We start from the raw sequence: 72,089 nt of genomic DNA, 5'->3' as shown, positions 1-72,089 counted from the left end.
TCAGAGAGATTCAATAGTTGGCTGGTTCACTAGAGCAGTAATAAAATTTTAAATACACTATACCAACAACTTTTACTTTGCTCTTTCCCTCCTCCATCTGATTTTTTTTAAAAGCCAAATATTTGTGAAAAATCAGTATATAAAAATCCTCTTTTGTCTGCTGATTAGTTACAATTAGTCTTTCCATCCACATAGTACCATTACCTTGTTTAATATTAAAACATACGTTAGCTTGTGCTAGTCACACACTGCATTTTGCCGTCTCCAGTTAGAACTATATCCTGTGTGACTTAGGTTTGTTAAGAGTAGTTTTGCTCAGGCAGTCTTTGTACAAATAGCAACTTCACATTTAGAGATATGATTATTAGCAATTTTGCCCAAATTCCTCCTAGGCTATAGTTAGGTAAAATGAATGAATTCTTGCTCAAATTAGTTCTTTAACTTAAAGACTTGGGGGGAAAAACTAAGGTTAAGGACAACACACATTTCACTTTGTTATACACAAACAGCTTTCCTATTGCTGTCTGTGGCTTTGGGCAAGATTCACCGCATTCCACATTAAACAAAGCAATGGATTACAGTTCAAGTTCTTCTGGTTTCCTGTTGCTAATTAGGGTTTTAAACAGCCTTTTAGAAACATAAATGGATCAAATTTATAACAAAGTGTCCTGGAGGCACAAATAGATTTCATTCCTTTCCTGCTGGTAATCTCTCCCTGTCCTACATATCCTGTAGGATAGCTCACTTCATTCTGATGGCTACTTCACCTCAAAGGTCTGACCCTCACTGGGGTGCCACTGGGCTAGACATTTACTTACAGCACCACTAAGTTCCCTGCAGTTTTTGGCTAATAAATCTTTGTCTTCCAGCCATGCATTTCCTCCTTCTGTCTCTGTATTGCAGGAAACAGTCATTCAGCAGTGTCCAAACATGAATGAAAACAAAACAAAACAAAAAAGCCCACAACAAACCCCTCAATTAAAAACAAATATATATAACACAAATGTCATACAAAACGCCAACATGATATTTCCTAGGAGAAAACACGTCTTCCGGTATTTTTTTTTTGGTCTTTCCTCCTCTCTCTTACACAGCATCTGAGTGTAATTGGGATATGATGACCTCATTTATTGGCATCTTCCTCCAGCAATTAGTTGTAAAATGACACAGCATAATGTCATCAGATACTAAAACAGGGGAATATAAAACCTTGGTATGATATTCTGTCTAAGGAAAAAATATTTTTTCCTTAAATTATCAAGTGTTGAATAAATATATTTTCCACAAGAAAGATACCCTTACACATTATCAAACAACACTTACAGCCACATAAGTTTTCCAAAGAAGCTCAGCAGTTAGAAATACATCATGACTTGTTTGGGTACACTTCAATAGTACACCTGATTTGCCACTGAAGCAGCTTGCAAGAACAAGGACCACCCCTAGATCCCAACCACACAATGACCTCCCCCTTTGTGTGTCTCTCCACACAATGACCTCCCCCTTTGTGTGTCTCTTTATATGCAGGAATTTGTTGATATAGATTTAATATATTTGTCTGCATTATGGAGTTCTACTTTATGTTCCAAACAGAGGATTACTGTAACTGCCAAAACCAAGACAGAGTTCCTGGATATAACTGCTTAAGGTTTAAAAGCAGAAAGGAAAGAAACACCAATAATCACATTGCTTAAAAGCAGATACAACAAAATCCCTAAGTTTCAAGACATTATGTAAGTGTTCTTGTACAACATTTCCAAGTGTCCATTGCACCCCTCTATATTTATTTTCCCCCATCTACCCACCTAGAAGAGTATGCAGGGGAAAGCCAACTGTATGACTTATGCCATTTAGGCTGACCCCTTCCCCAGGAAGGCAGGCACCATCAACCCAAAACATTTATGAAGCATTGGACTTCTATTATCTGAGCGTTTCCATGCTTTTCACTAGATGTTCTAGGAAAGTTACACAGAAAGGGTTATTAGATGCAGCACTCTCACCACTTGAAGGAGTTGTGTTCCCTGCTGCTGTAAAAGGACACACCAAGTATGCTAACTTCAGGTCTTTTGGGTGACAACAGGCATGAGTTGTGGTCTCAGGAAGATAATAACCCTCATTTGGCCAAAAGTACAATTCAAAAGTTCCTCCACCTTCGTGAAAATGTACAGATATAGAAACATTATGGATATACACAATAAAACAATTTAAAACAACAAAAAAAATGATCTCGTTATTCAGCTATAAAGTGTGTTTTTCAGTTAAAAAAGAAAGTGTACTATACAGCTTTAGATATAACCAGTCTTCCGTACTTCCCACCAGACCTAGTTAAATATTAATTCCAGTGCAGATTTGCCTTCTTATGAAATTGTTTTTTTTAATTCTCTTATATATATTGCTTGATCTGTTCACTTCTGTCCCGTTTGCAATGGAATGGCAGTACTTTCTTTTCTTGGTATTCATATTCTCCCACTAAATGAGAGAATACATGTGGTTCATTGACTGCAGCTGGGGGAGATTAGACTCCATAGCCAACCAGATCCCTGTAGTCCAATGTTCTGTCTTCTTGCCACTGAACATATAATTAGCTGAATTGCAAGGAAGGTTTACAAATAGATGTTGGCAAATTTGTTGCTCACTGGACCAAAAAAAAAAAAAAAACCCAAAAAAACCCAAAAACCACCACTCTGAAGGTAATATATTTCACCAAGACAAGGATTTTTTTCTTTGAAATCCAAGAGTAACAATATTATCTCACTTGACTCTTTTCAACATCATATCTTACTCATGTATATACACATCTTGACAAGGTTCCTAAAGGCTAGAGAGATGAAGCGTTGCTTAGTTTCAGGTCTGCTTTAAGCTAAAATGGGTCTAACCCTGATACGGCCTGAGGGCAGATTACCCTGACAAAGCCCTTACCTTAAATAAAGTTCAGATAAGACTACCAACTGGCAAGAAATCCATGAAGCTCATTGTTTACCATTCCCTTCCCCATTATAAACATTTCAGGCTTGGATATGAGTATGGTAACAGAATTTCACTCTTCCCAAGCAGGTTTCTTTAAAAGTTAGGACTACATAGTCCTGCCACATGAATATGGTAAACACACACAAGGTAAACATATTAGTCATGCCTCCACTTTTTTTTTTTGACCAATTTTGAGATATACACGTTTTCAGATCCATGCCTTTATCTCCTGTTCCAGTGCTCCAAAAGTCTCATAACATTAGTGTCTGATAATAAAATGTTTTGCACAAACACCAGGGATACCTTGCATAATGAGGCAGTGATTTAAAGTAAAGTCTACCAAAATAGCTACAAAGATTGCAGAAAATCTGAAAATAAGCATTCTGAGGAGAGTAATGAGCTCTGTGAGTCAAAGTTTAAATTTGACAGAGGTCAGAAATAAAAGTTTAGTTATGTCTAATTATCATAGGTCCCCTTTCACAGGCTACTGCATAAAACACATCTAATCTTGGCTGTGATTAGGCATGCTGTTGAACCCAGAAACACAGAGCTCTAGAATACTCTGGGTTTTTTTGCTTTTACGAGTCTCACATTTACAACCGCTCAAAATGCCCTAAATTCACCTTAGAAAAAGCACCATCTGGCTATTACTGGCTGCAAATTACCAGCTGTGAAATATTACTATATTAAGAAAGTCAGCCAAAACAACAGCTGACCTTTTGTGCAATAGACACACAGTATATAAACCTAGCAAGATTTTTATCCAGATTTCAACTCACAAACAAAATTTACACTATTTTTTCCTTTTCTCAGAAAGATTGCTTTCTTCAATACTTTAAGAATGAAATATCTAAAGACTGAAAAGACAAACTTTTGAAATCTGTTTGTGTCGTGTCCCCCCCCCCCCCCCCCCCCCCCATTTTAAAATAAGGTCTAGAGGATGGATAAGTCCTTTTTCAGCCGCTTGCACAGGAAGAGATTTCTCATTAGATAGCACAGCACCAGTTCTTTTCTGAGAAGTTTTAACTCCCATATTTTCTCATTATTACTGAAATTTTGTGGGGCATTTTGTCTTCACCACAGATTTGAAGATAGATATTGTAATTTAGGGAATATTTTCCTCTATATAATTTTTCTTTCCAGACAACTTTACTGATTCATCCTTCAACAAGAACTCTAAATGCTCTGTTTTGGTTTGGTTTGTTTTCTTAAGTTGGGTGTGGTTTGGTTTTTTTTTTAATTAAACTAATATTCATACAAGAGGAAAATAATTTTGGGGAAAGAAAATGTTTTCAATTTATAACCTTTGGGATTGGGGAGGTTTGGTTGTTTTACTTATTCCTCTGTTGAGTATTTTACACATGTAAAAATAAAAACTTGCAGGGCAGGGGAATTGTTGTAAATACCAATATGATTTCCTATGGCAGGAAGAACTGCTGTTCAAGAAATCTTGCTTTTTTTTTTTTTCCAGGTTGTATAAGCTGGTCCAATAGAAGATAAAAATCTTTTGCTTCAAACTTTGCTATAATATATCTCTTAGACTTTGACCCATATAGCAACATTAGTAGGACACAAGTGTAAGAAAAGTGACTGTGCAACAGCTTAGCAGAATAGCATACAGATAAACTCCTGAAGATTTGTCGTAATAGAGAAGATATGAACAGTGGTTTAGGATGTTTTAACAAAAACAGCCTGATAAAAGTTATGAGCTATGAGAATAATTCTCCTAAGTATTGCTCTTCATAGGTAGAGTATATTATGAAAAACAGTTGAAAAAAGTGTTGAACCAATGAAGCTTGAATGATGAAAAAAGCATACTATACTGCACATTTCCTTCTCTGTTCTGTAAGTGTTAATTAACAATGAATATTAATGAAATATCACAAAGATTATTAATACAGAGAAGCAGCTTGGTATTGAGGACTTAATACGCATCCAAGTAGCCAGTCATGAAGTCAACTACAATAACTGGAAAATATGCATACTTTTTGCCCAAGGAAGGGTACAAGTGATCTTCTGTTCATATTTAAGTTAGTACATTCAGAATCAACTAGGAACGCTTGGCTAATCATTATGGTTCAGACAACACATTGGAACTTATTTTATGCTGTGATAAAATAATTGTCAGTTGCCCACATTTCATGCTGGTGTTTCTAAACCTGAAAATGTCATACTACCTGCATGTCTTGTAGTTCATATGTAACAATCATGTTCTACTGCCTCATCATCCAAGATACAAAGGAACAGCATTGCAAGATTTGGACTTGTGTCACTCCATAAGGAGACTACTGTCAGTCTTCTGTTACTGCCTAACACTGCACATTATCTGAATGTAATCAAAACCATAGTAAACAAGGGCACATCGTAGTAAGCATCTAGTCTCTAAAACAGCCATACTATGTAGGAAGGTTTCAAACCAGCCCAATATTGAGCACTGATGTAGGGGTAGTGTACAGTACACTGAACCAAACTTTTCACAGAACTGTCAATCCAAAACCTCCTTGCTGTGTTATAGCTTCCAGTTTTGATTTTGACATCATTTAGACATGGTTTAAAATGCTTTTGCCTGGGTTAAATTGCCTGCATTAGTTATCTATGCAAAAACTCATTCGGTTGGTTTTACAAGGTTCTTTCAGACTTCTTTAACATTAGCAGGTTTTTTGGCTTACTTCAGAGGTTACTATAATCTGCAACCTTGGAAGTTTCACTGTTCATTCTCTTTTGTAGGTCATCAACCCTGCAGAACACTGCTGCCTCATCCTCCCTCCCTTACCCTGAAAAGTGATCGCTAAACCCTACCCTTCTTCCCCTTTAACCAGCCTTCAGTACAACAAAGGCCTTCCCCCAAAACCATATGTCAGAGTTCAATATACTTTGACCAGGCTCTTTTAGATTATCTATGTCTAATAACCCGAATCAAATTTACTTGAAGATATATGATGTCACATGAAGGTTCTGGTTTAGCAGACCAATACAAACTATACTGAAAACACAATACATGTGTAAGTTACACTTAGTAACATAGCAATTGCAATACCAAAGTGATTCTCGTTACTAGTCTTGTCTCTGAGATACGTCTGTCATGATGCTGGGCATCCCAAATCACTGGGGAGAAACACATGGGCTGAAACCAGCTCAATAGTGTTACTGTCTTCCAAATACTTTTGCTGGTTTTTATACTTTGTGTTGGGCTGAACCACATATTCAATCCCCCTGTTCTGGTCTAGCTAACTCAGAGAGACATTTACACCTCCAGTTAATCCTCTCAACTACCATTCATCTAAAACAACAGCCAGCCTGTAGTCCCTTTTAAGTGAAGACAGAAGTCAGCTTCTTTGCATTATTTTCTGGGCTTCAGGGAGACATCACCCTTGCCCATCTCTGTTGATAATTCTTCCCTCATAGAGGTTTATTCATTGAATCACATTCCACCCCGGGGGTTTAGTCAGTCACACCATGGCAATTGACTTTCTTCTTTATATCCACTGTATTCCCTTTATCCACGTTCTACCATGTTCACAGAAGTATTACACAGCTTGTTAGCAAGGCAGGTCCTCCCTCTACAGAAACCATGCTGAGTCCTAGACATCATTTACCCACGTGCTTATATCTGTTATTACAGATTCTGCTATCTTACACACACCAGCTTCATTGCTCTGTAGCTGACAGGACATCCTCTAGAGCCCTTTTGCAGATAGGATTGCAGTGGCAATATTCCACTTCTCTGGTATAGCAGCTATTTGTAATGTTGGGCTGCAGACCAGGGTCAGTAATTTCACACTTTTTCCTTCAGAGTCCTCTAGTGAATACCTTCCTAGCCTTACCTAATGCAACTTGTCTATCAGATCTAATGTAACCCATATATTTACTTCAAAATGAGCTAGCTTCTCTGCTTTGTCTGTTAAAAGAACAGGTCACTGGGAATCTACCAAATACCTACTGCAGCAAAGAACAATGTAAATAATTCACCTTACTTCTTTGCCGCACCTCTGGCTCTTTTGTCATCAAGCAGTACCACCAGCTACCTAGCTGGTTCCCTGGTTGTGAAGTATTTAAAGAACTTCTCCATATTAGCTCAGGCATGTGAACTGCAATATCTTATGAGCTTTCCTGTTCTTCTCACTTGAAAATTTAATTCCCATAATTTTATTTTTTTTTAATGTTGGCCTTTTGGTTTTATTTGTTTTCTGTTTGAACTGCGACTTACATGGTCTTATAATAAAAGGGATTTTTAACAGCCTCCACACTGCTTGCATTTTCTTGCACTGCTTCTTTTAGAGGGTGTTTGGTTTTGACAATGCTTCTCATTTTCATGTAGTTCCAACTCTTAAAATTGAATATGCATGTGACGTGCGGAATTAGACTCTATAACTCGAAAGTTATAAAGTAGGTATGTTTATTGCGCGCAGATGCACGGGGGATCGCTCCTCCACAAGCGTGCATACCCGAAGTGACGAACCATCCCACATTTATACAATGAAACAAATGAATATTCAATTAGCGCCTATACATATTTGTTACCTAAACCCCGCTTCGTATGTTAATTAGCTTATCAGTCCGTTTCCTGGAATGTGGTGGTCTTGCAGGTTTGTAGGTGATTCATGTTCTTGTGACCATCTAATCTTTTTCAGCAAGGAAAGGTGATTCATGTCCTTGTGACCATCCAATCTTCTCCAGCAAGGAGACTTAGCACTCCCTCCCTCTAGATAGCATTTGAATGTCTCTCATCTTCTCTCATTCTCTTTTAAATAGCCCCTTTTGTTAGAGAAAGAAGGGCAGGCGTCTCCCCGTCTCCCCTTTGTTAGAGGAAGAAGGGCAGGCGTCTCCTCAAAAACTGTAGCTGTCTCCTCAGAGCTGTGTGCCTATGTGATCAGACACCGCACCCATGACTAGTCACCATACCCACATTCCTGAGTAGACATATACAATCACAGTCGGTGTTAAGCGTCCCCATTTCACACTATTTCTCCATATCACATGCACTGGATTTGTTTTGCCTGTTGTCTCCTGCTACAACATTAAACCTAATTGTACTATGGGAACTACCACAGAGAAGCTCAGAACTGTGTTAAGCAACACTCAGTCTAAACAAGAACAGCTTATTTTCTTGTTCTAAGTCATTTGCTTCAGAAACAGCTAATTATTGCATCTAAAAACTTAATTGACCTGTATGCGATAGCTGAAATTTCCCACTATTGCTACCTGTCTTAAAATTGCAATTTGACTGATTTTATTTAACACTGTGTTCATTATCTCTCCTAACTATGGTATGAACAGTACAATCAATACAATCTTCTAATTAGAATCTGGGAATTCTACCCACAAGGATTTCATAGTTGTTCTCTATTCCTTTAAAACTTGTTGCAGTACACTCACATAATTTTTCACACATGCTGAGCCTTTCACCCTGCTGTCAGTGTAAACTACTTTGCTGTAAAGTTGGTAGCGTGGTAGCATCACATCCTATTGAATTTTCTCCTTCCGAAATGCCTGCTTGCAGGTGTCAATGTCATATTTTCTAATACTTCTATCCTACTTTTCAGAATTTAGGCTGGTATAAAAATACTTCAAAGCTTTTACATTCACTCCATCACCTAATGTTGCACAGAAAAATCATTTGGCATTGTAGGTGAGCTAATTTACCTCATTTTTTTGTGTGTGCGCTGTTTATTTCTCTCAGACATTTCAGGAATGCATTGGATATTTTTCACATCAGTTTAAAACAAGTGATGTTCTATGCCTTTAAGCTTTCCCTCAATTTCGAAGTTTCAGTATTCCTTTGTAACCTTCCTAACTCAGTACCATCAGCCTGGCTGCATTATGATTAAGATGTAGTCCATCCTTCCTATATGGTTTCCTTTTGTCCAGAAAGTTTCCTCAGTTCCCAATATACTTAAATCTCCACCTGGCACTTGGGATAAAACCATGGATGATCCTACAGAGGTCCTGGACCCTGGTCTCTTAAGCAGCCAAGTTAGACTGCTAAACACCTTCCCTAGATTTTTGTGATGCCTACCTGCTGGTACCAACACAAACAATAATTACTGTCTGTTCTTTATGTTCCTGAATAGACATCTCACATCTGTTACTTTTGTGCCTAACATACAAGTTACCATTGCATTCCTAGTGGCTGTCAAAAACCCCATGTATCACAGAATTTCCCATTACTACCACTTGCTTCTTCCTAGTTGTGACCACCCCTCTGCTGTACCTTCAGTATAAGATGCCACTGATCTCAGCTGGAGCATGGATCTCATCCAAAAGACTCCTTGTTAGTAGAGTGTTCTCCATCTTGGAGACTTGGTGCTTTTCCACATCACAGAGATTGCCGTAACAGAGGTGAGGCTATCCCACAGCTTTCCTGTCAGCCACCTGACAGGGCCTATCTGTTTCCCTAATTTGCTTAAATTCAGCAAATCCCAAATAAAAAGCATAAGCCTGTTTGCTTGGTACTGGGAGATCCTTGCATTTTGTTGACAAATACAAAATCTACCTCTTGTATCAGTCATTATACGTGCTGGACTTTGTAACAAACTGGGTAAGCTCTGCTTTGCTAGGGATCTCGTTCCTGCATCTTGAGATTTTTTTCTTTTTTTAAACCTTTGTGGACTAATACTTTTTTTGTTTCCCTTTTAATGGGGTGATTATGATTATTCCCTTAAGATAAAAACTAATAGGTGAGAGATATGCAAAAACATAAAAAGAAAACAAGGTGGAGAGAAAGCCATCAATTATATTTCTCCCTGGACCATGTCAAGGTTTCAGTGCTAAAAAACTGCAGACTTTGTTCTCTTCCTTACATTTTAGGAGACTAGCTTTACGTACTTTAACTAACCTTGGCTGGGTATCCACACAGAAGAAATTTCATATTAAAACTTGAGCAGCAACCTGCACACTGTATTGAGTATTTGTGAGGAAACTGCTGACCAAGATAGCCATAGCATCCTGTGTCTTGTGATGTTCACACAGATTTTCTGTATGCAGATATACCAGGGAAAACCAAGTAAGTCCACACAAAGAGCCCTGGTTATTAACTTACATCAGCTTAGTTATATACAGTAGTTATAGACAGTAGGTTACTGCAGCAGGTCTAGCTACATCAATAAACATACCACACAGAATGTGCCTCCAGCAACTTTTTGCTGGGCCTGGTCCAGAGCTTTAACTTGTAAGCATCCCAACCTGCTGCTGTAGTGTGCAAATTATCAAGCAGCCATGAACAGTATCTCAGCTGGAGATGGCAGCAGACAACACACTAGCAATAAGAAACAGCTTGTTCAGTCATCCATCAGTTGTCTCTGACTGGGTGAACACTTGTTGACTACAGCAGCCCTTTACTTACAATTCATTGAAAGCATCTGTAGCAGTGATTTTTATGGAAAAGGACTAGCTGCAAATTACAGCAGAGAGACTATTCAAGAAGCTACCCTTGCTCAGATGTTTCTTATTGCACCCAGGAATCCATTTCTGCCTCCCAGTCCAATGTTTTACATGGCATGCTATGCATAATAAGAAAGAGATTTCAAGCACGTTAGGGAGGAGAGACTTTTCTCACATTTTAGAGTTTTTCAAAGAATGAAATCTAGCATAGCCTAGGCTTGCTGGCTTAACAGTACAGCTAGGCATTAATTTAACCATACAGACATGCCCACAGAAAATTCAATTAGTACAAGTCAGTCCCTACAGTTTTCTTTCAAGAAAAAGACAAATAGTTTTTAGCCTCCAGAACTCCACAGATTAAGTTATCCTGTTATTTTCAAAAGGTAGTTTTAAGTAGAATACTTCGGTAGTCTAGAAGAAAGATTATATAAAGTGTGGGGCAGATATGAAGTCTGTGTTCTGAATCTCTACAGAAAGCTTGTGAAGGAGTTCACTGAAATAGTACAGTAGAGAGAGAAAAGGGGATTTAATTAATACTTAAGATTTCAAAGCCAATTAATGAGTTTGAAACAATTCTGCTTTCCACACTCTTCTATTCTCCATTTTATTTCATTGCTTTGGTTACTGAAAAAAGAAAAAAAAACACAGAGAAGTTTTATTAAAATTATCTGAACTAACTTTGTTAAAGTTATCCTCCACTAAAAGCCTGGCTTCAGTTATAAAAAGAAGGGGTTTTTATCAAGCTAACAGATTTGATAGTTCTTCTATTAATCTACGTAAATCTTTCTTAGAAATTAATAAATTGAAAGGGTTTATTTTGAGAAAAATACCTTTTAAGAGAGGTATATTTAAACAAACAAACACAGAAGTAACAATCATTGTAGTTTTGTCAATACTTGCGGGAGAATAAGCAGCCCTACTGTAGTCGTATTAATGAGAACAAGCAGTCAATATAAACCCAGTAATTTTAAATAGCCAGTAAGCACACAGATACTTAAAAATATCCTCTCTTTTGTGGGTCAGTTTCATGATTTCTACCTATCATTAGCAGCCATTGCTGGGACAAACATAGAATGACATAATTTTTGAACAACCTGAGTGCTCTGTAACTTATACCAAAAATTAAAATCAACCCCCCCGACTGATTACATACTCCCATTTCTGTTTTTTTCTAAAAGACCTGATTAGTAGCCGTTCTATCATGACTTAAAGGGAATAGACACAAAGTTTTGCTTCAATAAATAGATCCTATTGTGGAGATGCTTATAAGATAAATCAGCATTTTGCACAACTGTGGGACACAACTACTGAATATCAGCAATAACCTACACACAAAAGCCCTAGGAAAGACAGTTCCGTAGCGCTAAAAATTGAGCGCTATAGCAGTTATTATACCAGGAAGCTTCTGCACTAAGTAACAACCACATGCAAACAATCTGATCTTTTTTCATGTTCATGACTTTTTTCTCATTACCATCTGTTTCCTACCCCTTCCCAAATGCTTATTCCTACTTGCAGACTATTAGCAAAGCCAGGGCAACAAAGAACAGCAAAGTGAAGGTTCCTCTCCTACTCTATCACAGTCCTAGTCCTTGCCCTCATTAATTATAGTTTGGTTTTCTGAGCACAACTCACTCCAGACAAGTACCGATCAACTCACTCATGTAATTTTCTCAGTTGCAAGGATCTAGAAACTACTGTACACACACCTGCTCATCTTCTGTCTCCATTTCATATTTACTGCTTCCCCCACACACACACACACCATGAAAGGCTGTTATAGCTTGCTACAATTCCTATTATACCTCTCCCTTTTCTATTTCTCTGCTATGCCTGTTCTAAGCTAGCTAATGTCTCCTAGTTTTTCCACTGGAAGAGAAAGCTGCAGAGTCAAACAGAGCCGCAGTTGCTGTATGCATGCTGAAGACAAACAGCAACCCTAAATTCCATCTTTTACCTCATTTAAGTTTTGCAAGTAGAAACAGAAAAATATCAATGTGGTTATGGGAAAACTACTACATCTGATCTGAGTCACCATACTTTTCTTGTTCCTATATGAATTCTTTCAGTTACAGTATGATTAGCACACATCTATGCTTTTTTTCTTTGTAATATATTTATTTAAAATATTCCTATAAATATTGTCTGTAACATTAAAACCTCTTTCAGGATATTAAAAAAAAATAATTAAGATCAGAGAATCTTGCAAAGTAAGTATCTCCTTTAATGTGTTTCTTAAACAGAGATGAGTGTTGAAACATACTTTTGAATGACGACAAAGCAGTAACAGCTCTGAGTCTTCAACATTTTAGATGCAGACTGAAAGCCTGCAGGAAGGAACAAGCTTAGAAACCACACAAGGAATGCAGTTTCCTCTAGACAGGAAGAAGCCACTAATAAGAATGGGATTTGCCAGGGATACATAGGTTCCTATTAAATTCCCTTTTAAAGGATAGCCTATCCAAAGCTCATCCTAATATTAAAAATGCTATCTGAACTGGGAAGAAGGGAAAGGACCACAGCACACTATCTGGGGTAACAAAATGAGCAGGATGACTATCTAGTGGCTAGAGCTGTTGTTTGGCTGGTTTCTTTGATTGCCTTTTTTGTTGTTGTTGGGATTTTTTGCTTGTTTTGTTGTGGGGTTTTTTGTTTTGTTTTGTTTTTAAAGCAGCGATAGAGTTGTTATGTCAGTGACACAGTTGGAAGCCAAAAATCTCCCAAGTCAAAGAGTCCTTATTCCTTTTCTAGCCAGCAGATGTTACATCCTGATTACGGTATAAAACATATCTATGCTCTAAGCCATAATCTATAGATATAAAATAGAAAATTAAAAAAGACAATATTGTTCCCATTTTGATCATGCTTGCAAACAAATCCAACTCAATACAGTATATTTTTGTCAAGTGAATTACGTAAAAAGCCTCAATACATTTCATGTTAGTGCCTGTTAAACTTTATCACTACAATTAAAATTTTATTATCAGTTATCAATTGACCCATCCCTGCACATTTGTAACAAATTAAAGAATATCACCCCTCCTCCAATTTTCTCTCTTCTCTTGAGTTATATAAATATTCTATGTACATCTTTAAAATAGAAATACCTAATGGGAACAATTAAAACTTTAATAAAACAAGCATTCAATTAAAAAATCCCCACCAATAAAAAAATAATTTAAAAAGTAAGGAACCAACCTCCTCTCTACACCTTTTTATATAGTTTCCTTCTAAATTCAATAGCAAAGCCTGGGACACATGCAGGAAATCAATTAATTTGCTACTGCCTCATTGCAGGGATTCATTAAGAGGTAAAAGAAAAATAGCAGCAGGTATGGGACATACAATTGCTGCCTGAATCTCTAACCAGAGGAATTTGAGATGACAAAGAAAAATCACCTTCTAGCTGGGTTTTCCTCTTGGTTTTCTATTCTTACCTAGTTAACTTTAATAATAGCTAACCGATAGGAAAATAAAACAGCAGGAAAGGGTATTCCTGTGAGCCAGATCAATCTCCATTGAAGCAGTAGCCACTGCCTGCCCCAGTCCCAGGCACCAGAATACTCAGGGATGGAAAAATAAAACAAATTTAAAAGTCCAATCTAAGCTCTATGGCATATCCAAAAAGTCTAGTCATGTGTCATCTCTTCTGTTGCTAAAGTATGAGTAATATCCTGATATCAAAGTAACTTTCATAAATATGAGTTCTGATTATTTTAAGTTTCATCCTTTCAAGGTAGTCTTCAATCCAGCCTCAGGTTGTTACAGCTCTTAAAATAACTGAAGAATCCTGCAAAACTTTCAAACAAAGGAATCTGAGTGCCCTTCACAATTCAATCAGCTTTCTCAATGACTCCTGTATAGCTGAAGTCTCCTGTGGCTTTTGTTTGAAATCTGGTATAACAAGTACCCATTCTGGAATGTGTGATTGGTGTTCAAAGTTCAGATTTTATCAAGCAAAGAAAGAACAAATGAAAAGAAAAACACCCACCCCACCCCTCATCAGAACCCTCATCAGAATTATCTTAACACACAGAATAGTTTACCATTTCTTCTTTGGATTAGCATGGGGGGGGGGGGGGGAGAAAAAATAATAATTGTTTTCTTAGCAGAAAGAAAAAAAAAAAAGAGTAGATGCATAAAAAGGAAAAAAAAAATAACCAGAATTAGGAATGATTCAAAACTAGCAGAGGCTAACGCAAAATTGTATCCTACCAAAACTGCTCTAAAATTGTTATGTTGATACGAGGGGTATTTACACTGCTGGTGAGGGAGGGGCTTTTGACACATGCTATGAGGATGTTTTGGCTGGTCCAGCAAAGGGAAAGGTCTTGGCTAGGAAGAAATGAGACAGTATATGGCATACATCCTGATTTGCTCTCCAGCAAGAAGTGGCTGACACTATCTGTTCCAAGCTCTCCTCTTTCATGCACAAAAGCACAAATAATGATGGATTACATGGTATTTAGAATTAAATTCTGCATCTGGGTTCAGATTAAGCTTCTTTTCTTCATTGCCTTTAAGCACTGTTAATATTGTGGGTGGCATGCAACCGAGTGACCAACTACTAGTCAACCTATAGTGATAGACTATTTCTTTGGTATATCATGTGGCAGCTCCCTGTTTCAGCTGTGTATTTCAGTTGCTTGCTTGCTTTCACATAAAAGGTTACTTACTAATCTCATCTGGATGTCCAGGAATGATATTTGAGCTGAAGCTGCTATTGATTTGAATTTAAGTTTAGAAAACTGCACAGAACTAATAGAAAGGAGTATAGCTTCTTAGATAAGAACACCTGAAGAAGAAACCAGCAACTCCCTATACATCCACCACTAGGATGCTGCTGTACTTTGTCTGTAGTAAGGACTTGATGATACTGGATAGGTAATATCAATTCACTGAAACAACCTGCTTGTTATTTCTGGTTGGTTTAATCCAGTTAGAAACTTCTTATTGCATTACCTTTAGCTTCTGTAGTTTCATTACAGTGCCTATATCTGCTTTTGTCTGTTTCCAATAAATACAGCTAGCATGCTCTCTGTCCTTTTAACAACGTTCTCTGACACAGTTTTTAAAAAAAAAAATAATCAACCAAAACCACACCTGAAAATGAGATACAAATATTGTCTGATATTTCCGTTGTTCTGGTGAAATTTTCCATGTTGGCAATGTGCCTCATAAAAGGTATTTTGGGAAGCTTAAGCCAAAAATCAGTCAGTCATGTCTAAGAATGAAAATGGGTGCAACTATTTATTTTTCTCATTTAGAAAAAAGTCTGTTCAAGTGTGCAGCTGATAGTCTTTAGCATCTCTGCACATCTGTGCAGAAAATAAAAATCTATCCAATGGAAAAATAAAAAGAAGTCAACAACACTAGCTCTGATATTATCATAGATTGTACCATAATGTATACACATACCAGGATAGAATTATGATTATTTGCATAATGCAACATCACTTTTTAGATTTTTCTGGCCTTTTACTGCTTGGCTTAGCAACTTTACTGTTCTGCTGCATACTGTTTATTTCTAGTAATTACCCCTTGCTACAAAAATGTTAGGCTTTTGGCTTGGTTTGATTTGGACTGGAAATTGTGGAAAAAAGTTAGCAGGATTACCTCAGGGTAGTTCATTTATTTACAGACACATACAAAAAGTCCCATTTCTCTCAACAGCAGTATAAACATGCAGAACACATGCACTCACAAGGGTCTCATGACAACTTCTTCATCCTTCAGCTAGGTACACAGTTTTCTGCCTTTTCTCCTCTGTTTCTTTAGGAAAAACTAGACCATAATCCTCCATTCTCTTTCACCTTCCGCGTAGTTTATTATGCTGAGAGTCATTCTATGGTTGCGTTATGCTATGTATACAACCAATTTCTGGAACTGGAAGCTCATCATTTGTAGATTTTACATTTGTAAAATCCACATTTTTGTAGATAATTATATGTATTTAAAAATCAGCTGGTAATTTTAAGATGTTTGGTTGAAAATGTATGGAATTTTCACTGGACAGAAGAATTCTGCTTTGAAAATGGGGTCTTTTAAGATGTCTCAGGCTAAGCCTCAAAATTAACCTGCTATTTTGAAAAAAAATGTCTGCATATGATAGCCATAAGAATCTTTATTACAGTATTAATGTAAACAGAATTCTGGAAATTTATAATGCAGTGAGTTGGACTAGTGGAAGACCCAGAAAGACTCATTATAAATCTAGAAGGGGTTTCTCAGGTATCACATGCCCTCACCTTTGTGGGAGGCATACATGAACATAAACAAGAAAAATACATTTTGCCATCTCAGACAGCAGCAGGGAGCAGAATAATTTTTGAAGTGAGCATCAGATGTATTTTTGAATAGTACTTCAGGAAGCAGAAGCAAGAGATTTAGCAACAAGTTAGTTTGCCAGATTCAGTTCATTCTCCTGGCCAAAGAATAAAATGGGAAATAACACTTAAGGACTTAAAAAATTCTAGTTTCCCCGATAAATCACATATTTAGACAAATACCCAATTAAATGATTCATTGGAATAAAATATAGTGTGACTTTTTTTATATTATTCTAATATTTCATTTTATAGTCTCTGTAACATTTTCAGGTGTGTAGTTATGCAGAAGGATTACACATTTATTCTAAAGCCGTAACAGAAAACTCATCACTAGGAACCAAGGCCAGAAACACTTTCAACTTCCAGGGAGCAGGACAGCGCTTGGATTCTTGGAAGTCTAGCAGTGTTCAGAGACATCACTCTTCTATACAAAGGAAATAGTGAACAAAGGTTCAAAATTAAAGCCATCTTGGTAGCAAGCTTTTTATTTCCTAACACTTTCATCATCTACCTATCTGAATTATAAAAACATAATCACTTCTCCATATTATTTTTCCCTGCTTGTTCCTAGTGGCAACGTGTGCGCAGTTTGGTAGACTATAGATGTGGAAGAAGGCTCAAGCACAGTATTTGGTAGGTCTCACTCTTCATATACATTTCCACCCATAAATCATCTGTGCTTCATTGCTGCATGATCACCTGATCTCAAGGCAGCTGGAACTTACGCACCACAGACACCCTTGCTGTTGTTACTCATGACGTCAGACCCCTTAAAAAGAATCTTTCAGCCAACTTGTCTCAACTACATCTCCTACATAATGTCTCTGCAAGAAACCATACCCGGTGACAGACTTAGCAGAGCACATACATCTGTACCTAACCTACCTACAAAGCAATCCCAAGCCATGCTGTGGAATGGGACCAACTCAGGCTTTCCTCCTAAAAAAGCTTCTTTCTTGCTCATTTGAAGCCTGTGGATGCAGATAAGCAGACTGAATGTTGCATACAGTTTAGCCATAGTACAAGCTGCTCTGGAAATGTTAACTGTAACACAGCGAGAATATTAGAAGAGAAAAAAACAGCAGGGAAGGAAAGAGCGATGGAAATGTACGTATCCTTAGATATGCAGGAACAGAATAGAAGAATAAAGAAGTATTCAAAATATATCTCTGAATTATAACTAGACTAAGGAGAGTAATACCACCTGTAAACTTGAAGTCATGATTTGCACAGACCTGGAGAGGTATAGCAAATACCCATAGTCAGATATCAGATTCATGCATTTCCTATGACAAGGTCAATTACACCAACCAATTACTTAGTACATATACTTATGGGAGCATTTGACAAAAGAAAAAGAATATTAAGACCACACCGAAATGCACATATATACAAATCTACCACAAATATTTCAAAGGCTGTTAAAACACCATACAAACTAACCTTGCCAAGGAACCACTACCCTAGCTAGAGCTGAACAGCCGTGGTTTTGTTGCCACAGACAGACATGAGTGAACTCCTAGCAGCAGATCACCCATGTTACCTATCAGTCAGTCACTTCCCATGAGTTTGAACAAAGGCACCTGATCTTGTTGTCGTCACAGCATTGTTCCACTCTGTCAAACTATGCTTTCCTGACTGCTTTCACATCCAAGAGCTATGCAACAGGGCAATATGGAACTGCAGCAATGAGGGTATTCTTTGCAAAAATATTTACATCAAGTAAATACATCTGTACTTCAAGCTGCGTGCAGTATCTGTCTTTCCTCCCCTCTTGTTTTTTATTAACTTATTGATTTTTAATTATTTAATATTTTATAAGATGATATTGACTATGTATAAATATAAATTTTGCAATAAATAATATTTAATAGTAAAGCAATGTATCTTTAACATTTTTAAAAATTCTGTTTTCCCACTGCAGCAGTGGGAAATGCAGAAGTCAATTATACCTAATCCCACTCACCTTCCATACAGAACATCAGATCACAGAAGTGTTCAGAACTTCAAAACCCACCAGAGATCTTTTAATCCTTATTTCCTTTCTGTATGTATGTTATGACTCCATTTTTAATTACAAACTGCTTATTTTCCACAAGATCGCTGCTTATATCAGAAGCTCAGAAAGGATAGCAAATGCTTCCTGGTTGACTAGTCAATGTTTTGCTTCCTATTTAACTCTCATTTTGTGACCTCAGACTTCATTAACTACTTGGTTTTCAGGCTCTGCTATGAGGAAAGAATTATTAATTCCCTTAATAGATTTTTCTATAGCTCCCATTATTCTGGCATCCAAATACTTCATAAGAAATAGTGATGGCTACAAAAATTCATGAGATGAAAAAATGCTTATCTCATTTAACAGACATGGAATTGAGGAAAAGAAGAAGCAAGATATGTAAGACTTCAGACACCTAGAACCAGATTTTTCAGAGTAACTGATTTCAGGTAAGTACTCATATTTTAATGAAACACTGTGCCTTGTCTCTCTATACAGTTACTTTGAACAGTTTTACCTCCAGCCCTTGCATCTACTCTACCACTACATGAACACCAGCTTTATTATTTCAACAGACTTTTCGTAGGGCACAGTAATTGCACCAGATCACATCTGATTCTTATAGTTACTTTCTCTGTAGGTTCTTGAGTTATTAATAAAATATCTGACCTTATGGTATAGCCTCTCACTAGAAACACTGGTTTATGATTTCTTTCTAAACTGTACTGGCCACCTACTTCCACAGACCCTGTAAACTTTAAGAACTCTTCTATCTTAATGGCAAGTTTTGCGGATAACTTTTTTCCTGAATGTTTTAGAAAATTTTAAAATTTGCAGAAGTACCACAAAGAAGAAAAAGAAAGCAACTTCTTTGATTTGAAGTATTCAGCCTTCTCTCTCATCCCTTTGAAGAAAAGGGGGCATAAAAGAGGCAATCAAAACATAACATAATGGTAATTCAGAAGAAAGTAAGCACTGCTGCTGAATAACCGGCAGAATTAACACACAAAACCTCCACTTGTTAACATTACTAAAACATCCCTTTTATTCCCTAAAAGGAATAGCTAAAGACAGTTTTGTATCAGGATATTGTCCCTTTCCCCCTCCATACGCATAAAAGAAAGCATATTTGAGAAGAAATGAGTTAAATAAAGCATACTGCTACCTCACTGAATAGACAGAAGTCAGAAATATTACCTGCTACGTTCTTTCTCCAACTTTTCTCCCTGCATTTTACATCTAATTTTAGTTCTTCAGTTGCAGTTAGAATGAAGAGGTCTTGCACTGGGTTCTTCAGACTTCACTGTCTGTAAATAAGGTATCTCACTTAAGTCAATTATCTAAACTGTACATAATCAAGAGCTATCAGACTTATCCTATTCTTCAGGACAGGATAAGTCAACATCTAGAACTGCATACTGATTGACTACACAGCCTAGTTATCTAGGCTTCACATGTAACTTAGAACACTGAAGACAGAAGGGAGGAACATGCCAACTTCCTTTCAAAGCATAAGCAATCAGACCATAGGCAAGCCTAAATTACTGGCAACTATACCCTAAGACAAAAAACCCAGCTAAAAAATGCAGACAGACTCAGAACTATAAAATGAAGCAGCCCTCTTTAATTCAGGCAACTCGAGAAAAACTGAACAACGCCTAGTTGAATTTTCACAAAGCTTTCATAGGAGATACCCATTTTAAAAGAACAGCTGTTCCTGAACATTATACTAATCACAAACAATCTATTTCCCCCACCTTTTAGGTTAACAGACCTCTTTTTCTGCTCATCAAGTCAGTCCCCTCTAGTATCCTTAAACTACTAGAAAGAAATACCAATAACAGTAGAGAAATCTTTTAGTCACTGCAGCAGAAGTAAATGCAATGATTTCCACGACCCCGGTCTGAGCAAAGGCCTGTTAAAAGCAAGAGAACAGCACAGGTGTGCCAGTAGCACAGCTAATGAGCAGCACATGTTTTCAGTTAAAACCCTTAATTTAAAGCCTCTTCTGAGCCATGAAAATCTCAGGAATGGAGATAACAGGCAATTAGTGACCTTGTCAGCCTAAGAAATCAAGATTTGAAGTCAGTTTTATTACCAGAATACTTCCAGGTCAGTATTTACTACATGGGTTTTATTTATTCCATGGAGTAAAAAGGAGGTTTTTATAGTCACATCATCTAGAAACAATTTCCAAGAGTAACAACATGATGGAGAAAGCCTTTGAATTATTTTGCACAGTCATACTGCTTTACCTTACGCTATATCTCATTAACTTGCTTTACCTGGAGACTGAGAACAAACTTAGGGCAACAGTTAAAGACTGAATTAATTTTAACTTGTATGTACGTATTAAATGTCCCATCTTGGACTTAACTGATGCCATTTGGTTCCATGCCAAAGTGATTATAAGCTTATTCAGGTGATCAAAAAAGACTTGGTCTTGATCCACTGGTGCACAGACAGCTGAAGTTCTAGAAGCTTTCTGTCCTCTCAGCACCCTTATGCTGCGGCTTCTGATACTGGAGGGAAAGCAGGTCAGCAACCCGTGCTGACAGAGAACCCTCAACAGTAATTAACAGGTGATTACTTCCAGCCCCTTCTTCTGCTTTGTTCTTTTAGAGACGGGGAGGAAAAGGTGGAGCACAAACTAACAAAGAAACAGGAAAACATGGAGACAGGACAGAAAAACAGGGACAAATAAAATCTGAGAGCTCTTCCAAGGTAGGAGGAAGCATCCACTTATGTGTCACCTTGCCTAAGGTATCTTTGCCCTCCCTTAAGGGCTTTGGCAGGACAGAATTAAAGCCTTTTCTAAAGACACCGGACTGTTTCTACAAAGGAACAGGAGATTTTGGAAGAAAACAGCTTCATGATAGAAGGAACATGCTACAGCTTAAACATCTCTATACCTTCTCACTCCTAGCTTCCCTCGCTACTACCAAGTGGGAAGAACGGCAGAAGTCATATTGCAGCAAGAAGAACCTCTTGCATGCAGGCGAAACCTCTGCCTGATTTGAAGAGGGGCCTTCCAACCGAAACGGGTCTGTGATCCTCCAGGAAAACTGCTCAGGAGCCCCAGGCTGAGCTTGCCCGGAGCAGCTCCCTGTCTGCAGACGTTTGCTGCCTCCTGCTGCTGGGCGTTTGGGATGGCTTTCTAATTTGCGGAATGGTGGCTAATTTCCAAGGAATGCAGGGATAAAATTAGCATCTAGTGTCAAAGAAGATCCCAAATTACAGGGTTTAACGCCCCAGTAATTAATGCTATGTGCTCAAATATTGAATATGATGGTTGAAGAGGTCAAATTGCTGCTTGAATGAATTTCTGGAACTCTGGTTCTGCTAGAAAAGAGGCTACAAATGCAGTTTACGTGAAAGTGATTACCTCTCCAGCACCTGGTTGCCTGACACTCAGGAGATCCCATGACATGATGTGGTGCTTCCCTGACTGTGTTAAGTTTATTAGGAGCTAGGACAAAACACGGTGCTCTAACTAGGCAGAGATGTTGGCAGAGTTGCACTTTGCTTCATCAAAATTCCCCTTCTTCCTTGCTTAAAGGAAGCATTTAAAACATACAAAAATTAGTTGCATTTCTGAATCAGAGACATGCAGTGAAAAGCTGGCTATAAACTCATGTCTCATAAATATCTACATACTGTTTTAAAAAGTCTAGTAGATTTTAAAGGTCCTGGTTAAGCAAAGATTGCATTTTCATCAATAGGTACTCTATTGATAAATATGTAGCTGTTCCTTGATTGTTATCTAAATTATTTTTCTCTTTTGCTAATATTTTTATTAGAAATGGACTTCAGAGAATCCCCTGACATTGTTTGTTTTGTTGCATAGAAATAGATTGTTTTTGTAAAATGGGGCAGAGATGGCTGTATTAAAAGTGTGGCAAACTATCTAGCTTTAATTTTTACATAAACATCTTTAGAGAGATGGATTGCTTTTTATGGGACAGCCTTAAAATATATTAAATGCCATAAATCTTTGTCTGTAGAGACCATACTCATAAGTAATAGACTTTAAATAAATAGATTTTATTAATATGAAGAAGTTTAAAAGTCATGACAAAGTCTTTCAGAAGTTGCTGCAAATGTAATGTTTATGATTAACGTTTTTCCTGACTCCCACACAATCCTTATTCAATCCCACTTACTAGAAATTGAAAGGCTTTCATTATCCAAAACAAAGGATTTTCAAATGTTAAACTTTCTTGCACGCTATTAGATTTTTGATTATTTCATCTAGTCACTTGCCACAATGCCTAGTGCACATGGCTGCTTTAACTAGATAAATGGATAATGACCAATGACTTTGGCTATCAGCCTGAAGATCAATGCTCTTAAAAAGCCATCAGGTAAACAGTGAAACACATTGGTAGACAACACAAACAAATGTCTACAGAAAGTGGGACTAGTGCATAAATCGTGCATAAATCATACATGCAAGCAAATAATAAATCAGATAACTGTGCAGTCTAATAAACGAAGACAGTGGCAACTATAAGACATAATAATTTCAGTTTCTGACAGTCTTATTTGATTCTCCCAATGCTCACCTAACTCGAACAATTTTCTTCAGCTCTATTGCTTGAGGGAATGATGGAGTGTAATAACATGCAATTCTGTCCATGATAGCACCACTCTCACAATGAAGCTCTATGATGCTGATGACCTCAAAAGTAACTAGTGTGTGAGACAAAAAGGTGTTCCCTTGATTTGCTGGCATAGTAGTCTTAGATATTAATAAGATATTGGTTCCTTGGCTGCAGATAAGTTCTAAGTCCTGCAAAGACTTCCCTGAGCAGCAGTTGTTAACTTCTCTAAGACTAGGTGCAGAGACCAATGTATGCTTCTGTAGAGTCAAAGATGGCAATGACTTTTCTTGATTAAAATAAAAATAACTGTGCTAGAAACTACCAGATAAAGGATATAAAATTTTCTTTCACTTCAAATAACTTCTCTGGTGTCTTAAAAACACTTTTTTTTTCCTTAAATTGTTTCTTTGTTCTATTTAGTGTGTTTTCTGCTACAGTATTCTGTTTTTGTTTTTTTTTATGTCTTTACTAATGGCAAAATTTTTAAAATACATTTTTGATTGAAAATATTTAAAGCAACTTTATTGGTTAGCTGTGTAAGGATGAAATGATCTATTTTTCCTAATTAATTATTGTCTGGTACGCTGTGCAAACGTGCACATTTCAGAATAAATCTTGTTTTCCCCTAAGGGTGTCGTCAATATTATCTTAAATTTAGGGTGTGATTTCAATATCAGCTTTGTATTTGAAATAAGTACAATTTTTGCTGTTACCACTAGAAGACAGAGCAGGGTGTTGGGACTTACCCATGCTTGTCTTGCTGTGAGCTAGTGTTAGCTGCAATAACAACCATCTAAGGGTCAAGGCACTATTGCCTGACCTTTTTAGCTTCACTCTGTGGATATCATATATGGTTAAGATCTAAGAAGCTTCGTGAGTAGTCTGTTGTGTAAACAGGGGCTGGAGAAGGCTGCAGTGTAGCTGTGAAACTTTAGCTGGGAACCAATGAGAAAACATGCTTTGGTACAAAAAGTATAGCAATAACCCTAAACTGGCACCACTAGCAATGAACTCCTCTTGCTGATGAGCCTGGATAATGACTTATTGCATCAGCTTCACCATGATGCTTCGGAAGACAGACACTATAGACTTTTGGACCCAAAAGGAGTTAGCATAGCACCAGAGAAAAAGGGTAGATAGTAGGAAGATATGTGGTACAACAGTGTTAACTGGTATGAGGCCTTTGAACTTATACAAGTCTTACGATTATTGTAGCTGGACTAATGATAATAAATTTGCTGTGATTTTTATTTGGTTGCTAAAAATAATTAGACAAACACTAAATCTTGGGCTTTTACACATACTGCATGTTCTCTTTTGCCTATAAGAAGTTTGAGTATAACAGCTTGAGCTGGCCTAAATCCGTGCTGCTGATAGAAGATTCACTAACTTACCCTTATAATTTAAATATTCATGCTAATACTACACTAATACTAGTATTTCCAGTCAGATTGGGTCTATGTCTGAGAAGCCATACTGATTATTGCTAGAGAAAGGAAGAGGGATGGAGAGGATGCAGGACCATTCCTTGCAAGGCAAAACAGGTTTGGGATGAGTTTAAGTCCATGTCTAAAACCTCAGTGTTTGTGGCTTCTCAGAGTGGTTTTCTGTAAGCAGCGTATTTTCATGAAAATTCATAAAAATTCAAGACCTATTTCTACAAAAGTAAAATAAAGGCATTTATCCAGAGCTGAATGGAATGGGAGGAGGGCTTTAGCAGACAGGTTTTGTGTTGGCATTTCATTCTTCTAAATTCTGTTCCAGTTACCATGGCCACATGGTAAAAATATTTGAAAACAGAGGCACGTACAATACAAAAGTCCAAGTTAAACACATTGCATACTCCTTCATTAAAACATTAGTCTTTATTTCAAACTATTTTAGGGTTTTCCACAGCTGTCTTGTAATGAATCTGTTACTATATAGTAAACAGAAAGTCACTGTCCTGTTTTTGGCTGGAATGGAGTTGATTTTCTTCTTACTAGATGGTGCAGTGCTGTGCTTTGGAATTGGTGTGAGAACAATGTTTATAGCATGCTGATGGTTCTGGTTGTTGCTGGGTGATGTTTAAACAAAGTCGAGGACTTTTCAGTTTCTCAGGCCCTGCCAGTGAGAGGGCTGAAGGGGCACGAGAATTTTGGAAGGGACACAGCCAGGACAGCTGACCCAAACTAGCCAAAGGGATATTCCATACCATATGATGTCATGCTTGAATACATAAACTGGGGGAAGAAGAAGGAAGAGGGGGATATTCAGCATTACGGTGTTTGTCTTCCCAAGTAACTGTTACACGTGATGGAGCCCTGCTTTCCTGGGGATGTCTGAACACCTGCCTGCCCATGGGAAGTAGTGAATGAATTCCTTGTTTTGCTTTGTTTATGTGTGCGGCTTTTGCTTTACCTATTAAACTGTCTTTATCTCAACCTTTGAGTTTTCTCACTTTTACTCTTTCAATTCCCTCCCCCACGCTGATGCGGCAGGGGCAGTGAGTGAGCTGCTGTATGGTGCTTAGTTGCTCTCTGGGGTTAAACCACAACAGCCACTGAGAGTCCAATACCAAATTTGGCAAAAGTTTTATGCATAAAGTAATGTTGTTGATAATCAAAATTCAGTAAGTGAACCATAGCAAACCAGAAATCCTTCACTTACAAATACTCCTGCCTGAAAAGTAATGGAAATGGAGACAAAGGATTTTAAATTAACATTGATATTAAAAATGCTAGTTAAGTATGTTGTGTTCTTCAAATAATACACACAGTAATGTTGCTAATGGGTATTAACGTTACTCTTCTTAAACAATAGAGTTTAATGATGCTTTGGGATCAGAGCTTCAGGCAGTGATCATTTTTCAGTCTTTCTACCTACTGAAAATCAGAGAATTCTGGGGTTTTTTTGTTTGTTTGTTTTTGTTGGTTTTTTTTTGTTTGTTTGTTTTGTTTTTTTTGTAGGTTTTTTTTTTTGTTGTTGTTGTTTTTCCCCTCTGATTTACCCTGATATAAGTCCAGGGTATGGCCAGGAAACACCTCTGAGGCTGGTCATTTGGAAGAGTTCTCTGGACCTTCAGTTCAGACAGAGCTTTTAAGCTAGCTGTTTCTACTTGATTTCCCTGGCTCAGGACTTTTGGAAGGAAGCAGCATGAATATTCGCAAGTTCTAGAAATCCTACAAAAGCAGACAGGTGAGCTGTAGAGTGAAGTGTGAAGGGGTGCTACAGATGTACAGAAGCACAGTATTTTGTATAGATGTTATGAAGTGCTGCTGTGGGCTTCTGCAACATGCATAGACTGATTTTGCAATTAATTTATAATGTGAGTAGGCCTGATTTATACTGCACTTCAAATAAGTTTCACCATATCTCAAAGACGAACTTACCATGTCTGACCTCAAGTTAGAGGAGCTGGTATTTAGAAATGTTAAAAGCTTTCTTAGTGGCGAGAAATAGCATTGAACACAGAAAAAATATTTGAAATGTTTCTCATCTACAAACACACACCACCCAAGCCATTTCTGCTGTGTTACATAAAGGGTAGATTACTATTGGAGGTGTTAGTCACTAGAATACTTGGAATCCAACAAACCACATGTGGTTGTTCCAGTCCTTATGCCAGTGTTACTGGTGAAATTCACACAGTGGTTTGGAAATCTTTAGAAAGAAATGCCACAGGAAGAGCAACATTATAACTACTATTATGCTTTGTCTGGGTGGTTTGAGCTGGTTTTGTTTATTCTGTTACTAGGTTGCTCTAACAACCTCAGTTGCAGGTATACCAAGCACTGAAAAGATACCACATATTATGTTTTGTATTATCACTGATCAAAGAGACAGGTACTACCTTTTCAAGATAATAATTAATCGCCTTAAATAACAGTATGACTAACATTTATTCAGAAGAGCCAGTAAGAATATGAAGCTTCTGAATTATTTTTCTTTTAAATACAGAAAATAATTAAACTTTTTTACTGCAGACAAAAGCGCTATTATTACCTGACCACCTAAGTGGCAAGCCTTCTACACTGCAGCATAATTATGATTCTGGGATGTAAGTGACAGACAACGTTGCAAACTCTAGTGCTAGTGTTTCTGTCACTGACAACATTAATGCAGAATAATAATGTTATCTTTCATAATAAAGGTAATTGTAAAACACTTAAAACCAACTAATAATTTAGAAAAGGTTATTCAATAACCTTATATTCAATAAGTATGCAAAAAATGCATAGCATGGGCTGTGCCAAGGAAAAAACAATTGCTGTAAGTGGAAAAACAAAAAAGATTAAAATAAAAAGATAGAGGGTACTTAGAATCAAATTTATATCAATGCAGGTGCACCATTTTAATGTAAGATAATTCATACATTTGAGAGACTGAGAAATGGAAGTTTCACTGAGATGGGAATGTTTTACTTCCAACACAGTATTTTCCAGTGCTTCCCTAAAACAGTCTTCCTGGGAGTTTTGTTATTTTGGTCCTAAGCATGCTAACAGTGACGTCATGGTAAAAAAAGAAACCCTCTATGTATGAAATTACAATTTTTTTTTTTTATTTACTTGCTGATATCGGTAGCAAAACAAATGAAATTTTTCTGAACCTACATATATAGGTAGCAGCTACAATTTAACTAATAGCTAAACGAATAAGCCCGTCTAGTTCAGTATATAGCTAAAATGCTTCAAGTTGACCCCAGTTCAACAAAGCAGCTTGCTACATGCTGAAATTGATATTCAGCAAAGCATTTAAATACACATTAATCACCAAAGATGTAAATAAATTTGACCATAAACTTCTAAGCATGTCCCTGACCACTGCCTTTGCAAAGATATTTATATACCAAAATGTGAATATAAATACCTCTTGAGATTTTCAGAAATGGTTAATTTGGACAATTAATTCCCAATTAAATTCCAGAATTTGCACTTGAGTCATAACTAAGTTAATTACTAGACATCTTGCACTTGCAAAGCTAAAACAAAGGATCAAAATATAGACCCTTAACCTTCATTTTTAGTACTGGTAAAAATAAAATAGGTAATCTTTATTCTCCCTGTAAATATCTGATCATTTGATTGAAAGAATGGTGTGCTGTGTACAACAAAACATTGCTGTGATGCTATGGATCTCAGTTCCTGATTAAGACTATTTTTTGGCTGTACCTGACAGCCAAAATACCTAGTATTTTCTCTAATGTTTGTGTAAAAGGGAGTCTTGGAGCTCAGATAATTATTCTACAAACTAAGCATTATCCAGAAAGTTAAAATTAAGTCTTTCTGAGGTGGAAGTTTAAAAAATGAGCAGGATACTGAACTAGTAAGTGATAAATAAGTGATGAAAAAGTTAAGTTTAAATACTTTCCATCAGTAGAATATAAACCCCACATAATTTACTTTATATCATTTGGTGTAACCACTCTAATGAAACACAAAATGTTCCTCAGATCTTGCCATGTCCAATCTTCAAGATGCTCAGGTTAAAAAAGCAGCAGTGTACCACACCCATGTAGACACAGTAGGAATCTAGAAGTTACTTTAAAGAGTACTTCTTTTCACAATATCTTCTAGGGAACCAACTTTTCTAAAAGTTGTAGAAAGCAATAATTGTTATAGGAAAATTTGTTGCAAAACCTACGGTTGTTTTCATCAAGAAAAAAAGAGAAGGGACAAGGGGAATAAGAAAATTCAATACACAATTAAAAATCAGTCTCTGAATGTGTATTCCTACAGCATTTGCTACAGGAAGAGGATTAATCTTACAGTAAATAAATTTTACAGTAATTAAATTTCCTACCTCCTTCCATCATATCTGTGTCTTTTCGACTTAATTATCTTACTTTTAGGAATACTGAGATACATCAAGTAGTAGAAAGGTTAAACAGTTAATACATTAATAAATAATACATTGAAGAAAAATATCTTGAGATGAAAACATTGGAGAAAACATCTCAAAAAGAAAGAATGTAGCAGTATTTAAAAGTGAAGGAGTGTAAATAGGAGCAACAGAAAAATGATGACAGGATTTCAAAAAGCAAATACTAAATGATAGATAAAGAATGTAGAAACCTGAAGAAAGATAAGACAAATATCCATTAGGAATAGTAGGAATAGTTGGAAAAGAATAATGAAAGTCAAAAAAAGAATGTTTGCTGGGAGATAAATTGAGAAGAGTTGGGGTCAAAGAAGATGCAACCCAAACATAGAAAACACCACCAATAAGCTAAACCCCAAAGGCATGGCCTACAACAAAAAAATGGAAAAGAGAGATGAAACAGCAGAATATTTAATAAATTACTGTCTAATAGGAAAATTTAAGTAAGCTTCAAATAAACCTGGAACAATTTGTTATTCTGCTTTCCTTTTTATTCAAAACAGTTTCATTTAAACTTGTACCCCTTCTCAGAAGCCCAGCTAACAATCTGTTTCATGCAAGTAAAATAAATGTTCATTATTCCCTACATAAATACCAGAATACTCACACAAGGTGTTGTGTGCAGTGGTTTTTGGTAATCAGTTCTAGAGAACAATTATGTACAAAGAAGTACCTATGTCTTTTTGACATTTTCTGGTTTTTAAAAACCACTTAATATACAAGCAGATCCTGACAGAGGCTCAGAAGCCCATTATAACAGCAAGAACACAAGCATAAATTGAAGAAGCCACACCAACAAAATCAGAATTCAGCTTTTTGTACAGCTTTGTATTGCTCTGCTCTTTACACTGTTGTTCTAGAAGAAAAGATAATGCTTGTGGTACAGCTTAGTAATATTTACTTCATCGCATGATGTGCCTGTTACAGAAATTGTGCATGAAAATGATAGAGGAAAAAACTTTGAGAGAACAGTGTTTTATTCCTGTTATGCCCAGCAAGCCCAGCTGGATTGGCACATCAGGAAGAGAGGTTATTTTAGTTTGCATTGTATAGGCCTCAAGGTGTGGATTACCAGTTACCTGCAGTATGTGAAAATTCAGCCATCAAACACTAGTGATTTGAAGGGGAATTAGAGACCTGTCACGGGTCCTTTTAAAAGTTTCAGTCTGAGAATCATACCATATTTAACCACTACAAATAGATAAACTTGTGAGGTACCCGTAGGGGTAAACATACTAATAATTGCTTAAATAATAGTAAATTTGATTTATTGTATTTAATTTTTTTAATACTTTTCAATATCATTTTCATTTTTAGTTTCACATTCTAGTACCTCTTGATCTTTTTTTCTCCTCCACCCCCACCCCCACCTATATGTAAACTCACAAGCCCAAAGAATCATGGACAAAACCTATTGACTGTGACTGAGACACTTGTACAGATGGCCATATTCCACCGGGCACTGAATGTGCATATAATACATGGCTATTTCTATTTTTAAGTAATTTAACTTTCAACATTTACTGAAATTCTACTTGCACGGAAATGTTCAGAAATCTACTTAGACTACATATTTCAGTGACGTTACGAAAAATCATGCATTTTGTTTTAAAATGAATTAATGCTCTTTCTTTGCATATTATTTCCTGCACCTAGGAAGGTATACAACCATTGAGTATCAAATCCTGTGCTGTTTCCTCTGATACCATGCTTTAAAATAATGGTCACCTACCAAGTTTTGTATTTAATGTTAGATCTGTTTTATTTTTTCTATTCAGACACAGAGGTTAAATGGCACATTTCTGTTTGCATTAGTACATCTTTCAAAATCTGCATGACTGGAATTATCAGAGATAACAATTTCTGTCTGTAGACATTCACTATGCGAAAGAATACATGTTACAATCACTGGGCAAATCATTGCAGCTATTTTAGAAGCAGCCTGCACAGAATAGCTTATGCTTCTAGTGCCTCACTTTTAATCAGGCTCGACAACACTTCCTTAAAGTATCCTTTTCAAAGCATTTTTCTTCCCTTAAGACCACTTGCAGTAATACTGAGAATAAGCCCAGTTGAGAAACATTAACCAAAAATATTACACTAAAATGTGAAACAGATCACTCTCTTATCTTTATTTTATAAAATTCACCCAGATTTCTGTAGTAATGGAAGTAAGAGTGCTTATCAGAAATGTGAGTGCTTATAGTCACAGGAATTATTAGCAGGGAGTTGATTAGCACATCAACATTAAAGTTGATTTATTCTGTAAGGATGTTTCCATTTTGAGAATTGCATAGGTCTCAAAATGGAAACATCTTTATAGAATAAATCATTTCCCTGATAGTTCCCCTACTGTGACAACGGTGTTGTGTAAATGAAAATAGGTTATCATTCAACTAGTCAGCTAAGGCACTTTTTAACACTATGAACATAGCACAGAACTCACTAAGAGCTGTTTAATTTGCTAGTTCATACTAAACTTCACATTCTCCTAACCTTGCTGCTAGCAGTATTTGAACTTGTCCAGGTTTGTATCCTATCAGCTATACAGAAACATCTGTGTAGGCGTACTTTACTTGAAGAAATGTTTTTTTCCTTGTATAATAAATTCAACGTCTTTTGAACAAAACATGTATACTAAACAAATGAAGCAATGGTAAATAATAGGTATTTTTGTTTTGTGATTCTACTCCCACTTCCTGGGGAAAAGAAAAAAAAATTCTAACATAATTTTAAGTTTGAGACTTAAAGAATAGCTGTACAGCCAAAAGGACTTACAAACATCTTTTAGATTGTCACTGACAATCTGTAAATTAAAAACAACGGTAACATTAGGAGAAAGAATAGAAAGCACATTTGTTATGTATACAGTCTTAGCCATGAGAATTTCATTATTCTAAGCACCAGATATCATAGTGATTTCTCATCAAAAAATTCCCCAGTTTGGAATAGTAAACAGAAATATTAGCCTGGGCTTTGCATTCAGCTTTGTCAACTTCTTTAACGGGGGTCTGAATTCTGTAGAGTGCTTAATAGCATCTCCTGTAAGTGCACCAGCCGGTGCCTTGCTAGGCACAGTGAAGCTACTTTCAGGATATATTCCAGCCATGTGCTGCCTGAGTTTGCTTTGAGAAGATGTTATTAAAGGTATTTTGTGTTTTTATATTATTTTCAAGGGGGAGGACAGTGATTTTTGAAGGCTGAAAGAAAAAGTACTAGTAACTACTACTGTTCTAAACTTTAGGCTCAGGAATGACAATGAATGACCTATGATACTACGGTGGGGGGTGAAGCAAGAACTTTTGCAGTGACACAAGTATTTTATCAGATTGATAGAAAAAATATTTCCATGTAGGACTGAAATAGATCTGAATTTTAGAGAAACCTTCCTTGAAAAATACCGAGACACAATTGATTTTTGGTACAAAATATCATCTTCCAATGGCCCTCACCAATTAGATCTAATAAAAAAGGCTTAGGTACTTGCAAGCACCTTACTATCTGCTTGGTCCATAAAGAACGATGTAAAACCTGAAGCTACATGCCTGGGTTTACTGCACAGTGTGTGTAAAGAATCAGGATCCTTTGCAGGACGGTATCAAAACCACGTTCACACTGAGTAGAAAGCAGCCAGATAACTAATGGGAAAATCTCTTAAAATTCAGGTGCTTAATTCAAGATTGCAGAGAAATCTTTTTTTTCTTTGCAGTTTAGGATTTCAAGGAATGGAACATAGCTTGAGTTTGGTTTTTATCTGTTCCAAAATATGGGTGCTGAAAGAACTATTATGCCAATGTTCATGGCACCACTTACGTTTTCTGCAATAGTTCAGAGGTTTTGAACCCACTCAGTAGTTGGAAGTATAAGATAAGGTTGTTTTCAGGCTGAGAAGGCTCAAAGACATATTTGCTGGTTTTCAATTTAGCTTCTAATAATTGTGAGAAATGCAGGACTACTTTCAGGATGGTTTCATACTTTTGGTTGTTTAATATATTTTTAAACTCTGATGGAAAAGGGACTTTTGATTTGCCTCACTTTTCTTCTTTACCTGCATTTTAAAAATAAAGCCACTGTGATTTTTTGTGGGGGTATGTAAATTTTAAAGGAAGTTTCTTATCTTTGTTCTTTTTGCTTTGCAACATTCGTGGCTTTGCCTAGAAAATACAAGCAGCCAAGCCTCAGAAACAGCCTTTCTGCTGTGTCTGTTTAAGCTGTATCTGTGCAGTCCTGTACCTTTACACAAAATCAGTAGAGAATATCAATCTAAAAGCTATGAATTAACAAGTTTATCCGCTTGTATGAATGCAACAACAGATAAGAAATCTCTTTTGCAAGATAACATGAATGAAAATGAAAAACAAAAATGCAAGCCAGATAGTAATGGAAAAAATCTTCATTAAGATAATCACAGCATGAAAAATCTGAGTTTCTTGTAAAAAAAGCAGTATACATTTAATTTCTAAGCTGTACTTTTAAATAAAAAAAAAAAACAAAAACACAACAACTTTGTAAGGAATTTCACTATCCACTTGATAGCTACCTGTTTTAAAAAAAAAGAAATATTATTTTATAAACCCCGTATCAATGTATTTGCAAGAAGAATATTAAAAAAATAAAATAAGATAAAAATTATATAATTTTCTTCCTTTCATGTAATATTCACTGTCATATTACTTGTAGTTACTTATTTAGAAAGTTTTACAAAGAAAATTCATTTGGAGTATACTTCTGTTTATGAAAAATAGTTCTCTACTGTTTCCACAAATTATTTGAGTGTTTGCACACTCTACTTATGAAATTTATGTTAGAAAACACAATGTTATATCACAGTGCCAGGAAGACTGATGAGTTTGGTAGTTTGTGAGACATAGAGTATATTTTAGGGTATTTAATTTTAAAAGGGCTGTAATTCTAAGGAAAAAAAAATATTAAAAACTTCCTAATTTGGTACAAAAGAGAAGTAAGGTTAAAGTCTTGAGTACTGTCATGGTTTAACCCCAGCTGGCAACCAAGCACCATGCAGCTGTTCGCTCACTCCCTCTCACACAGAGGGGTGGGGAGGAGAATTGGAAAGAAGTGTAAATCTCAAGATTGAGATAAGAACAATTTAATAATTAAAACAGAATAAAAATGATAGAGCAATAATAACAGCAATGACAATAACAGTTATAATGAAAGGGTGCAGGGGAAAGAATAAAATCCAAAAGGAAAGGGAGAAAGAAAAACAAGTGATGCATGATACAGCTGCTCACCACCCACTGACCGATGCCCAGCCAGTCCCCAAGCAAAGATCAGCAAGCTCTGGCCCCACCCCCGCCCACACCCCCCTACCCACCATGACATCCCATGGTATGGAATACCTCTTTGGCTAGTTTGGGTCACCTGCCCTGGCTGTGTCCCCTCCCAGTTTCTTGTGCCCCTCCAGCCCTCTCGCTGGCAAGACCCAAGTAACTGAAAAGTCCTTGACTTACTATATAAGAGCCAAAACAGCACCGTGCTAGCCACTGAGAAGAAAGTTAACTCTATCCCAGCTGAAACCAAGAAAAGTACTAAAGTATTGCTCGAGTATTATTTTAAAAGAGAAAATACAAAGACTGCTTTTTATTCACCAAATATATACATAATCCTATGTCTAAACTTCACTCATATGAGTCTGTAGTCATTAAACTACAGCAGAACTAATAAGGAGCTGAAAAGTAGGCAAAGGATTATGTACCTGACTGGCTTTAGGAAAGATATCCCTCTTTTCTAAAACAATACTTTACTTTTAAGCTTCAAACCAATTTCCCTATGGTTTATTTTTTGAGTAACTGCAGAGGTGAACCTTTTTCTTTTCAGAAGTCAACCAAACATTTTCACAAATTCGTTATTTTAATTAATTATTCTTTTTAACACAGCTCTAACTTCTTTTTCATTTTCAGGCATTTTACTTTGACATACTATTGAAATGCTGAACTACACTTACGTGCACAAAATTTTTACTAGTCTTACTATTTATGTTGATTTATATCTCCTTTTTTTTTTTAGTTCATTCAGAAAGTTCAGTCTTCTAAAATGTAATTTGACTATGTGACTAAAAAAGACAAGAGCCAAAATGAAATTAACACCTGAACAAATTCTTCCAGATCACGGCAGTGAATTAGTGAATCTAATGAAGCTTCAAAGTAATAATTAGTAAATATTTGCTTTGTACTAGACACCCCTCTAAGTATCAAAGCATCAAATCATTAGAACCACTTAAAAATGGAATTGAAATCTTATTAACTCCTTGGCAGACACAACATCCAATGTTTCTACTCCTGCCAGGGCACACACAGAAAACAGGCTGATTTGGAACATAAAAACCCATAAAATAGTGTACTTAATCCATGGTTGTTGCTGTTAATGCAAAAACTTAAATAAATCAAGATGCACAGTAGAGTAACACTAAAGGTGGCTTTTGAAAAGCTAGTGGTGATATCCATTTAGTAGAAACAAAGCAGAGATTTTGGGGAAAAGGAGGGTAAGAGCTCTTCAAAGAATGTTGATATTAAAACATTTATATTTTATACTATTTCGAAAAAAAGGCATCAGGAAAGATCAAAAATGCTAGAAGAACCAGCAGGAAATAACATTTTGTTTTATTAAATATGACAAGGAGCAAATTCTTTTTTCCCCATGATATTTAAGCTATCAAACCTTTCGCCTCAGGGAATGAAGTTAAAAATTCAGGTGTATCCCATTTTTTATGATCGTAGGCTGTGTTGGTTTTCTGTAGGTTTTCATAGGTTAACAGCAATATGACCAGCATTGTAGCTCATTTATGATGAGTATTTTAGCTGATATTTTAAGTTTCAACTGTACTACCTTAATATGAGATCAATCAAACTCCATATATAATTATATAGTTTTTTGCTTATGTCACTGCAGAAAAGAGCCAACAGCACTATTTCAGATGTCATCATCAACAGCTTGGGCTTTTCTATACAGCAGCTACTGTTTGAGATTTTATGATTCTTAGGATCATAGAATTCTGGAATTTTTTACATTCAAAAAGACCTTTAAGGTCAAGTCCAACCATTAACCTAACATTGCCAAGTCCACCACTAAACCATGCCTCTAAGCTCCACATCTGTATCTTACTCATTTAAATACCTCTAGGGATGGTGGCTTAGCCACTTCCCTGGGCCGCCTGTACCAATGCTTGACAATCCTTTTGGTGAAGAAATTTTAGCTATTACACAATAACCTCCCCTGGTGCAACTCGAGACCATTTTCTTTTGTCCTATTACTGTCTGGTATAGACTAGAGAGCAGGAAGAAATGCTTTTCTGTAACGGGCACACAGCAGATAGCAGCATGAATGTGACTTCATGTGACTTCGTGGTATAGTCCTGTTCCACAACACTAACACAACATTGATCCATTTATCTCTTCATAAAATATTATCACACTAGGGATATTTTATATAAAAACATCTAAATGGCTACTAGGCCCCGTAAAACAGCCACATTGGGTTAGAGTAGAGCTATGCATTCAGTATGAATGCCTTCCTGCCAGTATGAAACTTTTGGTATGAGAGAAGGTGTGAGACTTGGTACATTCTACAGAAGAATTTATTCATGAATATTTACTTATTAAAGGAAGGAAGACGAGGAAGGGTGGTGGGAAGAGAGGAGAGATGCACTTTGTGTGTCTATTTGAAGGAAGGACAGACTTTTCCAAGTAAGAAATGGCAACTCTACGTAGATTTGTTACTAGTTCAAAATAGTTTTTCAAAGTTTTACAAGAATTAAATTTTTTTGTGGTGAACATAGCTTTTCACCTTACACTAATGATCATTTTCAGTTTGATCTAGTATGCTACCAGTAAGGCCTGTAAATTTTCTTGCTTTTGGAAAATTAGACACAGAAATGCCAAAGTAGTACTACTGTTCCACAGTCAGCTGAAGAACAAACCCAGCAATAAAACTTTGCAAAGTTTTAATTACTATCTCAAATGTGGGCTAGATTTGGCTAACAATATGCCTACATAACTGATTTATAGTTTGGCTTTTGTGGTTTTTGTTTTGGGTTTTTTTTTTCATTTACATTAAACCAGGAACTTAAAATACTAAGGAATTCTCATGGTAGTGGGTTTAGCTATATAAAAGATTTGGCTCTGGTGTCTGAACAAAAAGTGCCAAGTTTCACACAACTTTAACCAGTTGTGGGAAATATAACTCTTTTACTGTAAAGGCATTGGAGTTCTATGGAGATTTGATTACACTGTAATAAAAAAAAAAAAAAAAAAAAAAAAGCTCAAGTCAATCCCTGCCCCAAATGAAAAATGCTGTGTAGTGCCACCTACAGTGGGGAAAAAAAAACCCAAAAAACAACAGCAAACTGTTCAAAGGAAACTAATTTCTCCTCTGTCACCACAAACATGACATCACATATTACTTGCCAAGTACCTCAAAAGAGCTGAATCCAAAAACTTCAGAAATCCTTCTGCTGATTGCACTGGATCTTGGATTGGGCCCTTAAAGAAGTTCATCCTGATGTGTATGCTCTACTCTGGTCTATGTATCACACTGGCAGATTTATTCATGCAATTTCAAGTTACTCAGTGGTGGTGCAGGTGAAAGCACTTCAGAATAGAAATAGAAAGCAATCCTGTATTTGATTTAATAAATTATGTGGGTGACAGGCCCAAGCCACAGTGATTTTGTTTGTGACTTTGTATATCCTGTCCATTAGTCTTCACATTGTCATTTACTCTGGAGGTTTTTTAAAATACACACATAAAACTATAGAATATTATATGATAAGTTTCATATCATTTTACAATGTTATATTATATATTACATGTTATATATAAAAATGTAACTAAACAGTTGAAATTTTAATTAAGTAGATATTTTTGTTATACATTTAGTCTGCTTTAATTCTGGTTTTATGAACTGCTACAGTGCCTTGAGCTTTGCAGTAAGAGGGTACTTTGTATAGAAGATCATCATAATACTTTTTATTTAACAGATGTAACTGCCAAATGAATTAATTTTGGTTTCATAGTCACATGGGCAAAAATTTGAAGGCGTTAGATTAATAACTTTGGAGTAATATTATGAAATCAAGACCTTTACCTACCCCTCATGTCAATTCCATTCCACCCCAGCTTCATCACTGGGAATGCTAAATGTAACTTCAGTACAGGAAGAGGCTGGGGATCAACCTCTGCCACTGTCTCCCATTACATCCTCATCAACCACCTGATAAAGCACAGATTAGATAAGTGGAAAATGAGGTGGAATTAAAATCTGGCTCAACTGCCAACCTTTAAACTGTTGTGAGAGGTGGCACAAAGTCCAGCTGGAGAATTGTCATTAGTCATGTGCTCCAGGGATTGATGTTGGGGCAAATACTGTTTAGCGTCTTCATTAACGACCAGGGTGATGGGATAGTGCACTCTCAGCAAGTCTGCAGAAAATACAAAACTGGGAGGAGTGGTTGATAATGAGACATGGTTATGCTGCTATTCAGAAGGACATTGACAGGCTGAAGAAATGAGCAGAAAGGAGCTTTATCAGATTCAATAGAGGTAAATTCAAAGTCATACACCAAGGAGGAATAACTCTACAGCTGAGAAGCAGCTCTGAAGAGAAGGACTTGGGGTTCACAAGTAGACACCAGTATTGTGTCTAGACACACTATTGTGTGTCTAGATACACATTCTAGGCATTAGAAATGTGTCCTTGCTTTAAAGAATGCCAATAGCATTCTGAGCTGCATCAGGAAGAGCAGTGTCACAAGCAGGTGGAGGGACATGATTCTTCCCATCTGTTCAGTGTGGTGAGACCAGTGGTGTGTCCAATTCTTGGTTCCTCAGTGCAAGAAAGACATGGCCGTACTCAAGTGAGTCCAGGGAAGGTCCATGAAGATGATCGAGGGCTTGGATAAACTGTTATCTGAGGAGTGGCTGAAAAGGTTGGAACTTTCTAGGCTGGAGAGAAGTCTTGGGGGGAACCCTCCAATATGTATAAATATCTTAGGAGGAAGCATGTCAAACACTGGAACAGGTTGCCCAGAGAGGCTATATGTCTCTGTCCTTGGAGATATTAAACACAACAACTAGAGCAACCTGCTCTAGTTCACTCTGCTTTGGGCAGGAGGCAGGACAATTACACTAAACAATCACCACAGAAGCCTTCCAGCCTCAACCATCCTGTGATTCTCTGGAGTTGCAAAGATCAGATATAGATTGAAACTTCAGAACTGCAGGCATCGGTGATTTGTGTCTGGGTTCATGAACCAAATGATGGTTGGAATAATTAATTATATTCCTATATTTTATACTCTATCTTGTCATCTCATAGCTTTGACATCTAAACTAAGTCAACTACAATTCTGTTTATAGTAATTTGAAAAGAATATCAAAGGAGGAAAGGGTAAAATATTGTACATAAGAACTACCATTTTGATTGTAGCACTTTTCTTAAAGATCTCAATCTAAATCTGGTTCTAAAGTAATCCTAGGCATGTATGTAATTGTGTCGTGGTTTAGCCTTGGCTGGCAACCAAGCACCATGCTTCCTCACTCAATCCTTCCACAGTGGGATGGGGAGAGGATCAGTAGACTAAAAGAGAGAAAACACGTGGGTCAAGATAAAGACAGTTTAATAGGTAAGGAAAAGCCATGCATGCAAAGCAAGGAATTAATTCACTGCTTCCCATCGGCAGGCAGGTGTTCAGCCATCTCCAGGACAGCAGGGCTCCATCACATGTAACGGTTACTTGGGAAGACAAACACCATGACACCAAATGCCACCCACCCTTCCTTCTTCTTCCCCCAGCTTATATACACTGAGCATGGCACCATATGGTAACGAATATCCTTTTGTCTCTTTTGGGTCAGCTGACCTGGCTGTGTCCCCTCCCAGTTTCCCATGCCCCTCCAGCCCTCTCACTGGCAGGGCCCAGGAAACTGAAAAGTCCTTGACTAAGTACAAACACTATCCAGCAGCAACCACAACCATCAGTGTGCTGTCAACATTGTTCTTACACCAAATCCAAACCACAGCACTGCACCAACTATGAAGAAGAAAATCGACTCTATCCCAGCCAAAACCAGGATATCATAAAAATGACATTATAATTCTCAGGAAGCATCAAATGAAGGCTTGTTTTCTCTTTCCCCTGCTCACTGTATGATACAGACAGCACAAAGAAAATATTATAGTGTTTGCAGGGTTTTTCCCCCCTGTTTTTTTATGGTATTTAATTTTTTAGATACTGACTGTTATTTACTTAATATGTACTTGAATTGTAGCTATAACACTGTATTGGTTGTATGTGTCAAGAGTCTGGTACTGGGGGGCTGCAGTGGCTGTGGCCCCCATGAGGCGGTGCTGGGGCTGCCCCGTGCCAGGCACAGCCGGTTCCAGCCGGTTCCAGCTGGCTCCACGGGCCCCAGCGCAGGGCACAGCTGAGCCCCGCAGCCACGGGCGGGCGCCTCGGGGAAAGCCGGGCTGAGAAAGGGCAAAACGGTGCCCGGCAGCCAGGGCTGAGGGCAACGGGGTGAGAAACAGCCCGGCCAGCCCCGAGGGGGGAGCGGGAGGGGGGCAGGGGGCTCCGGGCACCCCGGAACAGACACCCCTGCGGCCCCACAGAAGACACCAAAGTGTGAGGAGGAAGGGGCGGCAGAGAGGAGCTGTTATGGACTGCCTGCAGCCCCCCCATTCCCCATCCCTCTGTTTCCACTTGCTTGGGGGGTGGAGGTAGAAGAGTTGGGGATGAAGAGGTGAAGTTGAGCCTGGGAAAAGGGCAATTGGTAAGTGATGTCCCTGGTTTTCCCTCAACCCATGAGCTTTCCATATTCCTGTTGAGGAGGGGAAGTGAGAGAGCAGCTGAGTGGGTGTCGGGCAGCCAGCCAATATCAACCCACCACAAACTTTAAAATTATGACTTAAAGAGAACTTTGCATATAGATTAACAGCTGCCATTTGGGGTTACCTTACTTCCATTCCTTCTAGTCCATCTAGTGGTTTGAAATCCTGTGAAAGGAAATAAAGAAAACATTTTGTTTGGGGATAAGCTGAAACTCATTTTCTCACATTTCTTCTTACCTGGCTGTGCAGGTATTATGTGGACTTAATCACCATCATGACCTGCCATTGCAGTAGAACTCTGAAATAAAATGTAAAAAAGTCTTTACCTCAGCTAAAAAACCCCATACCATTAGGATTGCCTTGTCATCTCTCACTGATTGAAAGTTCTAGACTTACATGACAGGTTATTGATCTAATATTTCTAGACTAGATAAATACAAAATTATCTGAATAGGAATTCAATTTTTAGTCTTCCAGAAACAGCTGAGGTAAAAGAGTGAATGCTTTTTGTTTCACTGTCATCCCTTAACAGATCAGGTCAGCAAATTGTGCTGTGGAAATTAAAAAAAATATCAGTCCAAATTCCGTTTGCACAACTTTGCCTGAAAAGATCATCTCCATTCCCCAAAGAATTTTTCAGCAGAGAAAATATATGTGAAAGTCAGTCTATAGCTCTACCCCAGAACAGAGATGTCTTAGTCTAATGTGGCAGTGGAGGAATTTTTCAGACAGATGACAGACTTTACACAAAGCAGCTGAAGGCATGTCTAGTTTGGTAATAGTCACCTCCAGCAAAAATGGTGAACTTAAAAAATGGGTAGATGTAGGAAAACAATAAAGCAAAAGTCCTTAAATAATTTTCAATAGTTCAATAAAACTCATCTCCCAGATTCATCTTTCTCATCACATTAAAGAGCAAGAAGATTCACTAAAACTTCTGGCACTCTTTTTCAATAAAGGAAACATTTCAAAAGAGGCATAACAAAAAATAGCTGGTAGATCTCTGGTGAATGCCATAAAATGGAGGTATGAGAAATATGATACATATTTTGCAAAGATAGTTCTTGAAATACGGGGGGGAAAATTATTGGATTGAAAGAAGTTAAGAAAGTACAGGTTTAGAAATACAAAAATATAAAACATTATTAAAACTAAAAAAAAAAAAAAAGGGATGCTAAGGACGCTGTGTAAAGTTTAAAAGGGTTTTGTTCTTTTGTTCTGTTCTCTTTGACCAGAGTTTAACATTTCCTTGGTCCTGAAAAGCTGTGTAAAAACCTTGTCTTGTTTTCAAAGCTGACTTCCTCTATGATTAAGCAATCTATTGACCCAAATATATAAGACTGAACATAGGACAATTGGTTATAGCAAGTGTAATTTATCCATTGACTGGTTTTATCTACCATTGTTCACTGTGAACTGTTGATTGAATTTCATTTATGCCAAGTGAAAGGGTTTTCTGTAGCAGGAATTTAATTCTTAGAGACATGAAAATACACTAGCAAAGATTATTGTGGGGTTTTTTTGTTTAGTTTCTTTTGTATTCTTCTTTTTTTTCTTCTTCTTATATATTCTTATATAGTTGGAAGAAAGACAGATTTTGATGGTTTCCACAGTAACATTTTTGGACAGCAGGACAAGCAGGAAGGCTTTCTTCACCCACCTATGCTTTTAACACAATTCTACCTTCCGCATCACTGGCACAGAATATAAACGGGCACTGAGATGTGAAAACAAGTTGCAGGTAAGTAGATTTGGGGAAAAAAACCCCAACAAATCAAACCAAACCAGTAAGACCAAACCCCAACTCATTCTAGCACAGCTAGATGTAGGTAGTAAATATCCTGTCAAGGCAAAGAATGTTAATTAAGCTGAATTACTTTCTGAATGATACATATTCACCCATCATTCAATACTAAGGGAAAACTGGAAGTATTTAATTTTCTTTTCCTGATTATGGGTAACATATAGACTCAACCTTTATACTTTTAGGGAAAGAACAGATGCAAAGAGAATGTTGATTCTAATCATCATTTAAGTGCTTTGTTTTCATTTATATCTTTATGTTGACAACAACAGGATCTATCTAGAGCTTCTATGCTTGTATGGGGTTTTACAAAGTCACACTTTACAAAGAGGTCAATTAGCAGAAGCTATTTTTGAGGGAGATTTCCTTCCCTACCTTGGCTGCCAGATGTCAAACAGAATCTTTAATCCTGATATCAAACTTGCTTCTGAGATTCTGAAATTTATATTTGGTTGGAGGTATCCAAAGGGTGTGTGTGTGTGTGTGTGTGTTGAACTGATTAACTCTGCAGAAACAAAAGCATGTCCAGTTTACCAGTTTTATTTGTAATGCTTTGAATGTTAAACAAGCACAAAAATAAAAAGTGAATTTATACTGTCAAAGCAGAGGTTAAACTGTTGTTCACTAAACTGAAAGAAAAATGGCAAAATAAAGTCACAGAACAAAATATGCAGTCAAAGGGTATACCTGCCATCAGACCCTCCTTACTGTCACAGACAAAATATGCAGTCAAAGGGTATACCTGCCATCAGCCCCTTCTTACTGTCACAGATATCAGGTATTCCATGGAGAAATAGCTCCAAAGTGCTGCATTTCAGAAGATGCATTTGAGGAATCTCTTGAAGGTTGAACTTTCCTGTAGTAAACATTGAAGGCAACTTACAACTTGCTTCCTCAACTTGAGTGTTACTCCAAAATAATGGAAAAGCTAACAACCTAACACCAAAAGCTAGATCTGCTTGCTTGAAGGACCTCCCCAAGTCTCCTTTGTTTCCACATTCAATCTCCCTCTCTTTTGAAAACTTGCAACCCAGGTATTTTATGTAATAAAAAATTAGCTTTGGAAAGCATAGTTGTAAGGATTTACATTTTCTTGGCAAGTATAAATGTAAGTGCAAATGTAAACGTACCTGGACCCACCTTCCCTATTCCTTGTTTATCCCCTTTTGCATATTTCCAATCCCATTTTATTGGTTTATGTTGTTGCAACACTAAAAAGTAATTCACTGTACAATCATTAATTAAACATATAATCCTTGGATCAACTTAAGTATTTCAGAGTCTGCACACAGTATGACACTAATAGAGATGACAAACTTATCAGTTTGTCCCTTACCACTTGTTAATGTTAAGAGGTCTCGTTATCACAGCTTCCTTCTCAGCTTTATAACAAATAGACTATCACAGTATTTATAAACGTATCCTAAAGAAACTGTGGAATCTTAAGCTCCATGGCTGGGTTTGTTTAAGTATCATAATAAGATGTGGATTATTGTACTAACAGGAAAGAAAATGAATTATTTTAAAGATTTTTTTTTTAAATAAATACAACAGAAGATGCTGCTCTAGCTTGCAAACATCTTAAATGTTCTCTGATGTAACAACACAATGAAATCATGAATAATGATACACAGTATAGCTACATCATGACTTAGTTGAACTTCCAAAATCCTATCTGTTTTGGTTTTCATTTTGGCTTTGTGTTAAATTATACTTTGTTTTTACCTTTAACAATTTATTCTGGTTCATTCAAAGTCTTTTTCAAATTCTGAGAAGATAATACTGAGATGAGGTAAGAAAAGATGGAACAGAAAGTAATATGGTATAAAGGAATTTGGAAGATAGGGGAAAACCACATTCTTTTTTTCCAAGGCATCATGTTTCTTTGATGTACTTGCAAGCTTGCAGCATCAAGGAAATTATCAGAAACAAAAGATACAAAACTGTATCTGTATGATTTGGAAAGTAAACTGCTATTCATACAGTCTTTCTTAATTAGTGATTTTGAAGGTGTGTAGTTTTTCATAAGAAGGACTTTCCTTTGAAAATGAGAAGGCCATGTTTTAAAATGTTATATGACGTTCTACTATCAGTTGCACATTGCTCATCCAAACATTGGTTTTTATTCTTTTTGATTTCACAACAGTAGGATTTTGTTCTACTCACTATTTGCATAGACCTATACTGTTAATGTTAATATGATACCATCCCACCTTCTGAACTGTGGATTTCTGTTGTTATACTGGACTCCTCTGGGATGCAATAAGGAGAACTTATGAATTTACTTTCTTCTTTCATAGTTTTTGAGCAGAGAAAAGGTATGATATGTCCAAAATGGCAGAATTTATTCATCCATTTGTCATTATTGTTAGTTTTCTAGCTCATGCACATACTCAGTGCCCCAAATCTAAATTTGCACAGACTGTACTGATTCAAAGAACGTATTTTCAAAGAGCTGCACTCCCACTTAAAGTGTATCTTAACATATTACTGTAGAACATGAAGAGTGCTCAATCACCTCTATAAACTCATACTCCAGGGATTCACACTGACTGCAGACTGAACACTTCTCTCAGCAGTTTTCTAAACCTAGTTTCACTTGGATCAACAAAACCAAAAGTGTGGTGTGGCTCAGAATCATGTATTTTTATCTTAGAGGTGATTCTCCTTATCAAAACAAAGTGCCTAAAAGTTAAGACAGATTTAAAATGTTTTTATGAGGAAATCAATCCTGTCAGTCTGCGTTAGAAGTGATTTATTATCACCTACCACAGACTGAGGCGCAAAGCAGAAGGCAAAATTAAAAGAACTATTTTTGGATCCCAATGGTGTGCAAAACCAATGTGGATGTCAAGCTGTTTAGTATTGTTGAGGCTGTGCCTGTTCTGAGCATGCTACTGAAACACTGTTAAGCTGAAAAAAGTACTCAGCTATGTCATCCAACTTTACATAAAATTTTATTGGAATAAACTTTGTGAGGTTGTAGTTTGAATGTTATGTACTTGAATCATATCTCAATCTCACTTTATGTACTAAAAACAAAATATAGGATGTAGAAACTTCCTTGGTCTGTTCATTATTCATAATTTAGTTATTTTCCCTGTCTTTTTGAGGGTCTTTCTTAGATTGGACTTTTTCAGTACCATCACATTCCTGGTCTAATTGTGGCATATTGTCTGAAGAGAGAAATGAAGGTCTACTTTAATTACATTGAAAAGATTATAAAAATCCAGTTTGCTTTTCCTTGGTAGTAAATGTACTGAGAACCTAATTAATGTGAAAATAATGTTTTCAGGATAAAATAGAGAATGTCTTGTGAACCAAAACCATCATTTAGTTAAAATGCAGATTAGAAGGGCATGATTTTAAGATACCACAGTTTTTATTTCTGGAGACCAAAGGTATAGATTAGATTGTACTAAACTGCATAACAATGTTACAATGTTCAGTGCTTTCTCTTGTGTTAGGAGTCTTTTTAAATCTGTGCTTATCCTTAAAGACAGTAATAATGAGAAAGTGATCATAAAACTTACTGTTTAAAAATTACACCTTCTTATTCAGTGCACTACTTCTGGGATTATATCTGCTGATTTTAATGACAACAAAATGAAGCTTTTACTGCTTTTTACTCTTTTTAACACTGAAAAGTTGGAACAGAAAAGAGAAATTTAATTTAATTCTATCATGGTTATCATAAAAATTTTAACCTTAATTTTAGTTATAGGATTTGCTTTACTAGTTATCATGCTCACATCATGAATGGAGAGAAATAATCCTTTTAAAGTTGAATAAAATGTTTTGATAAAACTTAAGTCAATCAGGGAATATCTTTTTTGGTTAAAATACAGTTCAGGAAACACCAGGTGTCTTCAGATTCTTTCACATCTACTCCACACATATCACAGAAGATCATCTTTCACAACACTGTGTTCCATAAGAATATAGTGTTAAATCTTTCATAGTCTGAAGATGGAGTGACAAAAAATCCAGTGCTGAATAGTATAGAAGCCTACTGAATAATGTTAATAACATACATTAAAGAATCATTAATATGGTATTTTCTGCACTTGAATCTAAGAGTGTATGAACAACGTAAAGTACCCATTTCCTCTCCAGTAAAATGTGTCATCATTTATGAGAAAAGGAAAAAAAAAATGAGTAACTGAGTATCTGTAGACAGAATATGGAGAATAAGGAATACTTCATGCAATTGCCTTTTTAGGAGGGACTGTATAAAGGTAGCAAATAGTTTTTCAAGTTTACTGGCACACATAAAAATCAGCGATCTTCATGGAAAGAATATTACGCTGGTCAATAGATCAGATATTTAGCCTTATGCTGCATCCCAAAGAAATTAGCTAAGGGTCTCTTACCCCTATAAGCATCATTGTGTTAGATTTTCATTTGTTTGTTTCTGGAATGCAGCAGTGTGGTTTTTTAAAGTGCTGCATCAGTTCTGCAATTAGTTTCCTTTTTGGAAGTGCTCCTGTAAACAAGAGGTTTTTCTGTCTGCCTTAGCCAATTCTATTTGTGAAACAACTCTAGTTAGTTGGAACTTGATACTTGTTACAATGCATGGAATAGGATTCTTTTTCTACATTGCTTTCATTGTCTCTGTCAATATGGGTAAAGACATTATATTACACTATGAAAATAACCAGTTATATATCACTGAATATTCTCTATAGGCAAATATAATCCTGAAAAGCCTTAATTTCTTATGAACTGGCAAAAAAATCAAAAGCATTTCTTATCTATATCTATCAACCTATCAGTATATCTATCTATCTATATGTCTGTGTGTGTATTTATCACAATGGTATCTGAGTGCTCAAAAGCATTTAAAACTGTATCCAATCAACTAAATATGTTTGTGTCTTGTCTCACAGTAAGTAGTGGGCTAAATTAATCAATCTTATGTAGTTAGCAAGAATGTTTTTTGTGTGAAACATCTACAGGTTCTTTCTGAGTTATAGTGAAACAGAACAAGGTCTTAAAAAGATTGGTCAGGATGAGTTTGGTACAATACTCTGGGTGATGCTCTGTTTGTATTGAGAAAGGAATGTACTCTGAATAATTAGAAAAGGTTCCACTGACAATATTAAAGGCATGTACTCTGAATAATAAAAATACTCTGAATAAGAAAAAGTTCCACTGACAATGTTAAAGTAAAGGAATGTGCTTTGAATAATTAGAAAAGATAAGGTGGGCACCTGAAGGAGATAAGGAGACCATAAGTCAGGAAATCATTGAACAAAGAAAACTGAAAGGTTTTTTCCACCTAGATCCCACCTATTATGAATGAGATGATTGGGTGTCAAAATCAAATGAATATGTCTGTAAAGATGTTGTCACCTCTCATTAAAATTGTATGAAATACCTAACTTTTCACTGAAAACTTCGGAGCTACTTTGGCTGGTACGAATCGGCTAGCTCCCCAACGTGTCACGAAATAAATACCTTTGCTGCTTAAAGACAAAATTAGTCTCTGAGCAGTTACTCTGTGCTGTTTTGGCATCAATAAGCAGCAATTCACCAGAGAGTGGGGGTTCCCATCTCTCACTTAATCAGAGCTGCTACTAGGCCAGTCAAGTAGAAGTGATGAGAACCCTATTTCCAAAGGGACATTTTCATGAAGAAGCATCAGGAGAATGAATTTCGTAGAAAACCAGGACTCCAAGAAAGAAATGGTATACAGAAATTATCTACCATCTCCACAAGACACTATTTGGAAAGTGGAATGAATGAAGCTGAAGGCCCTGAGCAGGCCGGTCAGGAAAAACTCTGAAGTGAGTCAACTAAGGAGAAAATTAGTTTCTTAATGTAAGCAGTACAAGTGTCATCTTCCTGTTTTCCTCATCCATACCTTTTCTAATAAACATTTATACATAGAACAGACTATTACACATTATATACATATATCACATATATACATATACTTATACAGGTGCATATACATATGCATGCATACTCAATACTTCACATCAACAGAGTAACCTAAAAATAGTGTACTGAAACATTTTAACAAATCCCCTGATTCTTTGCACTGTATGCCATCAGAGAAATTACATGAACTGAAAGAGAGCCGTTACTGCAGGGCTAAAGGGGTGAAATGTCTTCCACTGTCAGGATAACCTAGAAAGCTCTCTCGCATGCTTCAGGGCAGTGCACAGCACACCCATATACCCCAAAGTTCCCAAAGAAGTGTATGATTTTTTTCCTTACAGGTATAGAAATCTTTTCTATTTTCTTGAAAAGACATACACTCTTGGAAAGTAAATGTATTTATCTGGGAAGGAGGCAGCAGGCTGTTCTTTATGACTTGGTAGACTTTTCAAATGGGAATGATTTTACCTTTCTGAGTGAAAGTGTGGTGACACATTATACTCAGACTAAAAGAAAGACAGGGCAAACCCACTCCTGACCTTATTTTTTCCTTCATGCAGATCACCCAGTGCTATCATGACCCAATTACGCTTCAGTTGTGAGATCTGACAGAATTATGGTACTTGGTGACAAGATTGCACAAAATTGCAATTAGCATGTATCTAAGTATCTGCAGTCCTTTAGATTTTATACTTTAACTGATGATAAGACCATATTTATCCTTTACATACCTTACTGAAGACCTGTACCTTGTCAGGATGTCAGAACAATATGGCTTTATATTTTGTTGAAAGATTGCAGGCCATCACTTCCTTCAGTTATGACTGGATAGCAGTCTTATTTTTCTATTATATCAAGATTTAAATGAAAGAGAAGACGCAAATCCTCAATTTGTCACAACATTTACAATTACACTAACATTATAGAAGTATCTTCTTATAATCTACCTTATTTAAACCAGATGGGGGAAAAAAATATATATACCATTCTCTCTTACTTTCCTGATTTTGCATATACTAGTACATATTGAACAGCACTTCAGACAGGAATGACAAGGACCACATGGGTTTATGATCAAATACAGAACATTCAACATTTATAAAGAATAGGTCAAATAGGTCAAATAGGTCAAAAGGAAAATTTGCTTAGCTTTTACAGGCCTTTCTTGCTTAAGTAAAACTTCTTCTGTATGTGCCTCCACCAAAATAATTGCAACTGAGACATGCCAAAATTACTTATTTGATTTAAAATACAATGTTTTGGTTCTTTTTTGGACTAAACTCCTTTATGTAACTTTTTAATTATTATTATTCATAAAATATATTCCAGGAAAGCCTGAAAGATCAATTTTGAAAATTAAAAGACAGCACATTTCAAGGTACATTTTGAAGTACATTTTGCAGTGTGAGACTGACATCTAAAAACTCAATTCTAATCAGTAACGGGGAAAAAATGTGACAGTTTTCACAGTGGGTTTGACTACTCACTGCTACACCAAGATTAAGAAGGTAGATAAGGCTTTTTAAAAGTAACAGAATCAGCCAGCACTCATAAATTGGAAGCAACAAGAGAAACAAATGTATGAACATACAGGATGTCCAACAATTCCCTGGAATGTGTTTGGAGCAGCTTCCCCTACAAGATATTCACAAAGCAACAGTGTTCGAAATCTGATTCAGTCATTTTCTTTTTATTGATTAGAGAGATGTGAGCTCTTCATTGAGTTTAAGTATAAGCAGGCATATAAGAAGGGGAAAATTAGTTCAGGATCCTAATGTCACACATAAAAAATATACCATGAACATGTAAGGGCAAAATCAGAACAGGTGAGCACAACAGTTTACTGTTGCTGCTTATTTCTGAGACTGTATGGAGGATGAGTAATTTAGGAAATACCACAGAAGGATAAAATGATGCCCTTCTTTTAAAATAGGTAAGGGAGTTGCAAAGAAAGGAAGAAAGAATCTGTGAAATTACAGTCCAGAGAACCAAATTTCAATTTCTAGAAAAGTAGAATCATCATCTGTTTCTATAAATAGTTGCTAGATAACAAGAAGACAAGTCAAAGTCAATATGGATCTCAGAAATAAATCAAGTCAGACCAATCTATCATCTTTTTACCATACCATAATAAGAAGGGTTTGTAGACAGAAAAGATGTCATGTGTCTTGACTTCAATATTTTTTTTGACATTGTCTCAGAGACATTCTTATAAACAACCATTGGTTGTTTTAAAAGCAAGCTAGACATCAGTCAGTAGTGACACAGCTCATTTCAGTTTGCACATAGGTTGGTCTTCTGAAGCCATTTCCATTTCTGTGATTTTAAGTAAAATTGGCTTCCCACAATATTTGGTATTTATTACTGCTCCAGTACATTCTTGCATCATTAATTCAGTAATCATGTGTATTTGACAATCATTACTTCAGCTCCAAAAATCCTGATATTTAAAGTCCAACAGATGAAAAAATAAATGTTTTAAATTCCCTTTTAGTTGCTTAGCCAGATTGACACTCCCGCCACAGCAATCAGAAGGGTCAGTTTTGGGTTTTTTCCCTCTTTACCTTGGAAAAAAAAAAGAAAAAAAAAAAATCCTTGAAATGGAACTTTAAAAAAAACCACATATTAAAAGAAGTATATGAAAATTAATTTGAGCTGGAAATATTCTCAGATACAGGTGAAACATCAAGCAAATAGCGTATATCAATAACATTCAAGTTTCATACTCAAAAAACGTGTCAGGACATCAAAAATTCAGCCATATGTTTAAAACAGATATCTAACATTGTGAGGGAAAGGAAAATGAGACATCAGAGAGCTCGCTGGTCAGTTAACATTCATGTCAAAGATTTCTTGCTAAGTTATTTTTCGTAGGAAATGTTAGTTAATTGAAGGGACTTGTGGAAAGGGTTTATCTTGTTTTTGGAGGGGGTAATAAATCTATTAGTTTTCAGAACATGGGAAAAGAAGACTTAGAAACTATTAAAACTACTCATTTTGACCTTTACTTAGAGTAAGAATTTGAGCTTGGGGAGATGAAATTCCTCTTCTTTAAAATGCATGTTGAACCTGAGGAGAGGATTGTAGTTTAAAAGCATATATGACCCTTAGAAAAAATTTACTTTTCAACCTGATTTACTTTTCCAATCTCAAGAAGCCTTGCTGTATTGAAAACCAGTTTTTTCTGTACATCTGCTGCACGCAACAGCTGTCATTGCTGTAAATAATTAGAAGGGATTTCTGCATGTCCTGCCTACATGTGCTGATACAAATCCTGCCATCCTTCAAAGATCATTTGAAGTACAGGCTTTTACAGCCTTTCAAGAATGCTAAACACTCTTGTCAGATTGACATTCATTGTTTAATTACTACAGAAAGACAGGACGTATATCTGCTTTCTTGTTATTAGGTTCTAATTGTATCTAAATATCTGCAAGGACTATCACTTGGGATAAAAGTATAGGAGACTACTCTGTTTTAAATGTATTGGGATTGACAAACAATGTTATTACAGGTGGAATGTGGGACTGCACAGAGTAACAGGAGAAAAATATATGTACAATGGTTTTATTGTACTAAAATGAAAAGGATGTTCCTGAAGTACATTTTGAAATAAACTTTTAAAAGACAGTTCTGCTATGTTAGTTTTGCCAAACTCAAACTCATGTCTTGATTGAGATTGATCTTAAATGTAGAGCTATTCAAAGAGAAAAATCTGGTCTTGATCTGAACCCCGTTCACCAGGTGTGAAAATGTTTTGTGAGAAATGTACCAAAAATGACTCGGGGGAACCTGATCTTGCTCCACCATGGAGGATGAACCATGAAGAAACTCTGGCAACTAACAGCTCAGATGAGGTGTGTAGTTACTTCTTCCCAAATAGCAAGAGACAAACTCTGTGACTGCTTCCTTGCATTCTGTTGAAGCATAAAATTAAGTAGGCTACTTGGAGCTTATTTTTAAATCAAAACAATAGATGGGAAGGGCCCACAGAACCAAACAAAGTATTCAGTTATTAAGAAGATCCAAAAGAATCCCTTGAAGCCGTGGCAAGGGAGGCAGAAAGAATTAACTTCTTCCATTCTCATTGTCCAGCCAGTGACTGCAAGTAACCCGGTCGCACATGGAATGGATACTACCCCATAGGTGGGATCTGACTTCAGGCAGAGACTGGTGGCAAGTCTCACATGTGAAGTGGTAGCTGGGGTGAGGGCTTGATTATGTGGCAGTTCCCCACCCTATACCCAAAACTACTATCTGCACACTGCCAGGGTAGCAGGGTAGTTTTGGGAGATGACTGTTTTGGGATATGTGTGAAGGGCACCAGCAGCCAGTGCGTTCTGGATGGGAGGCACTGCTTGTCAGCAGAGACATATGCTTGTGGTGATTGACTCCAGTCTCAACTGAGGTGTGACCAGCACTGGCATGTCAGCAGTGTGGTGAGTTGCCTTTGCAACTAACATACTAACTAACTTTGAAACTAACAAATGTGTCCCTGCTGTCCTCTAATTTGAGTATAGGAAGAGTAGTGGTTCAAGATGCTTCCTGAGCCAAGACTCAAGACTCACATCTTGGCCAACAAGCAAAGGTGAACATAACTTTCTTTTAATCTCTACATTGGCCCAAGACATAGATCATCATGTCATCTTCCAAGAAAAAAAAAAATCTACTTGACTTGTGTCTTAAACATTTATTTTTCTTTGTATTTTATATTTCTAACTTTAATTTTGAAACATGTGAATACTAAATCTGGCTGCACCTTTGCATTTACTAGTCCAATGCACATTTTTGCTTTTTCATTCTGCATTTATACATCTCCCTCACTACACAATTTTGTCACTGCACAGATATTTAAAAGTGTCCATTCTTTTCTCCTACAAAGTTGGACCGTTTTGAGCTGAAGCTTCCATATAAATAGTAGCTTGTAGAAGAACTTGAACTAATGAGCACTGAACTTGCATGTCACTTCTGGAATATGAAGAAACACAAAGAAGCTAAAAATGTTTTCACTGGAAGCTAAAAATTACTATTCTTCCATTTCTGTTCCTAAGTAGCTAGTAAATGACTGAGCAGAAAAAGCTAGTGTACTGAATGTGAGACAAGACATCTTACAACTTCTGAAAAGCTGTCACTTTATCATTTTTAGCAGAGCAAAAATTATTTCAGCTATATTCCAAAAAAAGGGTTTTTTTGGGAAAAAAAACCAACCATCAAACCCAAAACATTAAAAGTAAAACAAAAACCCTGGGAGTTACCTAGTTTTAAAGTCGCTTGACTTGGAAACTGAGGTGCAGTTCCTGCACATAAGGTAAATTTTAAGAAATAAGAAGAAACGGTTGTTTGGGTTTTTTTCATAATCTAGGATATTCACAGGTTTCATACCTGAACAAGTCAAACTGAAGAAATAAGTCTGATAATTTAGCAGATCTGGATAGATAATTATTTTTTTATAGAGAGAATGGATATAAACATTGCAGAGCATAAATCAGAAAGTTAATTCAGTTGTTTTCTGTTAAATTCTATTTGTTTCTTCTGCAGCATTTTTCTAGCGACTTCTTTTTAAGTACAGTGATAATAGAAGGCTTACAAATACAGGGAGGAACGATCACTCACCTTAATATTTGCAATGGAAATAATGACACAGTAATTTAAAAAGGCTTCCTGTAGATTAAATGACAGGAAAAAAAAAAGTCCTTTGTTAAGAGAAAGAGTGAGAAATAAATACAAAATAATTTTGTAATCCATTAGCTGACAGGTGTTTGAAAAGTGGTTTCATAAGAAATAGGACTCTGCGAGTAGTAAAGCAGGTTTTTTTCTTAAAATCCCATGTCAAAGATTTGCCAGGCACTAAATATATTCAACATTATTTGATACTGAAGCAAATGTGATTGAACTTGGCAAATATCATCAGCATTGAGATTGCCTTTCGTGATGGTGTAGTAGGTCAATGAAAGCATAAAACTGAATGAAGACAATGAATTTTAATCCAGGTATTTTGCAGATGTGTTACTGGAAACCCTGTGGAGGACTACACAGATGCTGGAAACACTGTAGATGTATATACAGCAGCTTTCTGAAATTATATTCTTACAGAGTTCTGGAGTTCTGGCACTAAAACAACAAGGTCAAACTACACTTCATACTCTATGTTTTACCAGACAACTACATCTGTTTGTACATTCAAAATCAATACATCTGGAGGCAATATAAATATATATTTTTTATAGATAAACTTTGCTGCACAATTTCTAAATGTCCTAATATGTTCTAAATTGCCTGTATCTCTCTTTGTATGTTAGTTATTTCTGACTGCTGTGAAGCCCCAGAAATACCGCTGTTTGTGCTTCCTACCTATATTAAACTGAGATATCCAAACCAGGATGGGTCCCAAATTATATGTGATTGAGTTACCAATTACAAACTATTTCATTTTTTAAAAGTAATTACAGAAAGAGAACACTCTAGAACTTCTCTGTAGGCTAGGGAAATATCTATCAATCACTGAAAAACATCAATCAATTTCTAGAAAAGGTAACTTTTTATAGTAGGCAGTTTTCAGATGAGCTATGCTTAGATTCTGCTTAGTCGATCCATAAAGTCACTGTTCAAGTCCAGGCATCAATGGCAGTGTGAATCAGGTCCCAGTCTATTGTCACCTTATTCTACATATGCTTATCCATATAGGCCTGCAGGCACATCTATTTCTATAGGATATATTTTAGGATTTCTTCTCAGCCGTAAGTATCAATCAAATAAGAACTTGTCCACCATTCTGTATGTCCTTTTGAAAAGGCACTGAAAGACTCAGCACTTAAATGACCAAATTTGCTAACTGCTAATTAGATCATTGCCCAAATCAGCTCAAGTGCAGCTTTTAGTAAGCTAAATGAGTGCCTCTAACTACAGGCAAAGGTTTGGCTCTGTACAAAGAGAGGAAGAACAAAGAATAAAAAAAGTACAGAGATACACAAAATCAGCAAATACAATTGTTCACATTATATCTATTAGTATGTGCAGAATACTCATTATGTACGTCCAAATATTCTCTCTGAAGTGATTTACTATGTTTCCTTATAAAATTTGTCTTGTTTCCATTGCCTTGGTAAGGGGAAACGCAAACATTGATGTGTTTTTTTTCCTTCTTTATACCCCTGCTAAAGCAAATTTGGAGAAAATAAACCTCACTGGAGCTGCATGGATGATAATCAGACCTTCACAGGCCTTCTAGAACTCTTTCCTAAATCATTTGAGTTCAGGTCTGATTTCATACAGTACTTAAGTGAAAAGTTAACCAACAGCAAAATCATCACCATACTTCTTAAAGAGTGTGAGGGAAAACAGAGTTAGCCTGTCAGGAAAATAATCTCTTAGATTATTTAATAGAAAGCTCAAATCTTTGGAAGGCAGTTGTGTCAAGTATTTACAAGGAATTCTTTAAATTAAAGATGGAGACGAAAAAAATTGCATTCCCTATGTAATCAATATGTAAAGCTTCTTTTTTTCCCCCCAACATCTCCAGGACCACTCAACATTTTGTGGGCTCCTACTTCGAGTAAGTGCTTGAATTTACTGAGCAGTTAAGCAGTTTCACAAATTATTTATATGCAAAGCTCACCTTCTTCCAAAACAAGGAGCAGCAGCATTGGAAGAGGGTCAGTTGTCACATAAACGTTCCTTTTATGGTATTGCCTAACAGCAGAAGTGGACCATGGTTTAAGTGCACTTGAGATTCTGATCTCCTTGAAGTACTGCCATCTCTTAAAGTAAACAAAGGTTGATTCATTTTGCCTAGTAGTGATAACACAGATTTTTTTTTTTATTTCAAATTCAGTGATTACCAAAAGAAATTACAAAAGCATTATTATCTATTAAATGAAATCTTGCCTACAGATAAATAATCTGGCATGATAGAAAAGGATTACCACTCCCTAAAGTTAAACATTATTACAATTATAACTTTATTTACACTTGTAATAAAATATTAGCTTTAACAACTTTTCCCAAGGATATTTTCATGCCTGGCTAGACATCTTTACTGCTTTCTCCACAGAGCTAAAATAAGCATGGTGTTTAAATCTCATGTATAACACCTGATTTTAAGCAACACAGCAATAAAAACAACTTAACAATAATATTAGGGCTTCAGCCTTTCAAAACTCTAAGCAATCAGATATATCTCATCCACAACTTCCTGGTTTCTTTTTAGAAACAGACAAAGCACCTAACTGAGACTGAAGAGGCCTGCTCAGAAATATTAACTCTATGGGGAACCTATGCAGTCATTTTGCTATTTTGGGCTTCTTTCTCTACAAAACTATGAAAATGTTACTACATCCTTTGCATGCTGCTTTAAGATCTTAGAAAATTAGCTCTACATCAAACAGGTATTACTAACAGATAGGGAATGCTCTTGGACAGGTCCAGTTGCTGCCTTTTCTGATTGCAATGAAAACAAGCAGGAATAAAGTTTTCCAATTATTAGAAAATCGAGAAAACAGCATTATTTTATTACTGGACTACCCAGTGATTCAAAGGAAATATTTATCATTTATATAATTCAGGTTGTAGCTTCCTAAAAGTGAAAGCAAGGAATGTTCAGGCATAAATTTTCTCTGTCTTTTCTGCCCTTAGCAGGTAATCTTGCCTTATCAGCACACCTCAATGAAATAAGGATTGTCACAGTGGTAAACTCTAATGAGATATTTCAGGAACAACAGGAAGGAACATCCTAAAAACAATGCAAAGGAAGCAACTGGAAGTTTATGAAAGTGAATTATGCTTGTGCAGTGGTTCATGGTTGATATTACAAATCACCAGAGTAAACAGAACAAAACAGAAGAATGTTAAAATAGCATATTTTCATAATATCTCATTTCACTCAGCAGATCAAGTGCCAGAATCAGAACTTGTATTGAATGTAAACTGGTCAAGATTTTGTAAAGTTCAGTGAGGCCAGAAAAAAGTTTTTACCACAGGGTATATGTTTGCTGTAATACAGCAAAAACTTCAAACAATTTCCATAAATTTGTTCATTAATATACAGAGTTTTAATTTGCAGATAATTTATGTGTAATTGTAAAATGAACTAACAGTCCAAGTTAGTAGAAATATAGATCTTAAAAAGAAAAGTATTCACTGCTGAAAGAGCTGTGTAAGAACAATACAGATGCATTTCTCCATTAATTGACATCTGGACAATCATTATTGTCAAATTTACACTACCTTCAAATTAATGTAGAGGGTTATAATTTCAAAACTGTAGCATTTTACACCTTCTTGTATAGAACAATGATTACAATCCATGAAATTGCATTTTTATAAGTTCCAACTCTTTGTTGTAGGTTCTCACAACATATATATATATATATATGTTCCCTTCTGCAAAAAAATTACACCGATCAAGAAAACAGTCTGAGGCACAAATTGCATTTGCAGTGTTATTCAGAAAGCCTAGTCATAACAGAAGCTACAGGAGGCTAGAGAATCTCTTCCCTCATATATAGGAAGTTGAAATAGTAATCTATATTCTCTGTGTAGTGTAATATTAACTGGAAGTCCATTGAAGAAGCAAGAGTTTGTTCTACTACTGAGGTTCTTAACAAAACAAATAGTGCAGGTATTGTCTTCCCATTTAAAAAATAAATCTAAGGCTCCCAGAGCTCTCCTAAATACCCCCAAAAAACAAAAACCAAAAAACCAAAATGAAACAGACACCAAAAAAACCCAAAACAATAACAACAAAAAAGAATTAAAAAACCCAAACGCCAAATCCTATGCAGTAATATTTCTGAAAGGATGTGGCTTCATACTTCAATTACTTGCTTCTTATTTACTCTTTCAAACTCATTTCAGATAGACAATTAAGCACATAACCTAGTGTTTTTTCTTCAGCCCTGCTCTGGATCTGTATATCATTTAGAAACCAAATTAGGAATTGAAAGACTGAGCTATTTACTCCAGTGAGAATAGTTTTTCTGAAGGTGTGAAGCCTTGTTGAAAGTCCTCCTAAGAATTGTTCCCCACTATTAACTTTCATGTAACTGTTTCAATTATTATATCATATATTAAATCAGTGAATTATTAAATGTAACGTTTTGCCTTATACCCCATTGGCATGCATATAAGCTAGTGTTAATAATATATTTCTTGAATTATATATGCATTTTTGGTATATGAATTTTAGAAACATTTATCTTTTATGTAATGATAGGCACATGTAATTTCCTTACTGGTACAAGTCACTGTTTTTTTCAGGCTGAAATCTGGAAAAGCATGAATGATTTGGATAACTTCCAAAATAACAATACCTTTACAATGTAGTTAGAGGGTTCAGATTTGGTCTTAACTTTGTTCTCTTTAAAGAAACTGGGTGAATGAGTGACAGAAAGACATTTCATCCATAAAGTTTGTAGAATTTGCATAGGACTAAGAAACCAATGTCGTAATGTTTTTAGTCTGTATTTGTGATTAATCTCCGCAAAGCAAAAACATTGACTATAAATACATGAGAAAGATGGCATGGAAAATAATTTTCTTTAATTGGTATCATCAATGATGCATTTGCAAACCTAATTATTCAAGCTCCTTTCTAAGAAAGAAGTTGAACTTGACTCCAGAAAGCAAAAATTGCTGAAGTATAGCTCATATTAGACTTTTATATATTCACATTAACCACTACTTAAACAAAGTGCAAATTTATTTCAAAATCTTACTTATGTATCATTTTAATGAATGGATTTAAAATTATCTTACAATATTGAAGGCTTCTTAGTCCATCATCAAATTTTCTTTCTGGACAGTAAAACTTTTGTGTTACTGATGATGGGGACCCATTATGTAGCTACAGCTGAGGCACCCTGTCCCCCCATTTGGCCATAGTACTACACTACATATATCCTTCAGTTTTAAATTCTGGTCTGAATTTTCAATTATACTAGCACATGGAATAGGACATTACCTCTATTTTTCTTCAAAAATCCAAGCCACAGACTGATGAGACAAATGAACAGCACCCAGCAGCCTCTGAAATACCCATAGAAAAGATGCAAGCTCTATTATATTTATTGCTTTATTTATTTCTACAAGTGGTATTTTTGATGCTGGTGAAGAATGTATCCATAAAGGTGACATCGTATGGTTGGAATTATGTATTGTGCCCTAGGAAACAAATCAAAGCAAAACAGAGAATGCTCATTAAAATGTAGCCTCATGTATGTTATAAAGAATGTTATTAGATGCTGTATCTTCCAAGACTTGTATAATAATATTTTGTCCTAAATCAATTTACTCAGTGACAAATTATAAAATGGAAGAAATCTTAAACTCCTAAAAATTAAACTCCTAAAAATTAAATGTTTAATTAAGGTTTTTAATTTAGCGTAAGTAATGCAGAACAATTTGTCAATACATTTCTAGTAAAAAGCAAAAAGCTTTATATTAAAAAAGTCTTACAGTAGAGAGAAAGGGGTTTATATGCGTTAGATGGAAAAAGGAAACTAACTGGTACAGAACAAATGCTACCAGATTTAGACCCACATGGCATAACCAAATCTCCATTAGTTCAGCTAGGATGAGTTAGACATCATCCAGAAAATACCTTAATGTTTCTTTCAAGGATAGAAGTAGGAAAAAAAATTGTTACTTAAACTTATCGGTTCCTTCTGGCCTCTTAAAGGAAAAAAAGAAAAAAATAAAAGTATTTTGAACAGATATGTATGGAACATGGTTCTTTGCCATTCAATATGCATTCTTACAATTAAAATTCAAATTAGAAACAATTCAACAAATTAGGTGAATTTCAGCAGTTAGTAGTATTTGTATCAATTAAAAATCTCAATGACTATTCAACAGCTGGTTTATGAACACCTAAGACCAAATAATTAGTAGAAATCTATAGTCCTCAATGTACATTGCATAAATATGGAAAAAACCTGTCTGAGTTCCTGAGTTCCCTATGAAAGCTTTTCCGTCAACTAAATAGTTTCTTGGAGATGTCATCCTTAATGTGTCCTCTAAGATGTTATTCTCCCTGTGTTGGACATTGCCAACACCTGCAATTTTATCAGAAGTCCCTCAGTAATGTATTTTTTTCTGTTTAATACCAGCATCTAGACTCAAGGGATACATGGAAAAATAAAGTTACAGGTTGGGGAGGGTGGGGTGGCAGGGAGTGAGACAGGAAAGTGTATTTCTTACTTCAGAGTTGTGCAGAGGAATATCAAAAATATCAGCAGCATACAAATATTCACACCAGAAAATACAGGTCAGTCAAAAAAAGGAACACAGAGGCTTTATGTAAAAAGTAACAATAAAACTGGCAACTTTACAAGTTTGTGTGAATAAATGGTTGATTTTTGTTACCAGTCTTGCGAGACAATGTGGTGATGGATTTCGTGAGAGTGATAAGAAAAGTCTTTCAGTGGATCGCTTGAGACAGCTACGAGTTTGGAAGGGGAATCTTGTTTTACTCAGGAGAAATGATAAAATGCAATTTCTCTGTAGGCATGACCGGGTAAGACTCAGGCAGCCTCTGGTTAGGCTGGAATGTAGGTACGGCTGCCTTTGGGTGCATGGGGAATTCTCTTCCTGCTCTGCAGCAGCCAAGATCCCTGTGGCAAAAAGGCACTGTGTCCCCTCCGTGCCTCTGTTGAAAAAGAGACCTGTAAGTGTCCAGAACTGCCAGTGGCCACTGGTGTACCTACCATAATGGCCACAGAGCTGCCAGTCAGAAAGCAGCAGCAGAGGGTCCCCAAGCCCCACCTGCACAGGGGAGGGGGCAGCAGCGAGGCTGCGAGAGGGGTCTGGTTGCTCCAGGAAAATAAATAGCGGACGGGTGCAGCCTCCAGTGGGACAGTGGCCTGGGACAGAACCTCAGCCACTCCTTGGAAGAAAGGGCCTCTACTGCAGCCAGCTGGCCTGCTGGCTCTGTTATTTCTTTTGTTTTTCTAAGGTCATGCACAATTGGTTTGATTTGAAAATAGCTGTGATGGACTTCTGTTACAATCTCAGTTTGCTAGATATTTACTGAAGTTTGGTGGCCAGTAAAATTTGACACAAGGTTTTATATCAAAATTGTCATACAAATGAAGAATCTTCATGGAAATATTGAATCCTTAGATGCTACAGGCCAATTTCTGCCTTTATCCTCTTTCACACATTTCAAAAAATGTCAGCTACATTAGTGAGTGTTGATTTTTGCTCAGGGTTGACCAAATTGCATGCTTAGCAATGATGATATTTTCTTAACCATTTTCCCAATTAATTTCTAGAAAGGAGTCAGACACTGTCCTTCCATCCTTTCATAAAGTCTTAGAGACATAAAATCCATATGCCTTCCATTCTTTCTACTGTCATACATCACAAGCTTTTACACTTCTTTTTACAGTTCCTTTTATACCCAGAACAGCCATTTCGCTGTGTATAAAAGCTTGTGGTGTATGTAATAGTAGGATAAACAATTACAGACTATAGATGACAGATTGTACAAAAGGAGGGAAGAAACACAGACTGAATGACTGCACAGAATAAAGGGGATTACAGCAGAGGGGCACAGAGGAGACAAAAGAGGCAGAAGCCGATGTTAGATTTTGTTTGGCAGTCTATTTTCTAAACAGAGTGAACTGACAGAGTAAATTGACAACATGATCTGCCCTATTACTTAAACCCTGCCCAAAGATAGAGATTATAGTTTACTAGGAACTGGTTTAAATTAGACATGTAAACTCAGCATCTTAAAAGTATTCATACACCTAACTCCCTGTGAAATAGATTTGTTAGGTTTAAGTCTCCTTTAGCCTGAGTTCATCACCTGTGATACAGGGAGAAAACATGAGGCATAGACAATTTCAGTGATCAACACTGCATCACTATGATAGGTAAACAGAAAACTTATCCTAATAAATAGTGAGTGTGGAGAGAGGTCTGTATAGATGGAATTGGCAGGGCTGACCAAAGGCTAGCCAAGGGGAGCAACCAGTATCTCTGTCACATTACATGCCCTCTAGCTCCATGGGTTTCAGGATCTGTTTTTTGGCAGGACAGGATCCAGGGAAGCTCGTGACAGGAAATCCTGTTAGATAAAGGAGAGGCTTGATTTGCTTCAAAATTGTTTACCTCTTGTTCACCCTTCACGTCCCAGCTTTGGCTACTATTCAGTGAAGTGGGATCTTGGTTAATATTGTCCTTTCTTACTTAAAGGTGTTGTATTTCCCTGATGACAAGGAGAAAAACAAACTCTATCCTTCTGATTTGTGAGCATAGAAAGCAGGAAAATTTTTATATCATTATTATACTATGTCTGTAGCCTGGTTTTCCAAGAAAATAAAACTTCTGTCAGTTTCTCCCTGAAATCCTTGGAACTTGGTCAGTTTTCATGCTAACAGAAGTCTCAGCAATGTGAAGATCAGGTAAGCATCAAAAAATAGGAAACTGTATAGACTTTATTAATGCCTTCACTATATGGAAGATGGATGAGCTCAAGTTTTTTTAAACATTAGAGATCAACATAGGAGAAAGCTATTATAAATGCCCCAAACAAAGGGAAATTTCTATAAAAGTTCACCACAATATACACAACAATGAATTTACCCACAGGACATGAATATTTAAGGAGCCAGGCTTTATATCTTCTGCTAGGATAGAATTATTTTCCTGGTTGTATCTCCCTGGTATTCGGTAGTCCTCAGCATGAGGTAGGTGTTGTACAAGACACTATACAAACACAGAACAAACATGTGTTCCCTTGCCAGAAAACTCACTATCTTGAGTAATTATCTGGCTTTGTATGAAGGAAAGAGGAAGGGGAGTTTTTCCCTTTGTAAAACGTACTCCTAGAGAGTTACACTGATTTTTACTAGCAAGTAAAAGACTCAGAAAAATATTGACAGGTAATTGAACATGGTATTTTTCAGGACTGTTTCATTAAAGCTGTGCCAATAAAAAGCACAAATTTTTCACTGAAGATTATTGAATCCCAAACTCTGTATTGCCAATTATGTTCTAACGGAAATGTGTAATTTGCAACAATAAGTTGCAGTAAAATTACAGTAAGTTTAGAAAAGCAGTGCTTCAAATGGAGCGCACTGATACTGGAACTGTTTTTTATTGTATGAAAATTAATAAACTGCTATGAAAATGCTCAAGTGAAACACAGTAGAACCTTATTTTTGTATGTGTAAGCCTGTCATTCACTGCTTAGAAAATACCTCCGCTGAAATAATCAGATCAAGACTTTGAGTTAAAACTCAGGCCTGAAACATAGACCAGAAGTGCTATCATTTAGAGGATGTAATCGAAGAAAAAATTCTGCTTAATTCCATGAATTCTGCATCAGAACTGAGCCAGGTTGCCACTGTGTACTGCTGAGAAACAAAAACTAATGGTGTCTTAAAAGGCAGTTATATTTACATTAAAATTTTAGTAGCATAATTTGTGTAAATTGTTATGTTTAGGAGATTTTAGTAAATTTAATCTTTTCAATGTAATCCTTCTCATTTGTTTTTTAGCCAGTTACAAGTAAATATACTAAGTAGTCACTGAAAAAATAAAATTCCATCCCATGAAAGACAATGAGGTCTTAAATTTTAGCTTTGTGTTGAATTGCAATGAAAGCCAAATTTAGGATTTTTTTGTGTTACACAAATTATTTTGAACACATTCCTTTTCAAGCTAATGGAAATATTTGACTTTTTGCCCTTATTGCACAGATGTTATTCCAGAAATTTTACAGAAGCACTTAGATTAAACTGGTTCTTGCAAAATTTTTAGTCAGACTTGCAGTTTCCAAGGGACTTTTTAAAAACACATACTTCGAGCATCACTTGTTGTATATAAAAAACGTGAAAACCTCTTTCTGTACTCTAGTTTCCATAAAGTAAGACCATTAAAAAATATGTGATATACAGCTAGATTTACTTCTCATATATGTAGGATCAATTGTCTGTTACATTCAGTCAAGTCACAGATTTCTATACAGCCGTATCACTCTGCACCAGGCAGTTCCTTCCTTCACAGCCATTGCAAACATAAGCACACGTATCCCTGTAGGTACAAGTCTGCTTTATAGGAGGTATATTTCTAATCTATAGATTCTGATGGGGGTGGCACGTACACAATATCAATTTGATGTTAATTTTTAGTTGGAGGCATTTAAAGGCCTGCATCTTACATTACAACTGGCAGAAAGGTACTTCTGGAGCAGGGGGCTCAGGTGAGGTAGCACATACAGATAAGCAAATAGCAACGAGACATTAGTTCTGAGCCTTTCTGTTCCTCATATGGTCCCAGATTATTCACTCCGATCACTCTGCTTGTTTTGTATGATGCAGTTTCCTGCAGGGATTTTGAGATGCAGGTCAAAGTGAGAAAAATCTTTGAAGTGTTCAATTTATATGGATGAACCATAGCCAAGCAAAATGATTCTTTGACGAGCTGTGTGTAGAATTCATCGTGAAGTTCCTGTAAATCATTCAAGAGGGGAAGGATGGATAAACTATTCAGTTCCTTTCTTGATAAAAAAATGCAGAGGAAAGGGAGACAAATCACATCTTAATATAACATACTATATCCATATTCTCTATACAAGCAGTGCATCAACAACAAAAGCTATAATGGATGTCATAGAATCTACCTGTCTATGAAAAGAATAATTCCTTTTTATGATAAAACCACCTGAGATCAGAGTGGAAGTGAAAACAAACAACTTAAGGTAAAAAGGTACATATAAAATGCACTCTTAAGATTTTTCACCTTTGGCAACATTAATATAAGATGCCACCTAGAAACTAACTTGTGCTGATCACACATGCTGAGAATATCCTTGTTTGTATTTTTCCTTCTCAAAGAAAGATTATTTTCTGTCTTAATGACACAGTAGCACCTGACCATTTACCTTATGAGCAATCCTGAGCAGCACTGAGCACATGTTGGTCAGGAGAGCTGAGATGGCTTATAACAGATTTTTCAAGTGCTATTCCAATAATCCAGATTCATAAAAAAAAAAAAAAAAAAAAAAAAAAGTGTAAATACTGTCATGCTTTTGGCTGGAGTAAAGTTAGTTTTATCCTTACTAGCTGGTACAATGCTGCATTTTTGATCTAGTATGAGAATAATGCTGATAACACACTGATGTTTTAGTTATAGCTAAGTAGTATTTATACTAAGTCAAGGACTTTTCAGTTTCTCAGGCCCTGCCAGGGAAAGCGTTGGAGGGGCACAAGAAATTGGGAGGGTACACAGCCAGGACAGCTGATCTGAACCAGCCAAAGGGATAATCCATACCATGCGACGTCACACTCAGTATATAAACTAGGGAGAAGAAGGAAGACCGGGCATTTGGAGTGATGGTGTTTCTATTCCCAAGTAACCATTTAACGTGATGACCCCTGCTTTCCTGGAGATGGCTGAACACCTGCCTGTCCATGGGAAGCAGTGACTGAAGTCCTTGGTTTGATTTTCTTACATGTGTGGCTTTTGCTTTACTTATTAGACTGACCTCATTTTAACTCACTCATTTTCTCACTTTTAAACTTCCAGTTCTCTCCCCTATCTTGACACAGTCTGTTGCCAACCCAGGTTAAACAGCAATACACAGGATGATAGTGCTTCTGCTTCCACTGTGGAATTGGAAGCTAAAGAAGTGCTTGAACCAATATGTTTTATTAATTTAATCATTATAATATCATGAAATGTTATATTTTAATTTGTATATTAGAATTGTTTCTGTATTCACATTTTTTTTCAAAACAAGGAATGAGTTAAAAGAGAGAAGTTGTTGATAGGAGATGGAGAAATGACAGTTCAAAGATCAACAATGGACTGTAAAGGTCATCATTCATAGATGCCATTCAGACCAGATACTTTTGGATTCATGGCTTCCATACACTTAGTGACATCCAGTGACTCCTTGACACTAGATGGTGACTGATTATAATTAGATGCCGTTCTTGCAAGAATCGCCTTTAGAAACTGTTATTTTGCAGACTGATTCTAATGTGTCACTGAATTGCTTTCTCCCAGAGCTATATTTTATAAACAAGAGACACTGCTCTCTGGAGATGGAAATGATTATGCAAAGCTGAAGTTACTTCAGGGAAAGGGGAAAGAAACCCTCTCTAGTGGAACAGCGAAATAAACTTTATTTATTTGGAAATAACTAAGGCTTTGGTGAATACACCTAGAATATCGAGTTCTGGATGGGGTTTGGTTGTTTGCTTTTTGGTTGTGGTTTTGTTTGTTTGGTTGGGTTTTTTTTTCCATTTTTCTTTTTAATTAAGACTCTGGGACTGATGCTGAAGGGCTTCTAAGTTCTGCTGTTCCATTCCAATGGAATTCACTGAGTAATAGCAGGTTTTTCCTGAAGTCAGACAGTGGGCTATTCTGCCCACTCTGAGGTAGATTTTAGAGTTCCTTGTCATCAGATATGCAAGGAATGAGAAATGTACAAATTTAGACATCAGAACCCGACTATTAATGAAATTTACCTATGAAAATAGAGTTCATTAATGCATATTCATATATTTAGATTTTAGATGTTCAAGGTGACTGTATGGAATACAGATTATTCATAAGATACAATTTTCATGTGGTGTTATTTTCCAAAATCCAATTTCTATTTGATAGTTGGTTAGTTTTTATGTTCAATAAATTGATCTTACCTTTACATTAAAAACATAGCTGTAAATATATCAAAGACATCATGAATATTGGTATTGATCAATACTGCTAGCAATCTACAATGAGAATATTGGGCTAAGTAACCATTCCCTTAGAAATTACTGAGAAAGAGTAAGAGGGCAAGGGAGAGTGGAAGAGACTGCTGGGGTGTTTAAGAGACTGGTTAAAATGTCCTTGCTAGGATTAACCTTGATTTCAGCTTTGACTTCATGAAAAAGAAAAAAAAAATAAAAAATGGATGTATTGGCAAATGTAATAAAAATGTAAAAATGTTAGGGAGCCTGGACCTGGGTAAAAGTCTGATGCCCCTGGAGTCAACAGCATCTACTTAATTTCAAGTAATGGTAATAATTTTAGATTATGTAAATGTTCTTAACTACCTACAACAAAGGGATGTCCATGATAACAGTCAAAGATGGACAGCAGTCAAATGCAGCTCATCAATGGGTTCAGGTTCTCAGAACTATTATTTCAAGTAAAAAAGGATGGTTATGGTAATTCCCTATTTTATGAATTTAGCTGCATCCTTGGAGGCAACATTTATTGTGTTTGATGGTCATGGCATAAACTACAGTAACAATTCACTGAATTATTGACACAGAACTGATTTTCTCTGTTATTTATTAATATGAACAATAAAGAGTATTATCAAACCTTAAGAAGAACAGCCTTGGTCTACTATTCTTTTAACAAAACTGAGGGCATTTGCTAACATTGTAAAGTCTGACTAGAGACTGGGGCTTTTCAGTTTGTCTGAAATGTCTTCTGTCAGAAATTTTGAACCCATTAATCCATTGAAACAAGAAGTCAATTTAATCCTTTGTCCAAATTATTTTTTAAAAAGAAGTTTTAATAGATCAATAAAGTAAAAAAAGTTTTGTTTTGACTTCTACATATTTAAAATATTATAAAATCTTCTAAATAAAAAGTATTTTAATGAAATTTATTTTTTCTTAACTTATATTTCAGGTAAAATCACCATGAAGTTCAATATTTTGATTTATATGCCTATTAAGGTTAGTTTGAAATATCAGAAAAATAAGTTCCCAGGATGGATAATATTTTATTATACTTCTACCTGTAAATTCAAAATTCTGATGCATTCAATTTTTAAAGTTCAAATCCTAAACACTTTTGGTTATCTTTGGTCAGACTGTTAGCATCTATAAAGATTGACCAACATAAGTTGTGCCAAAGCTGTGTATCACAACCCCACACCCACTTTAAAATTTTGCTTCTCGGATGCATACACACTTCTGGACACAACAGAAAAAGTGAAAGAAAGTATATTGTTGCCCTAGGATTCAAATTTAGTTGTATGGAAAACACACCTATTGAAACAGAGCTACCTCCATTACTCCATTTATTTTCCACTCCATTATGCAATGCTAGCAAGTGAGAAGAGTAAAGACAGCAATGTGGAAAAAACTATGAACTAAAAAGTATTTCCCTTCCCCTTTTTAAAAAGAAGCAAGCAGCCCCCATAAAACCTGAGACAGTGGAAGATTGAGCTTCTTTTGTCTTCACAGCTTGCTTGTACTCCAGGTTTCTCCAGCTTGTGAGAACATCCAAAACTGAACATTTCCTATGTTTTGTAACTTCATAACAGTAGCAGAATGTGTAGTCCTCTGTCTTTTTCTCATTTCATTGCTAACCTGATCTCTGCTAACCCATTGTCTCTCCACATACAGATCACAGTCTATAAGGAGGTCACAGAAAGCCATTAATGACACAGTTGAGAAGCAATAGTCATTGAAACTTTTAGTATAATGTAAGGGGAAGAACACATCTAGCTCTCACACCCTTTATGTGCATTTCCTCTTCAAAGTCAACCTTTGTCAAGATCTTGAACTACACAAATTCATGTATACAGGTTGAATAAAGGCTTATGATTCACAGATACCTATTTTTAGCCCCACTTTAATTGAAAGTGTAGTACAAATTATTTCCAACCTAAGTTAGGGATTACCAGTTGATTAGTTCAGAACACTAAACTAATCTATTTGGTTTCCTGTGTGTGTTAAAAAAAAACAAACAAACAAACAAAAAAAACCCCAACAACACAAAAACCCCCAAACAAAACAACCCAAACCAACAAAATCCACAATAAAATTTTAATTCTAAAATTACTGCTTATTCTAGTATTTAATGATACTGCATCTTTAACTATTCAGACAAGCCTACTAACAAACTACTTTTTGGTAGTTTATACATAAAATAGACCATTAGCAATTACAGAAGTCATTAAGCAGTTACATTCCAAAAGGGGCATGGATGCGAGATGTATTTTCTCCTTCATTGAATGTTACTCAGTAATCTTCTTTACATTTAATAATAGCAATAATCTGAGGAAAGGACCTTTCTTTTTTGACTACGATCTTCTGTGTTAACTGTGGCTTATTTGAAATGTGCAAGTCCTCAATTTTTAATTCTTCATATGACATTAGTTGCACTATTTAAAAAAAAATTGTTTTCCTTGATTACATTATTATAAAGAAAAAAATCAAAATTGTCAACAAAGTTTTTAAGTCAGAACATTTTGAATACATTTGGGTTAATGCCAAGAGACACCCCAACTACCCTTCACAGAGGCAACTGGGACTAAGTAATCACTGACTAGAATATCTTGCACTCTCTGTGCTCTTTAGCCTTTATTTATGATAATTAGTCTCAAAAAAACCCCACCACCATAAACAAACCACCATACATTTTCATACCTATTGAACATCTGGTTAACTATTTTTCACTAAGCAAATACATATTTATTAGATGGAACTTATGTTGCTGATGCCCTAAGAAACCAGGAAACTATCATTCATTCTCACATGGCCAAAACACTTCTTTGAAGAAAAGCTTTATAAGCCAGCTGTCCCATCCCAACATGTCTCAATCAAGTATGGTGGTATGATCTTGTTAGTTATTCATTTGTCAAGATGTGAGAAATTTCTGTAACTAAAAAACAAACAAACAAAAGAATTCAACAGTAGCTAAAACTATGTTGATTACACCTGCCAGCAACAAGGTCCCCTTCAGATCTTTCCTCACACAGTAGTAAGTTTACAAATCACAGAATGGTTGAGGTTGTAAATTACTCGTGGAGGTCATCTGGTCCAACTGCCTTGCTCAGGCATGGGGCAGGGCCACCTACAGCCAGTTGCCCAGGACCATGTCTAGGTGGCTTTTGAGGTCCAGAGAGAAATTAGAACATTTCTAGTGTCGGAGGTATCAGAAGAACCCATGAAACATGGGTGTTACCAAGGATGTGAAGAAATCACAGAATAGCATGATGTTTTTGTGGCATACTTTATATTCACACATAAAGATTAAATAATTAAAATGCCATAGAAGTAGATAAGGAGGAGAAAATCTAAGTCTGATATAGTTAAATCTTTGCAAATTTAAGATTACAAGAAAGATTTACAGAAGATTTTAGAATTGTTTTTATCTGTTAGGTTAACAAAAGAAGGTTCAAGCCACAAAAATATTTCCTAGATCAATCTAATGACCTGAAATTGCACACACCAATTTTAGTACTAGCTGCAGTCCAAAGCAGACCTTCATGTAAAGTTCTACAAGATCTCCACATAAAACATCAGATCTTACTGGTTGCACATAAAAAGAATATTCTTGCCTTCAATTGCTATAGGTATAGATATCTACCTGAAATATGTGGTGTAACACAGAGAAATTAGTGAATAGTTTGGAGTTGTAATTCACAACGCTTTTTAGGTAAGTCAGTCTTAGAAGACTGGCCATTTTCTGCTCCTCATGGAGCTTGTTTCCCTATGTCATCAGCTACGGGTTCTGAGACCAATTATGTAATATTCAAAATTTCACTCAAAGTTGTACAAAAATTATATAGAGCTAAAATAAGCTATACTTGTGCATGTTTAATTCAAAATGTTGGAATTTGAAACTGCTAATTAAAGACATTAGTGAATGTCAATACAGCATTATTTTAATGACTCCAAGATAATCCCAGAGCAATCAATTTAGATCAGAATGAGTTTATTGTAAAGTGCCAAAGGTGGGGGGAAAACTCTTCCTTAGCACTACAAAGTAAAGATTCCTCAAATGAATAATGCCTGTTCAGAATTTAACTAGATAATTACTTCATTTGCATTTTCTAAGGTGATAAGAGGAGTGGAAAAGACAGCTCAGTGGGAAATGATGTAAGTGTTGAAAGGTGACATGCAAAAGACAGTGTTCCTCAAAGTTCTGGCCTATGAACAGAGTCCATTTTAAAAGGAACACATTTATTAACCTAAGCATCCTTGTGGGAAAGGCACAAAGCAGAATAAATATGTAATAGAAAAATACATTACATCATACAAATCTCTGACATGCAGTTCAGAATGACTAGAGGCTGAAGCAACCAGATACATTTATGTTCTTGTTTGCATATAATGAATTTGAAGAATGATTAGAAGCCAGAACACAAAACGACTGAGGTCTATTACATATCTGTTATTGCAGTCTTTCAGGAATAGAAATTGTGCAAGTCACAGTCATGCCTGCAGATTTAATGATTTGAAGCAAGAAAAATCATTTCAGCCCTTTGTAGTGGCCATGGAATGACTCTGTGTTTTATCTAAGGTGAAGAGTCCCTCTGGTTTTCAGCTCCAGATTACTGCATTTAGTTTTTGCAAAGATGATTAAGCACCTGCCTGTCTTTAAGTGTTTAATAAATAACTAGACTTTTGACATAGGTAGCTGTGGGCAGTTTCACCTAACGCTTTCTAGCT

This window comes from Falco punctatus, assembly GCF_963210335.1.
Source record: "Falco punctatus genome assembly, chromosome: 3".
Lineage (NCBI taxonomy): Eukaryota > Metazoa > Chordata > Aves > Falconiformes > Falconidae > Falco > Falco punctatus.
This window is presented reverse-complemented; position numbering follows the sequence as displayed.